This window comes from Arachis duranensis, chromosome 3 (assembly GCF_000817695.3).
Source record: "Arachis duranensis cultivar V14167 chromosome 3, aradu.V14167.gnm2.J7QH, whole genome shotgun sequence".
NCBI classification, from domain to species: Eukaryota; Viridiplantae; Streptophyta; class Magnoliopsida; order Fabales; family Fabaceae; genus Arachis; species Arachis duranensis.
This window is the reverse complement of record NC_029774.3, coordinates 131546076-131618164: the sequence shown is the minus strand read 5'-3', so window position 1 is coordinate 131618164 and position 72089 is coordinate 131546076. Positions and strand designations below refer to the sequence as shown.

General features: G+C 33.7%; 3 protein-coding genes, 3 long non-coding RNA genes and 1 pseudogene across 11 annotated transcripts in view; 5 read left to right on the top strand and 2 right to left on the bottom strand.

The window, feature by feature from the left end:
* The window catches only part of LOC107481963 (uncharacterized), a 2665-nt gene extending 2502 nt beyond the window's left edge, over window positions 1-163 (top strand). Inside the window, exon 4 of the mRNA XM_021137078.1 lies at window positions 1-163. This exon is cut by the window's left edge and continues 226 nt beyond it. Coding sequence (XP_020992737.1) covers window positions 1-163 — 163 coding nt within the window.
* Window positions 164-1785: 1622 nt separating this feature from the next.
* LOC107481964 (protein MAIN-LIKE 1) lies at window positions 1786-3640 on the bottom strand. The gene is made up of 4 exons (XM_021137077.1): window positions 3569-3640; window positions 2140-2882; window positions 1969-2056; window positions 1786-1875 (listed from the first exon to the last, which is right to left on the bottom strand). The coding sequence occupies exons 1-4, from the start codon at window positions 3638-3640 to the stop codon at window positions 1786-1788; spliced, it is 993 nt and encodes a 330-aa protein (XP_020992736.1).
* A 5534-nt stretch (window positions 3641-9174) lies between these two features.
* On the top strand, window positions 9175-13020 carry LOC110279565 (uncharacterized). 6 transcript variants are annotated; one of them, XR_008007178.1, is made up of 7 exons: window positions 9175-9552; window positions 9631-9719; window positions 10737-10816; window positions 10911-10953; window positions 11045-11182; window positions 11925-11992; window positions 12728-13020. It is a non-coding gene; the product is annotated as an uncharacterized LOC110279565 (long non-coding RNA). The 6 variants fall into 6 exon arrangements; XR_008007176.1 differs by having other exon boundaries at window positions 9631-9724; XR_008007177.1 differs by having other exon boundaries at window positions 9631-9724; window positions 11042-11182.
* Window positions 13021-15208: 2188 nt separating this feature from the next.
* On the top strand, window positions 15209-21061 carry LOC107482084 (isoflavone 3'-hydroxylase-like; annotated as a pseudogene).
* Window positions 21062-40807: 19746 nt separating this feature from the next.
* Window positions 40808-42797, top strand: LOC110278892 (uncharacterized). Its single transcript, XR_002371614.2, has 4 exons — window positions 40808-40946; window positions 41038-41083; window positions 41359-41429; window positions 42704-42797. It is a non-coding gene; the product is annotated as an uncharacterized LOC110278892 (long non-coding RNA).
* Window positions 42798-55891: 13094 nt separating this feature from the next.
* Window positions 55892-57787, top strand: LOC107482085 (isoflavone 3'-hydroxylase-like). Its single transcript, XM_016102474.3, has 2 exons — window positions 55892-56837; window positions 57100-57787. Exons 1-2 carry the CDS (start codon window positions 55929-55931, stop codon window positions 57715-57717), a joined length of 1527 nt encoding a protein of 508 aa, XP_015957960.1. The 5' UTR covers window positions 55892-55928; the 3' UTR covers window positions 57718-57787.
* A 2638-nt stretch (window positions 57788-60425) lies between these two features.
* On the bottom strand, window positions 60426-62683 carry LOC110279564 (uncharacterized). Its single transcript, XR_002373163.2, has 4 exons — window positions 62533-62683; window positions 62387-62441; window positions 62169-62298; window positions 60426-60694 (listed from the first exon to the last, which is right to left on the bottom strand). It is a non-coding gene; the product is annotated as an uncharacterized LOC110279564 (long non-coding RNA).
* Window positions 62684-72089: the final 9406 nt, after the last annotated feature.

Sequence of the window (72089 nt, the reverse complement as noted above, 5' to 3'; positions counted from 1 at the left end):
GCGTGCAAGGGAGGGTCGTCCTAGATCCACAAGAATTCGCACCAACATGGACGAAGCAGATCCGAACCGGCCAAAGAGATGTGGTCTCTGCAAGCAGCCAGGTCACACCAGGCGTAGTTGTCCACAAGCCGCAGGCCCCAGCGGGACTGCTGGAAATCAGTAGGAGATTTGCTATGTCTGTGTTTGTTTGTTAATGTATTAGCACTTGTCTTCTAATTGTTTTTAATTTTTAAGTTATTACAACTAGTCTGGAACTACTCTGTTTCCTATGTGTAATGAAAGTTGTTATTTGTACCAAATATTTCTGTTGAATGTCTTTTAAATGATTGAAATTTATAACTAGAACAAACAACATTATATCATGGGATGACTAATAACGAATAACATAACATCAAACTATAAGTCATAACATAAAAGTAGAATACATCAAAGTAAATGACATAACAAAACATCAAAGTACATAACATAATATCAAATAACATAATAACAAAGTACATACCATAACAATGATAACCATCCAACAAAGTACACAATATAAATATAACAACATGACATACACCACTATCCATGAATCATCTAAATAGGTGCGATCCGGTGCCGCAACGGCGTGGCACCCGTGTCCGGTAGCCCCTACGTATAAGTGGCTCCTCATCCTCAATCGACTCGTCGCTGTCATCCGGAACTGGCTGTCTCGGGGTCATAGGCGCAACATGCACGGGTCTGGATGACGACGGGCCGGAAACTGAGTGTGATCCAATACTCTGCGCCGATGCTGGGGTCCCACCCATGGCAAAAGGATGCGCAGGAGCTACCGTGGCAGGCTCATTCAGATCTACATCCAGGGGTGCCTGTGTCCCTGTCGTCTGAACCCGTCCGGCTGCAGTCTCATCCTCCTGCATGATGGTCCGGATATCATCAAGGAAATGTGGTCCACCGAACTCGGCCACAATGCCATCACTAGCAAGTAAGTCTCCATACATCGAGCCAGGACTCACCCATGGAGTACTATCCTGAAGGGTATGATCATCACCGGGAACACCTACGAAATAATCTCCAAGACCTCCACCACCAAGCCCAGCATCAGTGTGACTCGTGAGATCTCCCATACCAGATCCATGGGACCCACCATCATGCCCGCCCTGATGGGCCCTATCAACCCCCGCAACATCACCTCCCACATGCATCTGGGCACCCTGTCTAGCAGCACCCACCCTCCTCCTGCCTCCACGACCACGAACTCTCCCCCCACCCCTAACTGGGTCGTCTCCGGCATCCATAGCCCGATCCACCCAGTTCCACTCACGCTGGCTACGACGTGTCCCAACTCGTGCTCTCCTCTCAATACGACGTCTGTCAGGAACATCCTCGACCCGGTCCATGTCTGGAAGTCGGCCTGCACCCCTCTGTGTCGCCTCATCTGGAATAGGAACACCTCTCGGATCCCCCAATAACATCTCCGGCGACAAAAACCTCTTTCCGTGCTGATACCACCATGTCAAGAACTCATGTGACGGTCCGGGGTCGGGCACGATGTCAAACTGTAGAATGTGATCAGCACGCTCCTGCCAGTGAAGATGCCACTCAGGGTACTGTGCCGGGAACCAACGGTCACCTCCTCTCCCGTCCTTCGACATCAGGAAGTCGATGTTCAGGGCGGGAGACGATATGGGCTGAACGCCGCCAAACTGAGGTAAAACTCTATCAACCTGATGCCACTCGACAACCGCAAAATAAATCAGGGACGTCCTGCATCGCCATAACATCGTATGCCGAGGCTCCAACACCTCAGGATGGACAACCTGGATGACGGGGCTCCAACACCTTAGGATGGACAACTTGGATGACGTCAAGTGCGCTATAGGGCATCCATATGAACTGCAAAAATCAAAATCAAATCGTTTGTACACTTAGTTGAGTGCTATAAACTGAAACAATGACGTGAGATACACAAATGTTCTGCGTACTTACCTGCCGAGGCTGTAACAAGTCGATCTTCATGCGAGCCATCTGTACCCGAGGTCCCTTGTTGCTAATCCTAGGATTGTAACCAGACCATCTGCGTACAAGAAAACAGAAGAATTGGTTGCATAATTGAAAATAATAATAAGAAGAATATATAGTACAAAACAATAACGGTACCTCGAGGCAAGGGGCCAGCTGATCTCATCATACCCAGATGGTCTAAGTGTGGGAAACCTCCAGAAGATCCACGACTGTAATAATTGTAACGGGCCAGCTAACTTCACCACATGTCTGTTGGCGACTCGGCACATGCACCTGTACAGCCATGCTAGTGCCGCCGACACCCAACTGTAGCGACCCATCTCCTCAAGCCGAGCAACATATGGTAGCCATCTGATGTGTATACGATTGCCGGACTTGTCGGCAAACAGCTGGGTACCCAATAACATCATGATATAGGCCCGGGCAAAGCGCCTAACTGTCTCCTCATCTGCCCCGTCTGGACACTCTGCAAATGTCTCCTGAAACCAGGTGCAGTTGACTGCGAATTTCTGCACCTGGTTCTCCGGAGGTAAAACACCGAGCAACTCATGGAACCACTGCCAAGCAGGTCTCCCACCCTCAATGTAAAGGTGGAAGTCGGTAAGGCAACCACTAACGTAATCTCCATCGACTGGCAACCCCAGCTGGTATGCGACGTCCTGAAGCGTGATAGTGCACTCTCCGAACGGCATGTGGAAGGTGTGCGTCTCAGACCGCCACCTCTCGACGAATGCACTGACTAGGGGCTCGTCTAGTCGGAACCATCTGTCGTTCAGTCTCGCAAGATGGTAAAGTCCCGCCATCTGCAAGTACGAAACATACCTCTCATCAAGACGCATCCCCTGTTGCCGCCTAACGCTGGATATGCAACGACGAGGCTGGCCAGTACATAAACCGCATAATTAGAACAGATGCACAAACCACTAACATAAGCGATATATTTTATAAGGAACCAGAAAATAAATCATGATGGGCAAAAGATATATGAAACAAACGACCAACATTTCATACACAAACCGCTCACTCAAACCACGTGCCAATACCATTAACAAAAACATATGCATTTTCACGTTTATCATAATCCACTACCGTTAACCGCTAAACCATCAATGAATCCACTATCCAAAACCGTTAACAAAAACCAAGTACAAAAATCTATAACAAAAACCACTGGCCTAAACCACTTGCGTAAACCGCTAACAGTAAAATAAACCGCTAAAACAAAATCATTAACAAAAACCACTGTCCTACACCACCAACCTAAACCACGACCCCAAACCGCTAACCATCACTAAAACCACTATCCAAAACCATTAACACAAACCGCTTACAAAAAACAATTTCAAATACCACTAAAAAAAACTACTGGCCTAAACCACTTACATACACACCTAACACTAGCCTACACTACTTTCCTAAACCATTAACAAAAACCATTAACAAAAACCACTAGCCTACACTACTTTCCTAAACCACTATCCTAAACCACTAACAGTAACATAAACCATTATAAAAAACCATTAACAAATACCGTTATCATAAACCGCTTTCATAAACCACTAACCTCGTCGTTGATCACACAGGCGATATGAGCTACTCCATCCAAACGATAAAGCCTTCCCGGATCGTCCCCCATCGACAGAAACAGCCGCTCTAGTCGCACTCTTACTGAACGTTGGTCTTTTTCTCTGGGATTTGGTGGGGTTGGAGAATGAGAAAGTGATTCGAATGAAATTTGGTGGGGTAGGAGAATGAGAAAGTGATTCGAATGAACTTGGCTCGAACTCCCTTTATAGCCGAATCCCTTGTAATTCGAATCAAGTTGATTCGAATTACTATGCAACTCAATTTTCACCTAATTCGAATCAACTAGATTCGAACCTCTCTACTTTCTACTTCTCCTAGTAATTCGAATTAAGTAAATTCGAATTATGTTGATGTAATTCGAAACAAGTTGTTTCGAACTTCATTGGTTTTTTGCCTTCCTAGTAATTCGAATCATATCAATTCGAATTACATGTAAGTATAATTCGAATCATATTGATTCGAATTATATAGTAATTCGTCCTGCTTGATTCATGTATGGATTTTTGAATTGGCTGAATTAGGTAATTTTGAGCTCTCCTTGGCTCATTTGGGTTTTTTACCCTAATATTTGATTATAAATATTATAGAGTCAATTTTATAATTATATATAGAAGATGAATTTTTTGTTTAGTGACATATATAAAAAAAGATATTTAATTATATTGATAATAAAAAAATTATTTCTTTTAAATATAAAATTTAGAAAACAAAATTCTAAATTATATGCTATTTTCTAAATAATTATTTTAGTATTTTAATTTATTAGTTAAATTATTTAAAATTGAATCATATTTTATAATAATAAATAAATTATTGTCATATTATATATATTTTAATTTATCTTTACTATTAAAATTTTTTAGATCTATCATTTTCTAAGTAAAATACTATTATATTTCTTAACATTTGTGTTAAATTATAGTTTCATTTCTAATATTTAAAATGTTCTAAGTTATTTTTGTTACAAATATTTTATTTTATTTTATTTTTATTCTTTGACTAAAATTAAATTTTAATTTTTTAAAATACGATAGAAATGAAATGACAGTAGTTGGCAATATGCAAGATGTAACAGATAGTTAAGCTCTATTGCAGTAAGTTCTATTGAGAAGTTTGATTTGAGAAGTTTGATATAAGAAGCTAAGCTCTCATTCTCTATGTACATGCTCTATATTCACATCTAATCAGAATATATAATTCACTCTTCATTCTTCTCTGCTTCTTCTCTTCCATATTTTGTTTCTTTGCACTTCAAGATTCTGAACTATTGAGTTCTTAACACTTTTTTTATGTATTGTTATGTTATTTTTTTTCCTTTTACTTTTACCATTTTTATAACCAAATTACTATAATCACAATTAATACTATATAGTTTTGAGAGTCAATGGAATTGACTATGGGTTTTGACTCTAATAACTTCTAATGTGAATTGTTGGTTCCTCACTTAACATTTTTATTCTTATTTTATACTACCTCACACTTCATCTTTTTCTTAGTGAGTTTGCACTGTATATATCATCTCCTTTATTTACACTGTACAAGCACTTCATTTCATTCATCCTACTAATACCAACACTTAGAAAACATATACACACATGCAAATCACAAAATAATACACGTCTTCAACACGATGCATATCCCTTTGCATAAAATAAAAACAAGAATTGCGCTAGGTACTTGATTAATTAACGGATGATGAGGTATATACTGCTATAAGCAAGAGCATCTTCATAACTTCATATACATCATTGCATCTATTCTTTTGTGTTTGTATTGCAAAAAATTATGTGAATTTAACTAAAAATCTGTGTTTTTTATTTTGTACAGGTAACTATTATGTATTCAATAATTTCACATATTTTTGTTTTTAACTCTAGAAATCTCTATATTTACTTTCACATTTTTTTGTTTTCCAGTTTTCCTTGTTCTATTTTTTTTTCAGTTTCTCCTTGTCATTTTTTCCTTGTGATTTTTTTTTCAGTTTCTCCTTTTTAATTAAAAAGACAAATAAGAACAAAAAGAAAAAATATATGTCATTAAAAAGAAGAAGAAATAAGAACAATCGAGAAAAAGAAGGATAATGACCGTGATTAGTCACGGTGCGGAAGTTAGAGTGAGAGAAAATATAGTTTTCGAAATAAAAAATGTTATTTATACATCTGTTACTAAAATCAGCCACCAATATATTGTATAAATATATGTGTGATTTAATTTATTTTCAATGTATATTTATATTTCAGGATGTATTTTATACTAGTGACTGATTTTGATGTACACGTAGTATAATCCTTTGAAAATACAAGTAGTTTTGGTTAATAAATATTTGAGTATATACCCATTTTGATCCTCAAAAAATTTTAGACCACACATTTTAGTCCTCAACTAAAATTAATTAGTCGATTAGTACCTAACAATTAACTTCGTTAGTCACTTAGATCCTTTACTCCGTCAACTCTAACGGAAGACAAAATAGCCCCTGATCTCATCTATTCGAAAACGACAATGTTCTCTCCCAATTTTTATCATATCTCGCATAACACTAATAGTCTAACACTGTAATTTCAAGCTACACAATGCACACTCTACAACTTCAATGTTCACAAAAAAAAAAAATCTCAACTTGTTCTCAACCAATTCATACTCAGGAAACTAATGTCTGTGTCTCTCAACAACTTGTCATCTTCGATGAATCCCATGAATTTAGATAGCAAGTCTGATTTGTCAAAACCCATGGTCGTCGTTGCCATCTCCCTCCTCCTCTGCCCTATCATCTCCATGACCACATTGTCCACCATTCTGATCGCTTCCTTTAGCTTCTTCTCCAAATCAATGTTCAGTAATCGCTTTAGTTTTCATATGAGCAGCAACGACGACATTGCTCGTTGTACTGATAGCTTCGATGAGAGGTCAAAGTTGTCTGCCAACTTGGACTCCAGGAAAGAAGGAATGAAGTACTCAGTGTCTATTTCAAATGAGAATTTGCATATGATGTCGAAGGATAATCTTCTCATGATGTCCTAATGTCCAACAATCTATATTGCTTGCCGGAGAGTGGAGAAAGGCGTGCCATTGGGATAGTTGTAAAACTTGGTCTCAAAGATGTCATAGACGTTGTCGGAGTTGGAGGTGATGTTATCGAGGACGTGGAAGTGGATGCTTCTGGTGGGTGAAATGCAGAGGAGGTGGATGTACCAGTCATAGAGATTTAGAAAGTGTGTGGTTCATAACATGTTGAGGTAGGTGCAACACGTGTGGTAATTATACCATGGCTTAATCTTGTAGTTAAAGAGGAGGAAGGAAAAGATGAAAAAGAAAAATGTGAAGGTGAAGAAGAAGAACATGAATGTTAAAGTTATGCGATATGATAAAAACTGGGAAAGAACAACGTCGTTTTCGAATAAAGGGGTAAGGGATCATTTTGTCCCTTATTAGAGTTGTAAGGAATCATTTTGTCCCCTGTTAGAGTTATTACGGGCCATTTTGTTTTTCATTAAAATTGACGGAAGTAAGGACCTAAGTGACTAACGGAATTAATTGTTATGGACTAATTGAATAATTAATTTTAGTTAAAAACTAAAATGTCTAGTCCAAAATTTTTTGAGAATTAAAATAGGTATATACTCTAAATATTTTTAGACCAATCAACTAGTAGTCCAATTTAATTACAAAAAAACTATACTTGTTTGGTAAAGTAAAGAGATATATAAAAAAAACGATGTAATAAAATAAATTAATAAAAAATCATTAAAATTTTATAATTAATAAATATTAAATAAAATAAATTTTAATTATTATTTTTTTTATTTTTTACCATTACTAAATACAACATCCTCTGTCCACCACATATTTTCTCACATTTTTTGTTTGTAATTATTTCTTCCTTACGTCAGCTTGCTGGAAACAACTATCAGAATAATTTTATGACAATTGAGAAGAAACAGTAATAATTTCAACTATAAATCACCTCAAAAGCTAAGAAAATTTTAAAATAGTCACCAATTTTAGTGGTTAACAAAATCAGTTACTATTAGAATTGATTTTGCGATTAATTAAATTTTTTTAGAATTAAAAAAATTAGTTGTTAAATTGGTCACTAAATTTTAATTAGCGACCCATTTTTGGTTGCTAAATTAGTCATTAAAATAAAAATTAATGACCGATTTAACTATCAATAACAAAATCATTCTAGTTAATCGCTAAAATCGATCACTATTTTTTAAATTTAGCGATGAATTATCAACCAAAACAAAAAACAAGTTTTTGGGGTACGTTGATGGCTAAATCGGTCGCTATTTTTAATTTAGCGATCGATTTTGCGACCAATATAAAAATAAGCTTAATAGTGGTTGGTCACTAAATTGGTCACTAAGAAGTTGGTCGCTAAATTGGTTGCTAAATGTTTAAGATATCGATCGATTTAGCGACCAATTGTAAAATGTTGGTTTTATAGCATTCAGTCGCTAAATTGGTTGCTATTTTATATTTTAGTGACCGAATTAGCAACCGACTTAAAAATTTGTTGATAAAATAGTTGGTCGCTAATTCGGTTGCTAAAATAGTAGTCACTAAATCAGTTGCTAAGGGTTAATATAACGACCAATTTTAGCGACTGTTTCGAGGGTTACCTGAAACTGTAGGTCGATCTCGGACGAGATCTTCTGTACTGGTCGGAGCAGTTGTATCCGACTTGTTGGATTTGGAGGTGGTGCTGATCCTTTGTCACTAGAGGGTGATGGTACCTGCAAGGGACTCCGATGTTTAAGTTAGTACGGGTATTAAGCAGATGTTTAGTAGAATCAGAGTATGAGTTATACTTGGGTGCTCCAGTGTATTTATAATAGTGTGGAGTGACTTTTCTGAAGATAAGATAGTTATCTTTATCTTATCTTTGAGGGGAGTTATCTTATCTTGAAGGGAACCGCCTTTATCCTTTTAAGCTTGGGCTGACTTTGGACTTGGGTCGTGTTCCTCTATTTGGGTCATCTTTAGGCTCTCCTGTAAAAGAAATCGGGTAGTCCTGAGGAGGTCGGTCGACTCAACCCGGGTCGACTCAGCCCGAGTCGTACATCTCGATCCAGGGCATGAACAGCGACTAACTATAAAATTTTAATATTAAAGCAGTTGGTCACTAAATCAATCGCTATTAGCAACTGAATTTGCAACCAACTAAAAAATAAAGTTTACAAATTAATTAATTGCTAAATCAGTTATTGATTTAAATAATTGGAACAAACTAGATTTTAAAATAAATTAAAAAAATAACTCACTTTTCAACCCTAATCCTAAGCTCTCTCCTCACCCAGCGTACCTCTCGCGGCTCCCTCACTTTCCGGCGGAGTGGAGAGAGAAGTCATTTTCCGTCGAGTCCTGGTCGGCGCCGTTCTCACCAATTAGGCATGTAAAATGCCTTTGCACACCATTCTGGCGTTTAAACGCCGAAGTGATGCACACTCTGGGCGTTCAATGCCCATGTGTAGCATGTTTCTGGCGTTCAGCGCCAGCTTTCCTCAAGGCATATTCCTGGCGTTCAAACGCCAGGATGTTGCTTGTTTCTGGCGTTCAACGCCAGAAACATGAGTCAGAGACATTCTTGTCGGTGCCATCTCTCCTCCTCGAGTCTTTATCGCCGTCTGCCCCTCCGCGTACTTCCTCTGCTCGTTCTGCCATTGTCGCAGATCGTCACATTGTTGCTCGTAGATCGTCCTGTCCAGATCTGCCGTAGATCGTTCCATTCTCAGGGTTCTTAAAGGCATTCTAGTCTTCTTGCTGTCCTGAATGGTGGTAAATCATGTGAGGATAAGCAAAAACAGAAGCAAGAGGAAGCTTCTACTTCTGAGAATCAATCACCGTGCTGGTGCCTCCGCTGAACTTCGCCGTGGTGGACAACGGCATTTTTCGCTCTGGTTTTCCCGAACCCCCCAACTTCGGGTTCCTGAAATCGCTCCACCTCCGTTCCGTTATGTGAGTTTCCCTGTTCTGTTCTTTGACCTTTACCTGTTTGATGAATGGATTTTGATCTGAGAGTGTATTTTCGTGAAGATGTTTGTGCCCCGAGCCCTATCCGGAACCCAATTCAGAATTTCTGAAGTTTCATGGAATTAGGCTTTTCCAATTCGGGATCGATGGCTGTAAGGTTTCGTAATTTCTCCTTTCATTCTGGTCTTGATCACAACAAGTAATTTAAGTATAGCTTTCAACAAGTAATTAGACTTTTTATATGTAGTTGAAGCTTCTGGTGTAGAATCACATCACAAACACTGATTGTGATATAAACACAAGCATGCACACTGCATTATGTGCTGAACTAGGAAGATGATTTCAGCAGGGATTGGTTATGAATTTATCAGACAATTAGACATGATCACATCACATGAATATTATTTCCAAGAATCTAGCATTTGAATGCCATATATCTGGTTCCCTTTAACATTTCAGTTGAATTATAAGTTCACCTCCACAAGCTCCATTTCATATTCACTGTATAATCCAATATACAAACACCAAATGTGTAATATATTAATAGGAGCTTCAGAAGAGACTCTAATGCTTGCCGAACCTATGGCTGGTAGTTGTGCCTGCTCATACGAATTTGGTCTTTATGTGATGTGCTGCTGCTTGTTTCAAATAATATTATGTAGATGAATGTTATTTAAAAGTAGTTTCCCTCCTTGGCTTGCACAGCACAACTGATCCTACTACTGGATTCATATCCAAAGAGTTGCCAAGTGAATAGTGGCTATTTTATGTGCTGCTCCAAGGAAGCCTTTAGAATTAGTGTGGTGATGAAGATATGAGTAGTCCGCAGAAAGTTCCTATAAGTTTAATAATTCTGCTTCTTGTTGTTACATTAGAGAAGATTTAAAAAAAAACACTGCACGAGTCCATGGTAATTTTTGTTCTTGTAGCTTCTCCCTTGTTCAATACAGATTATAGTATCTTATTAATTAAAGTTTTGAAGCTGCCTGATATAGTGAACTCAATCATTCATGTTTGCTTTCCACTGGATAATGACATTTTTATCTGGGAGTTAAGGCTACGCTATGGGGATGCCTTGGCCCTTGGGTTATTTCTCTTAACTGGAAAAAGATTCACAATATTAAGTTTTCAACTTATGTCTTAAATTATGTACTATTATATATTCTCAGCGTTGATTACACTTGTGGGTAGGAACCCTTTGTCAACATCCCAAAGGGTACTATTTGAGAAGCTTTGAAAGTAGTCCTAGGTATTACACACTCTTTAACTTCTTTACTACAATGTTAGCCCTTAGCACAACCTGTTGAGCGATATATTAATCTAACATTGTTTGCTTGCATCAGATGTTAGAAACCACCCGTGCTAATTCATTGTAAACGAGGGAAGGTACTAAAATTTGTTCTTCTTGTTCCCTGTTACTAACACTTGAGTTATTACTCCCAGACTTAAGGTTTTTAGCTTTTGCATGAAACAGCAGACTCATGTTCATGGACTCCTTGCATCATGAGTTTATGGTCGCTAAAGATCTGTTTATACATCTGGGAAACCATCATCTGCTGCTGGATTGACTGCAACAGTTGCTAAGGAACCAGAAACTGGAGAGTTTTGTATTGAGGTAAATGACATAACTACTATTTTATGCTTCTGGGTTTAGAAAGTAATTATGGTGTCAAATGAGGTCAACAGGGCTTCTCCGGGAGATATTTTTAAGTTCACAACTATTTGAAACCTGTACTATTTGTTGTAATTTGTGTTTGAGTGGCATGTTTTAATTTGTTTTGCTAATTTTAAACATGTTTTAATTTACTTCTCCTCTCGTATAAAGATCCTAAAGTATGAGCTGCCTTTGCTTTCTTCAATTTACACTTGGAAATAGAATTGGATTTGTTTGAGTTTCAGTTACCCGATTCCGACAAATTAAATTAAGCTAATAGGAAATGACTGAAAAAAAAAAGAAGGGTTACTCACTACTAAAAGATTAATTAAGGGATGAAAAACTATCTCGCATTGAATTAAAAATATTAACTCCAATACAGAAAGGAAGGGATTGAAGTCCTTAGTGATAATAAACTGGCTTGAATTAGTTTATATATGTAGTGTTAATGTCTGAAGTGATTATAAAATATAAATACACCCATCACATACGAAATGATCACTAGTTTTAAGCATATAGCAAACCCTACTAATAAATACACCCATCAATTCAACTCAGTCACACTTGATTGATGGCAGCATTGCATAGTGCCATGTTTAAAAATAAGGTAGGACAAATACCCTTTTTCTAATTTTTATTTTATGAGCTTGTTTTTTGTGCTAACTGCATTTTTTTATTATTTTTACTTTTTTCCCCCTTGTAGTGTGGAGTCTGGTGACATTGATCTAAGGCTAAGGCTATTAATCCTTATTCTGCATCTGCACTCTACAGGTAAATTCATGCTTTCCTTCTATTCTATAGTTCTATGGTTCTTTATATGGGTTTAGTTTTCTTCTGGTCTTTTATCTTTGAAAATCTTTAATCTTGGTTCCTGAAAAATTTTGATGTAGATTATAGGGTGCAAGTTTTCCTTAAGCCATTATAAATAGGAACTAGTAGTTTCTCTATGCGTCATTCTACTTTCTCGGGAAAATTTTGACTCTTCTATGTGCACAATCTTAATTTTATTATTGGAGCCGAAGTTCTTAACACGTTTATATTTCAAACTTTCTACTTCCTAAGCCTTTAGCAATATCTTGTTAAGATATTCGGATATTCTTATATAGGCATAAGTTTAGACACAATATATTAATTATATTATTCATGGATCCTACCGACTTTTATGTAAGTGTGTCTAAAGATAAGATATTAGACTTTTGTCTATACAATAAATCTTGAAGAATGGATATTGTCACTTTTATTTTGATAATGTCACTTTTTTTTTTTTTACAAATTTATGTATACATATAATACAAAAAAATTATGTGTAAAGTGACATCATAAAATATGGGAGCAAAATTATCCTTTTCTTAAATCTTGATGCACCAAAACTCACAAGTTGGGTGTTACAAAACAGGTTTACTTTTCAATCAGCAGTAAAAAAAGTAAAAATAAAAACACAATTATTTTGAACATGAATTGGTTTAAGTAAGTTTTATTCATTTTCCATTTTCTTTCTTGTGATAGTGTTTTGGCAACCTTGGTGAAGAACAAAGTTGTGCCTGATCCAAGATTCAAGGTTAAGATTGTTTAAAGATTCTGTTGTGGTTTGTATTGGTTGCAGCTCCAAAAACAGTGGAAAAATGAAAGAGAAAAAATTAGTGCAGAAAATCAGAAATTGTTGAACCATATTGATTGTTCATGAATAGAGCAAAGTTATGTTATTCATGAATTATTTTTCCCTTTAGTCTAGATTGTGGATAATAATTTTGATGTATTTAGGAATTTTCAATATTTTAAATTTTATATTTTTATGTAGACATGGTGAATGTTTTTGGTATTTATTAGAAAAATTGATTTATGTTTAATTCTTTTTATATTTTGTGGAAATATAATTATTTATGAAATTAAGTTTTAATTTAATAGTGGTAAATGTGAAATTAATAAAAATCTATAATTACAAGATTAGGAACAGTGACTGCTTTAGTGGCCAATTTAGCGACCCATTTTAGATTTTCAAATCAGGCATCGTTGACCGATTTCATCGGCGACGGATTTAGCGACCGAAAATTTGGTTGTCATTTAGCGATCGATTTACTTAGCCACCGATTTAGCGACGAAAAATTTGGTCACTATTTAGCAACCGATTATGTTAGCGACCAATACTCTTTAGTGAGGGGTTTGGTGGCCTTGTTCAAAAATCGGTCGCTAAAATCGGTTGCTAACAGTTAGCGACTGAAGTTTGTCGCTATTTTCTAATTAGCAGCCAAGGTTTTAGCGACCACCAGAATTAGTCACTAAATCGGTTGCTATTTTGCTAATTTTTTGTAGTAAGTTCTCATTCTCTATGTACATACTCTATATTCACATCTAATCACAATGTAATTTACTCTTCATTCTTGCTTCTTCTCTCCCATATTTTGTTTCCTTGCACTTCAAGATTCTGAACTATTGAGTTCTTGACACTTTATTTTATGTATTGTTATGTTATTTTCCCCCTTTTACTTTTACCACTTTTATAACCAAATCACTATAATCACAATTAATACTATAATCCAAAAAGATGACAATGAAAAGGAAAGAACGGTTCGGCTTTTAAATGCGCTTCATGTGTTTATCCACGTAACCACAAATAAACTTTAAGATGCTGTCATTCATCCAATACTGATGTTAATACAAGCCAAACTTATTTTTTATATCATAAAAATAAAAAAAAAATTTATATAGTAAAAATAATATAAATATTATTAAAAATAGTTTTGAGAGTCAATGGAATTGACTATGGGTTTTGACTCCTAATAACTTCTAATGTGAATTGTTGGTTCCTCACTTAACATTTTTATTCTTATTTTATACTCTCTCACACTTCATCTTCTTCTTCATGAATTTGCACTGTATATCATCTCCTTTATTTACACTGTACAAGCACTTCATTTCATTCACCCTACTAATACCAACACTTAGAAAACACATACACACATGCAAATCACAAAATAATACACATCTTCAACACGATGCATATCCTTTTGCATAAAATAAAAACAAGAATTGCGCTAGGTACTTGATTAATTAACGGATGATGAGGTATATACTGCTATAAGCAAGAGCATGTTCATAACTTCATATACATCATTGCATCTATTCTTTTGTGTTTGTATTGCAAAACATTATGTGAATTTAGCTAAAAATCTGTGTTTTTTATTTTGTACAGGTAACTATTATTTTGTTCATTCTTCAGTTTCACATATTTTTGTTTTCAACTCTACAAATCTCTATATTTACTTTCACATTTTTTCTGTTTTCCTTGTATTTTTTTCCTTGTTCTATTTTTTTTTTCAGTTTCTCCTTGTCATTTTTTCCTCGTTATGTTTTTTTTTCAGTTTCTCCTTTTTAATTAAAAAGACAAATAAGAACAAAAAGAAAAATATATGTCATTAAAAAGAAGAAGAAATAAGAACAATCGAGAAAAAGAAGAATGGAAAGAAGGATAATTAATGACAGTGATTAGTCACAGTGCGGATGTTAGAGTGAGAGAAAATATAGTTTACCTTTGGAAATACAAGTAGTTTTGGTTAATAAATATTTCTAGAACAATCAAGGCTAGTAGTCCAACTTAATTACAAAAAAGGTTATACGTGTTTGGTAAAGTAAAGAGATATATACAAAAACGGTAATATTTAGTAATAAAATAAATTAATAAAAAATAATTAAAATTTTATAATTAATAAATATTAAATAAAATAAATTTTAATTTTTTTTGTCTTTTTACCGTTACTAAATACAACATCGTCTATCCACCACATATTTTCTCACATTTTTTCTTTGTAATTTCTTCCTCACGTCAGCAGGCTGGGAAACAAGCTAGAATAATTTTATGACAATATAATTGAGAAAGAAACAGTAATAATTTCAACTATAAAAGCACCTCAAAATATTGTTATTTGCATATGCCTTTGAGCAAAGCATTGAAGCACTCATATATAAGTATAACTCTACCTAGCCTCTCTAATGGAACCTTTTTTGTATTACTCCCTTTTCACAACTATTGTTGCCTTCGTCATTATCATCACTCTCACCAAGACAAACACAAGCCTCAGTAATAAGAAGAACCTTCCACCATGTCCACCAACACTTCCCATAATAGGCAACCTACACCACTTGAAGCCCCGTCTCCACCGAACTTTTCACGCTCTTTCTCAAACCTACGGCCACATTTTCTCTCTCTGGTTCGGCTCTCGCCTCGTCGTCGTTGTGTCCTGTCCAACCCTAGCCCAACAATGCCTCACCAAATACGACAACGTTTTGTCAAACCGGCCTCGTTTTCTCACCGGAAAGTACCTCTTCTATAACCATACCAGCTTGGTGTTCTCTTCCAACAACGACCACTGGCGCAACCTTCGTCGTATATGTGAAAATTAGTAAAGCTAATTTTAGAAAATAAATAAATAAATAAATAATAACTAAATAAAATGAAAGGTAATAAACAATCCTAGTTTATAACCTTAGGATTTTAATGGTTGAAAAAGAAAAGAATTATATACCTCTAATTGATGGATGGTTCATATTGAAGAGACTCACCTATGAATTGAGTTTTTTTTTAATTCATTTCAATCAAGTCATCCAGATAGAATAACATAAGATTTCTTTGAGTAGTTTTCTCCTATATTTGATAGAGAGAAGTATGTTCTCCTTTTGTCAAGAGAGAGTGTTATTGTAGTCTCCTTGTGATAGAGAGAAGTTGTAATTCTCAAAGAAAATTATTCAATTATTTCCATATTTTATACAAATTTCTAATTTTTCATCTTTATATTTTGCTGTGTCATTTGTCTGGTACCTAACAACCACATACCCATTTTGTCTCATAAACAGATTGATATGCTTTTGGAGTGGCACACCTTTGTTAGCTTTCATACTCTGAACTTCCCTTTGATTGCAGAAAATGTCTGGCCTATTGTTTGCAGTTCTTGGCAATGGCATATGGCTAACTCTTTATTGCTCTGGCTCTTTGGGGCATTCTTCGATTGTGCTTCTTTTATGTAGTATATATCAGCATTCTTCCATTTCTTTGTTTATAATTTATAATTGCAAGTTATTTCATTCTCTAGATATCTTCCCAGTTTTCAGCTTCTATGTTAGTTATTTGCTGATGAATTACAGATTAGCAATGCTTTTTACTCCCTGATAGCTGAAACACTAACGGATATTATTAATCATACATTCATATGTACTTTACATTGTGCATATATTTCGTTGTATTCACTGGCTGAAAGTTTAATAGGCAATGCTTGACTCCTGAGGGAGTCTGAATATACTTGTGAGAAAAATATATTTTATGGACAACAAGAAAAAACTATCGGCATACATGTGACTTAATTCTTACTACAAATAATTCACTATTTGCAGATTGCGTGGGGTGTTGCTCTATCATAAAGAAAAGGAGATTGGAGCAGCAAGTTCAACTTGGAAAAAGAGAGACCGAGCTAACAATCATATTTTATACAATTTATGAGGATTCATGTGCATACATTGTACTCCTTTTCTCATTGCTGATTTTGGTTTTTTGTGAATCTTGCTTGTTAGTGTGTGCTAGTGAGAGCTTATGCTTGTGAAAATTGTTCTTGGCATGCATCTGTGTGAGAGTTTGTGAGAAATTTTTTGTAATAGAAAAAGGCTTTGTGTGTTGAGTGAAAATACTAAGACAAAAAGAAAAGTCATTGTTAATGTCCCGGATTTTTGGTTCTTGGAATTGTCAGTGCTTGATGAATTTGTAACTTGGATATTGATCATAGTTGAACAATCTCACCACAAATTGTGATTGGGACCAGATGTAGGTTTCATTTTGGAACTGGACCAGAATAAATGACTTGGGCGATCTTCTTTTAACACTTTTTCATACTATAATTAATAGTTGCATGCAGAAGTAACTGTTTTAGTTTATCTCGTGCATACATGAGACAAAATTGAGCTTCAATTTTCTAAACAAAAGTGAAAACCTCAATATTTCAGAAGAACTCCAACTTAATATTTTATACTTCGAATTTTAATATTTTGTTATTGCTGCGAGTCCTTAGCATTGCCATATAGCTTAATTTATCTTTTTTTTTCTTTTTCTTTTTTTTTTTGTACTAAGTTCTATTATCCCAGCATGCTCAAGTTGCACAGGAATTTCTCTTATACACTTACCTACTTCACAAGTTCTTGAGTTTAATTAGCAATGGAAGCTTTTTACTACTTTCATTCATATATATCCGTTTCTTCTCTACGCACAAGGAAAAAAAAATGCACCTTTACACTATGTTTGGATATAAAATAGAAAAGGGTAAAATATACTTTTTATCCTTGAAATTTGATAAAAATTTTAAAAATACTTCTAAAATTTTATTTTGTTTTAATTTTGTCCCAAAAGTTTTCGATTTACATCAAATATACCCTCAACGGCTAAATTTTCAAAAAATTTAAGACCAATCTAACAATAATGCATAAAAATTATGCTTAATTTGCTTGTGTTGTTATTCTTCTTTACATATATTTGGTTGTCCTGTGTACGTAATGTACAATTCCCAGGAAAGAACAAAGCTGGACCCAAAGTCTAGAAAATGTATATTCTTGGGTTATACTGACGGAGTTAAGGGGTATCGCCTGTGGGATCCCACTGCTCGCAAGGTAGTTGTCAGTAGAGATGTGATATTTACAGAAGATGAATTGCAAAAGGAACAAGAAAATGACAGCACTGTTAAAGATATAACCACTGTTCAAATAGATGAAAAATGCAGAGAAGGTGATCTTTCTGAAGTAGAACCACAACACGAAGAACAAGAAGCAGAGGCCAATGACATAGAAGTTCGTCGATCCACTCGACAAAGAAGAACACCATCATGGCACTCAAATTATGTTTTGACAAACCATGATGCATATTGTCTTTTGACAGAAGATGGAGAACCAACAACTTTTATGGAGGCTATGCGCAATCCAGATGCTTCTATGTGGATGACAACAATGCAAGAAGAAATTGAGGCATTACATAGGAACCATACCTGGAAACTTGTTGAACTTCCAGCAGGTCGGAAAGCCATTGGTAACAAATGGGTTTACAAGATCAAACGAGATAGTAATGATCAGGTGGAACGATATCGTGCAAGATTGGTTGTCAAGGGATATGCTCAGAAAGAAGGTATTGACTTCAATGAAATATTTTCTCCAGTGGTGAGACTAACTACTATTAGAGTAGTTTTGGCTATATGTGCTGCATTTGATTTACATCTAGAGCAATTAGACGTAAAGACTGCTTTTCTTCATGGAGAACTTGAAGAAGAGATATATATGCTCCAACCAGAAGGTTTTGAAGAAAAAGGAAAAGAAAACTTGGTTTGCAGGTTAACTAAATCTCTGTACGGTCTAAAGCAGGCGCCAAGGTGTTGGTACAAGAGATTTGATTCTTTCATTATTAGCCTTGGATACAACAGACTTAGTTCAGATCATTGTACTTATTACAAGAGGTCTGGTGATAATGATTTCATCATTCTGCTGTTGTATGTGGATGACATGTTGGTGGTAGGTCCCAACAAAGATCAAATCCAAGAATTGAAGGCACAGTTGGCTAGGGAGTTTGATATGAAAGACTTGGGACCAGCAAACAAGATTTTAGACTTTGCAGGTGATCTTGATAAACGAATATCTACTACAGGCTATGTGTTTACACTTGCAGGAGGAGCTGTAAGCTGGCTATCTAAATTACAGACTGTTGTGGCTTTATCTACTACAGAAGCTGAATATATGGCAGCTACACAAGCATGCAAGGAAGCTATTTGGATCCAAAGGTTGATAGAAGAACTCGGGCACAAAAAACAGAAGATTTCTGTGTATTGTGACAGTCAGAGTGCCTTGCACATTGCAAGGAATCCTGCCTTTCATTCAAGAACAAAACACATTGGAGTACAATATCACTTTGTTCGGGAAGTAGTAGAAGAAGGAAGTGTTGATATGCAGAAGATTCACACTAAAGACAACCTAGCAGATGCCATGACAAAACCAATCAACACAGAAAAGTTTGAATGGTGTAGATCCTCATACGGCCTATGGAATACATAAGCAACATGAATTTTGAAAATTTATCAAAATTAGCTTTAAGTGGGAGATTGTGAAAATTAGTAAAGCTAATTTTAGAAAATAAATAAATAAATAAATAATAACTAAATAAAATGAAAGGTAATAAACAATCCTAGTTTATAACCTTAGGATTTTAATGGTTGAAAAAGAAAAGAATTATATACCTCTAATTGATGGATGGTTCATATTGAAGAGACTCACCTATAAATTGAGTTTTTCTTTAATTCATTTCAATCAAGTCATCCAGATAGAATAACATAAGATTTCTTTGAGTAGTTTTCTCCTATATTTGATAGAGAGAAGTATGTTCTCCTTTTGTCAAGAGAGAGTATAGCCACCATGGACGTCCTCTCGACGCCCCGTCTCAACTCCTTCTTCGAAACTCGAAGGGACGAGGTCACCAGGTTCATAAGAAACCTGGTGGCAGACACGTCCATGGGGTTCGCTAGGGTGCAACTGAGGCCCAGGATAACGGAGAAGTCACTCAACAATATGATGAGGATGCATGGTCTCCGGAAAGAGGAATGAATATGGCGAAGACGACTGCAGCGACAGGAATGACAACAGAGCAGGACGGTTCAGAGAGATCATCAGAGAGATCCTGTCGTTGGTGGATGCGAACAACAAGAGCGACTTCTTGCCTTTGCTTAGGTGGTTTGATTTTGATGGATTTGTGAAGAGATTGAAGAGAGTTGGTGAAGAAGCTGACGTGTTTTGGCAAGGACTCCTTGAAGAGCATCGCAACGGGGAGCATGGTAATAACGATACCATGATACAACATCTCTTGCTTCTTCAAAAATTGCAACCTAACTACTACACGGATCATATTATCAAAGGCCTTATTCAGGTGTACATATGTATAACTTTAGTAAATTAAATTTTCATGGCTAATATTTCCAACTATTTTTTACGGTAAAAACTCATCTGCGTTATTTTGATTTGAAGTTATTTTGATTTGAAGTTAATAAATAAAAATTGTTAGATAATTTAACTAAATTTTTATTTAATTATTCTCAACTATTAGTTTCACGTAAAAGCAGCAACTGTATATAAATCTTTACTATTTTTTACGCAGCGTTTGTTCATTTGAACCAATATGTTGGACATTACTAATTAAATAAATTAAACTTAGGATATGTTGCTTGCTGGAACAAACACAGCGGTTCTAACTATGGAGTGGACGTTATCCGCTTTGTTGAATCACCCAGAGATATTGAGGAAAGCAAAGGAGGAAATTGACAATCACATAGGCAAAGATCGTTTAGTAGATGAATCAGACATTCCAAATCTTCCTTATCTTCAAAATATTATCCATAAGACACTTAGATTGTACTCTCCAAGTCCATTGTTACTGCCTCATTTTTCTTCAGATGAGGTGAATATTGGAGGATTCACTATTCCACGTGACACTATAGTGTTAATTAATTCATGGGCTATGAGATGAGATCCTAAAATTTGGGGTGATGATGTTGAGTGTTTTAAGCTTGAAAGATTTGAGAAAGAAGGGGAAGCAAACAAGTTAATGGCATTTGGATTGGGAAGAAGAGCTTGCCCTGGATCTGGATTGGCAAATCGTATAATGGGTTTGACTTTGGGATTATTGGTTCAATGTTTTGAATGGGAACGACTCAATGATGAAAAAATTAAATTGATATGAGGGAGGACAACGGTTTCACCTTTGCAAAACTGATTCCGTTAGAGGCTATGTGCAAAGCAAGACCAATCAGCAAGAAATTAGTTAAAGATGCAATATGATATTAATTCAAAATAAATATTATTACTTTTATTTTTTAATAATTTCAGTGTGCCACTTTTATTTTATAAATTCGTGTAATTATATATTGCAAAAAATTATACATAATAATATTATAAAAAATAGAATAAGCTCTTAACAGGATATCACTGAAAGATTATAACGATGATAAAAATAATTCCAAATAATACAAAAAATAAATAAACTTTTAAATAATTTAAAAATACGATAATATAATAAAAATATTATATTTTTTATAAGTGACAAAATATAAATAACTTGTCTATTTGATTTGATTTTTTTTGAGATATTTAAATAATTATTTCGAAAGTGCATACAAAAAATTAGAGTAAAACTTTATTTTTAAATTATATTTTTGTTTTTTTAAAAAGATAGGTCATTTATAATTTTTTTTAAAAAGTCACGCGACATAAAATTATTAAATTTTAAAGATGAACAAATTTTATTTTCTTAATAAACTTCTCAAAAAGTATTATAAAAGGTCTTACCTTTAATTTTTTAAAAAATATATATTCATCTAATTATTTTTGTCACAATTTTAAATTTTCCAAAAACTTATTTAACATTTGTATCTTTTAAGCTTATTTATCTTTAATAATCTATCTCTATCCTAAAAAATAAAAATAGCAATCTCTTATTTCTATTATCGTCGTTGTCGTGGTTATGATGTATCTGATTTCTTTGAAAATTAAAAAAAAAATTAATCATTTAATTAATGATAAAAAATTTTAATATTTGTGTTTGTTAAATATTTTTTTGTTAGGTTTTATTTTTTATGCATTTAAATTTTAAGTATGATATATAAAAATAATATTTAATAAAATATTTATATTGAATTTCAATTTTACTGTGCATATATTTTTATTTATTTTATTATTATTATTTGTTTTTGAAAAAAATGGTAAGGACATACGATGAAAATATTTGTCTTGCGAATAGTGCAATTTTGCATACTATTCTCAAAAGTAATATATATTTTAGTCTTTTTGTACCAAAAGAAAAATATATTAATAATATTATTGGCTCAGACAATATGATAGAAGGCTTCGAAAGAGCTATAATTTTGTTTTTCAGAGGAACAAAATTCATAATAAATAATGTACTATTCTCTACTAAGTCTCTAAGAAACTTATTAAGTTTCAAAGATATTCGTCGAAATAGATATCATATTGAAATAATGAATGAGGAACATCATGATTCATGAGTACTTATGTATCACAACTCATGATTTAAATAAAAAGGTTATCTTAGAAAAGTTACACTCACTTTCGTCTGAGTTATATTATACTAAAATTAGTCTAATTGAATCACATGTCATTGTAAATCAGAAGTTTACTAGACCATATGAATTCATAACTTGACATCCTAGAACAATCATGATATGATGAAGAGAATTACTGAAATTCCTATAGATATTCACTAAAGAATCAAAAGATTCTTAAATCTAGTGAATTTTGTTGTGCTGCATGTTTTCAGGAAAAACTAATTTTAAGGCCATCACCAATAAAGATTAGATTTGAGTCTTTTGAATTCCTAGAAAGGATTTAAGACAATATATGTGGACCTATTCATCCGCCATGTGGATCCTTTAGATATTTTATGGTCCTATTAAACGGATCTTCGAGATTGTCACATGTGTACTTATTGTCTTCTTGCAATCTGACGTTTGCAAGATTATTACTTGTACAAATTATTCTATTAAAAGCACAATTTTCAGAAAATCCAATCAAAACAACTCGTCTTGATAATGTTGGTGAATGCACCTCTCAAGCTTTCGATGCTTATCGAATGGTCAATGGTGTAAGTGTTAAACATCTAGTAGCTCATGTTCATACAGAAAATGAACTAGTAGAGTCACTTATTAAACAGCTCCAATTGATTGCTAGACCCTTACTTATGAGAACAAATCTCCCAACCTCTGCTTGGGGCATGCCATTTTATATGCTGCAGTACTTATTCGCTTAAGGCCAACAAGTTACCATCAATTCTCTCCTCTACAATTAGCTTTTGGCCAACAACCAAATATTTTTCATTTGAGGATATTTGGATGTACGATATATATTCTAATTGTCCCAACTTTTCGCACTAAAATGGGATCCAAAAAAATTGGAAATTATGTGGGATATGATTCTTCTTTTATAGTGAGGTATCTTGAGATACAAATAGGAGATGTGTTTAAAGTTCAATTTGCAGATTGTCAGTTTAATGAATCAAAATTTTTAACATTAGGGGAGAGAGAATAAACTTCTTGAAAAGGAACATAATTGAAATGCATTATCCTTGATGCATTTAGATCTCGATTAGGACAATGTGAACTAAAAGTTCAAAAAATTATATGTAAGACCTAAATTTTTTTGAAAAGTTGATTATGAACTAATTTTAAATTATATATTTATTTATAGTTTTAATTTCTGAAATTATTTCATTGAAGATAATCAAAGGCAGCTTTGATTAATTGGAATTTAAAGAAATTAAGGTTTTTATCTAAACTCTATAATTATGAATTATTTTTCTATTTATGACTTTAAGTTTTAGAAATTCAAAAATAATGAGGTTTGGACCATTTAAATTAGAATTTTATCTAATTTTATAATTATTGAGTTATTCTCTATATTGAAATTGTAAAGTTAGTAGTTGTTGAATAATAAGAATTTTATATAATTTAATTTAAATACTTTATATTTTCATAATTTAATACTTTAAGTTTTAGGAATAAAGAAAAATAATTATATTATTATATATTTTCAATTAGAGAAATTGATTGAAAATTAATTAGTATTTTTATACCACAAATAATATTTTAAAGTAATTTTAGAGATTAAATTAGTTTTTTAAATTAATACTCTATGCTCCAATTTTATTAAAATTTTACCGTACTTTAATTAAACCAAAAATCTTAATTTTTTACACAAACCCTAACCTCAATGAAACTACAATTTTTCCCTTTTTTCCCTGATGAAACCCTAGCTGCCACCCCCTCTATCAGCAAAAAAAAAACAAAACACAAACCAACACACACACCCAGCAAAGGAAAGAAAGAAGAAAAGGGAAATGAGGAAGGGGACAGCCGAGGAGAAGGAGAGGAAGAGAGGGGGAGCTGTCCGCACCACCACCTAGTCGTCGCCACTATCGCGTCACCGCCTCACTACCATCATACTCGCAGGCATGGAGGAAGCCTGTCACTGCTGTTGTTACCCGTGAAGCCGACGCTGTCGCGAATCAAAACTGAGGCGAGAGAGAAGGCCACGAATGAGGAGGGAAACGTGCTGTCCAGTCGCCATCTATGAAGCCTGGGTTGCCGTCGTCCATGTTCGCCGTCGCCGTTCATCCTCCCTACTGCCAGATGCCGTCGCCGTTCGTGAAGAAGAGAGGTAGCTCGCGTTGCCTTCAGATCTGCCGTCAGATCCGTGTTCCTCATCATTTTTGTCACCACGGTCAGTGCCTCGCCATCGCCGCTACTACTGCTACTACGGCCGCCGTGACCGAGCTTCTGCCGCCAAGAAACACCGTTGCTGCCACTGAGATCCACTACCGATAAGGGTTTTAAGTTGGTTTTCCGTTCCGTTGAGTTTCCTGGAACTTCATTACCGCTGGATGTTGTTCAGGTTGCCGTTGCTGCTTGGGATGGCTGTCGGGGCTGTCGCCAGATCAGTTCAGAGACCGTTGGTGTTTCATTTTTCTTATTTGGTAAGTGTTTATGTTTCAGAAACTCCTGCGTTAGTATTATGTTATATTTGGTTATAAACTCTGAAGTTCTGATAACATAGGATCGTGTTCTGAGCGTTGCATATCACTTTTAAGTTACTGTGGGTGCTGCGAAAGTGACCAGGGACTGAATTTGCGGTTGCTGTTGGTTTCGAGTTGAGAGAAAAGGTTTTGTTGACGCGTTTTAGGTTATTGTTTCGACTTGTCAAGGTAGGAGTTTTTTATCCAAAATTAATTTAATTAAATTGGAATTGTTATAAATAGATATGATGTGTGAAATGTATTTTTGGTGATTATGTAAGTCTTATAAATTGTCTGATTTGTCTTAGATGAATATGGTTGTCTGTTAGATTGAAATAACGTCTGATTTTGTTAAAATGGAGGTTTCTGATTATTTTGAATTGAAAAAATTTTTAATATTTGAAAGTTTAAATTTTATTTATTGGAAACTGATTTGGTCTTGAACCCATTGGAAAGGGCTGAAGATTGGTTTGGTTAGGACCCAAAAAGGATGGCAAAGTCCAAATTTTAGCGGAGATGTTGCTAAAATTTCTATAAAATTCAAGACTTTGTTTGAAAACATTAATTTGAAAATAATAAATTTTTCTTTGAATTGAATTATTGATAAATGAATTATGTTTGAACTTATTTTGTTTAGAAAATTATTATATTTTGAATGTATTATGAAAAGAATTTTGTTTTGAGGTTGATTTAAAGATGAAATTCTTATGTTTTGGAAATTGATTTAAGTAAACATATTTGGAAAAGTATTAGTGGATTTCAAAGAAACTTGAATTTTGATTATCAAATTTCACTTGATGACATTTTAGAAAAATTTTGAAGTATTCTCTAAAACTTTGATTTAGAAAAATTGAAACAATTTCGAGCCTTTAGAAACAGATTTAAGAATAAAATTGAAATCGGTTTTCGGTTTAAATGATTTAGTTTTGGTTTAAGTGAGTTGGTTTTAAAATTGGTTCGAAATATTTGGATACATGACTTGGTTTGGGTTTAAATTTTATTTTATTTATTCAAATTAAGAAGCTAAGGTTTCATAGATTTTCAATGAATTTAAGAAGACGAGTTAGGTTATTCTCTCCTAAAGTCTTGAGACTTTGTTGAGGAATTTTATGGCCAAATCCTGATTTAGAAATGAATGATTTTGAGTCTTTGAAAAGAGATTTTGAATTTGGCATGATTTTGAAATATTTGGAAGTTTTGGAAAGATATGGTTTGAAAAGTGATTATTGGCAAGATGTGAATTGAATACGTTTGTTATTTGAAAGTAAATGGGTCAAGAATGATTTTGAAATAAGATATTGAGCCTGATTGATGACCGCTTGTGCCTGACAAGGACGGTTAGTTAATCCCACTTGTCGAGGTTGTGGCGCCCGCATAAGAACGGTTGATTAATCTTGCTTACGTCTAGATGTGAGGCCATAGGCAGAGTATCCCGCTCACATCCTTTCGGATCACAGGAGTGTGCCCGACACTATATCCATGGAGGTTTCTATATCTATATACATGATCGAAAGGCGACATTCCCATGGGAATGTGTCGGGTTGGCAATTGAACCGACAATATGATATCACAGTCTGTAGGACGGAAATTCATCATTTTCACCTATGTAACATTGTTTGGGTGTGCATATTGTAATTGATTTGCCTATGTGAATACTTATGTTAACTGCTAACTGTTATACTTGTTGTAATTGCTCTTGATTGTGCTTGAATTATATTAAATGTGATTGTGTTTGATTGGTTGGTTTGTAATGAATTGGTTGATGATTGAGTTGTTTGGGCCGAGGTCATGTTGGATTGGTTGGGCTTGAGGCCGTTGTTGGTATGTTTGAGGTCTAGTTCTGTATAAAGTCTTTGACTTGTTCAGCACAGACTTAATAAACCTATGCTTGGAACAGGATGATCATTTATACCACGTAGGTAACTGCTTTCATGTTTGTGGTCTAGAAAATTATGAAAAATCAAACTCTTACAGCATAGACTTAATTGAACCTATGTTTAAGACATGTTGGTCATTCATACTGTCTAGGAAAACTTTTAAGATTTTACAAGAAAGGAAAAATGTTTTTTATTTTGAGAAATTTACCAAGTTCTCTTTAAAAAGGATTTATGGATTTCGAATGTGAACCCATAGTTTTTGGAAAGACTCATGAGACGAGCAATGATTACGGTACTTTAAAAATAGTTTTATTTACGTATCTTATTATAGCAATTCTGTAACCCTATAGTGAGAATCAGCGAAGACAATGTTCTCACTCCCCTACAGATTTTTCCTTTTCAGGATATGAACGATGAAGTTTCAGAAGAGTTATTTCATTCTCTATTTATTCAATATTTTTGTATTATCTTAGTTATTATTTTTTTCTTGCCTTTATCTTTATCAATTTTGTAAGAGGGATAAGAATTTGTGATATGTACGTTTGTAAGTAATTGTTATTTATATATAAAATATTAAAGTATTAATATGTTCAGAGTCGTCGTAATACCCAAACTATTAGAGTGGCGCAGTTGAAAGTGTGACATTTTGATAGTGAAGGTGTTACATTATACATTTGCAAAAAATAGCAAATGAATTGCCTGATACATTTTTTATTACAAAAGGATAACTAAATCCTATAAACCAACTGAAAATGCTCCAATTTGAATTGATGTTCCAGTTGGACAAATGGCCACCGAAACAAATTCACGTCAGAAGCGTGGTAGGCCTATCAATTCTAAAGCAAAAAAGTCTCAAAAAAGAAAAGAGGTAAATACCATTTCTATTGAAAAAAAATGAAGACACAGAAAAGATACCAGCAAGTGTCCAAAATTCTAATATAGTTTTGATGTTAGAAGACGTTCAGGTATCTGAAAATTCTGAAAATTATGAAAATGATGAGATCTCGATAAATTATGCCTTTATAGGAGAACAATAGAACCTAAATAAAACAATTGTCAATGAAATATTTGAATATAATTTTGTATTACACATCATGCATGAATGTAAGGATCTTGAGCCAAGAACAGTCGAAAAATATCGACAAAGAAATGATTGGCCAAAATAGGAAGAAGCTATCAAGGCTGTGTCAGACTCACTTGCAAAGAGTGAAGTGTTTGGACCTGTAATCCGTACACCAGAAGATGTAATACCTGTTGGATACAGATGGGTATTTTTGAGAAAACGAATGAGAAAAATCAAGTTGTACACTACAAAGCTCGACTTGTGGCACAAGGTTTTTCATAAAGACCCGGTTACGATTATGAAGAAACATATTCCTTTGTAGTAGATGCAATAATATTGCATTATTTGGTCAATTTATTCGCATACCATAAACTACATATGCATCTAATGGATATGGTGACAACCTATTTATACAGATCATTCATGATATCTATATGAAAATTCTTGAAGGACTAAAGATATCTAAACCATCCAATGAATATTCACAGGGGTTATACTCAGTTAAATTGCAAAGATCTTTATATAGTCTAAAGGAATCTAGACGAATGTGGTATAATCGTCTTATTGAGTATCTGGCCAAAAAGGGATTCAAGAATGATGATATCTGCCCATGTATTTTCATAAAGAAATCTGTATCTGAATTCATTATAATTATTGTGCACGTTGATTATTTAAATATCATTGGAACTCTTGAAGAGATTCCAATAATTATAAAAGCTCTAAAAGAAGAGTTTGAGATGAAAGATCTTGAAAGATTAAATTTTGTCTCGTCCTGCAGATTGAGCATACAAAAAATGGAATATTTATTCATCAAACAACATATATAGAAAAAATCTTGAAAAAATTTTATATGGATGAGTCACATCTATTAAGTACCCCAATAATTGTAAGGTCTTTAGATGTGGAAAAGGATCAATTTCGTCCTAAAAAAGAAAATGAAGATATCATTGGTACTGAAATACCATATCTCAGTACTATTGGAGCACTAATGTATCTTGCTAATAATACATGACTTGATATATCATTTGCTGTGAATTTACTAGTAAGGTATAGTTCTTCTCCAAGCAGAAGACATTGCAATGGAATCAAACAAATTTTTTGATATTTTCATGGAACAGTTAATATGAAACTATTTTATCCGTATGAAGCCAAGTCATAATTAGTTGGCTATGCAAATATAGAATACTTGTCTGATCCACATAAAGAAAGATCTCAAATAGGATATCTATTCACATATGGTGATACAGCTATATCATAGAGGTCTACGAAAAAGATGATAGCAGCAACATCCTCTAATCATATGCTGAAATACTAGCGATACATGAAGCAAGTTGCGAGTATTTTTAGCTTAAGAGTTTAATCCAATATATTCTAACATTATGTGGACGGACTAATAGAAAAATAGCTCCAATTATTCTGTCTGAAAATAATACAGCATGCATTGCTTAACTTAAGGGTGGATACATCAAAGGTGATAGAACAAAACATATTTCTTCCAAATTCTTCTTCACTCATGACCTTCAAAATCAAGGAACAGTTGATATCCAACAAATCCGCTCAAGCGACAATTTGGCAGATTTATTTTCAAAGTAACTTTCAAAATTTTTCTTTGAAAGATTGGTACATCAGATTGGAATGTCCCGATTTTGAGATATTAAATAATATCGATAAAAGGGGGATGCTATACTCTTTTTTCTTGGTCAGATTTTTCTCCCTATTGAATTTTTCTTGACAAGATTTTTAATGAGGCAGTCCTCGTTACAAAGAATATTGTAATATTTTTTATTCACTAAAATATTTTTTATTAGATTTTTCTTTAATAAAGTTTTAATGATACATAATCTTAAATAGACATTTAAAGAAAAATGTTGTGATATGGATGTCCATTAATAATTTGGACAGCTCAATTTCTCAAGAAGAAGAAATGTTCAAATTTTTAAATAGATCAAATTAATGAAGTTTAAAAATATGAGTTTAGTACGTATATAAATAGGAGTAAGACCTCTGACATTTCACACAACAACAATACTAATATAAAATACTTCTCTCTTTCTCTCTTTATATATGCACTGTTATGTATATTAATAAATATTAATACTAAAAATTTTTATTTATATTTATTTATTTATTTTGCAACAAAAATATATATGTATATCATAATTATTTTTATATATAGGAGTAGGCGAGTAGTCATTAGGAGGTGAAAAAAAGCTAGGCGGCCTGGCAGGGATCTGCAGTCTGGCCTGTGTTTAGCCTGACCTGGGTTAGCCTGTTATAAAATAGGCACAGACTCAAGCTCTTATAAAAGTCTTATTATGTTAATAGGCCATGCCCAAACACATTAATTAGTCTTATTGGCCTGTCAGGTTTGTCTGGACCTTTTAATACATAATTACATATATAAATAATTTTATTATTAACAAAATTATGAGATATTTTAAATTTATTATATTTAATTATAAATAGTTTTGTATATTTTAAATATTTTAAAATTTAAAATTTCTTATAAATATTAAATATAACATTTTACATATAAATATGTTTATTAAAAATATTTTTTAAATAATATTTTTATTTTTGTGAAAAAAAATAGCAAACTTTTTAAAAAATTTCAGACTAAATCAAACTGAATAACAAATTAGATTTAGTAGTTTTAAAAAAATCTATAATAAACTACAGACTAAATTCAAATCAATCAACTACATGATAAATAAGACCTACTAAAAACAAAACCTGATCTACCTAGCCTGTTTTCACCCCCTAATACCCATCCTAATATACCCTATTTAGCACAAATATGTCTTCTTCTACGTGGAAGAAAAATACGATGATGGGGGTGTATATGCTAGTGAGGCTCAGACCATATAAATTCATTACAATAATGCTGCCCATATTTAAAGTAACCTGATCTATGTTCATTGTATCACATGTCGTATGCTATATGTAAAATATTATAAAATTATCAGAATTATTATTTATTATTATTTTTAATTATTAATTTAATTTTTAATATAATAATTTAATAATATATTTTAATTCATATTTTTAAATATTAATAACTAAATAATAATAAAAAATAATAAATTTTAATAATCCTTTAATATTTCTACTCAATTTGGTGTAATTAAAAAGGATTAAGTACGATTTTGGTTTGTGAAATAGAGGCTGAAATTTTTTTTTTGTTTTTAACTTTTTTTTTTACATTCAAATTCGTTCTTAAAATTTAACTTGATTTTAAAATTATCTTTCGAATTAAAATATCCTTCCTCTTCTTCTTCTCTTTTCCCTTTCTCTTCTTCATAAGAACATCATCTCTTCTTTTTTTTTTCTTCTTTTTTGTCAAAATATGGGCAACAACAACAATAAAATAATGTAATAAACATAAAAAAAATCAAAAGCAAAATAAATAAAAGAAACAGAATCAAAAATAGAAACATCAACCAAAACAAAAACAACAAAAGAACCACAGAAACAAAAGCAAAAGCATCATTTCTTCTTCTTTTTAGATACACGTGATATTGTTGTTTCAAACGGTTGGGTATATTAGTATGAGAAGATGACAAAATCTTATATTTGTGTAGTGGTTTCAAGGAACGATTAGATTGCTTTCTTTAGAGAGATATTTGTCCCCACACTTAGTTACTATAAGGTTGATGATAATATTCTCCCATGATACAATGAAACCTAAGAATTTCTTAATTAGCAATAATAAAAAATTCTCAACTGTCTTGAATAAGAAAATTTCTTAATAGTTGATTGAAATGTACACTTAGTACTTGTATTTCTGAAATAGTGGATAAGGACTTATTTATACATATTGCACGTAGCAATTATGATTAGTTACATATACAAATGGTTGTGTCTTTTCTATTGCCAATAGATACAATATTTTGAACATACACAATTCTTAAAGAGTTGTGTTCTTTTAGCCAATAGACACAATGTTTTGAACATACACAATCCTTAAAAGGTTGTGTCTTTTCAACCAAATGGTACTAAACGGTTAGTAACCGTTTATTAATATCAATAATAATATTAATAATAATATCAATAATATTAATAATATTAATTAATCAAATTTCTAAATACTCTTTAATCCCCCACTATTTATAAAATTTAAATGTCATACAAGTATATGCATAAAGAATGTGTCACTAAGATTAAACATTTTTTTAGTGTAAATTTTAAAGTTCTAACGAAGTAATAGGTGTCTAATCGATTAAACATATACTCCATATGCTAGTACCAAAAATCACACACATTACTTATACCCTCCAAGTTCAAGAGTTTACAATTTTAAGCACTTGTATGGCCTTGTGCTCATCATGGTTTCATGAATATTTATGAGAATAAAACCTTTAAAATTCTCGATTAGAGCGGCACCACTCTTATATTCATATAGGTGGAATCTTTTGATAGATAATATTATCATTCCATTAAGAGTTTAAACTCATCACTCTCCTAATTTATTGTAAATAGCACTAAATTCTATACCTTAGTACTCCAATTGCTAAATAACTTGTTATTACCCATTAAACCTTGAAACTAGTGACCTACTAGAATAAGGTCGGGTTCCCATCATTTAGCAATAATAGGTTTTAATCCTATTTTAGCAGTAATTTCTTTAATTTTATCCCTTGACAAACCTTTAGTCAAAGGGTCTGCTAAATTTTCTTGAGATCTTATATCATATAACAAATTTTTTAACCATTTCGCTTCTTTATCTGCGGCTGATAAAGCTAAAAACTCAGCCTCCATAGTAGAATGTGTAATACATGTTTGTTTCTTTGAGGCCTAACTTATTGCTCCACCACCTATGGTGAAAATCCATCTTAAAGTGGGTTTGTTGTCACTAAGATTTGTAATCCAACTTGCCTCAGAATAACCTTCTAAAACTGCGGGATAATCACTATAATGTAATCCTAAGTTTATGATTTTCTTGAGATAACCAAGAACTCTTGTTATAGTTTTTCAATGTTGATTGGTAGGCTTTCCTGTAAACCTTGATAATTTGCATACAGCAAATGCTATATCAGGTCTAGTACAATGCACTGCATACATTAAACTTCCTATAGCACTAGCATATTCTAATTGTGCTATAGGTCTTCCCATGTTTCCTTCTAATTTAAGATTAGGATCATACAGCGTATTTGATTCTTTAATTGTGAGATAATCAAACTTTTTCAATACCTTTTTGATATAATGAGATTGACTTAAAGTAAAGCCAACTTCATTTTTATGCACCTTTATGCCTAATATTGTATCAACTTCATTCAAATCCTTCATCTTGAATTTAGAAGTTAGATACTCCTTCGTTATACGAATTCCTTCTAAATTTGTTCCGATGATTAACATATCATCAACATATAAACAAATGATTACTCCATAATCTTTAGTAAATTTTGGGTAAATACATTTATCCGCACTATTATGTGAAAAGCCATTTGATAACATCACTGAATCAAACTTCTCATGCCATTGTTTAGGCGCTTGTTTTAGCCCATACAAAGACTTAATTAATTTGCAAATTTTCTTTTCATTTCCGGGTAGCACATAGTCTTCCGATTACTCCATATAAATTTCTTCATTTAGATCTCCATTTAGAAAAGCCGTTTTAACATCCATTTGATGTATACGAAACTTATGTATAGATGCTAATGCTATAAGAGCCCTAATAGAAGTCATTCTTGCCACAGGTGCGTAGGTATCAAAATAGTCTAGACCTTCTTGTTGTCTAAATCCCTTGGCCACTAACCTTGCTTTAAAGGTTTGTAATGAACCATCAGTATTATAATTTCTTCTAAATACCCACTTACATCCTATAGGCTTTGATCCTGGAGGCAAATCAACCAAGACCCAAGTATTGTTAGATAATATTGAGTCCATTTCATCATTTATTGCTTCTTTCCAAAAAGCAGAATCCCTTGAAACCATAGCCTCTTTGAATGTTTGAGGATCACCCTCTATTTTCATAACAATAGGAATCTTGTTTGTTACAGAATTCCTAGTTCCTTCTACCAAAAAGGTGATAGCCTGAGAAGAAATAAAATATGAACCCAAGTCCTTTTCTTTTCTTACTTTCAAGCTCTTCCTTGGTTCAATCAACTTTTTTGTCGCTTAGATGTTTATAATTTTGATTATTTATTTCTTGTGAAATATTAGCATCATTTTTGGGATACTCTGAATTAGAAGTTGAATCATTGATAAATTTATTTTCAATAAATTCTACTTCTATTGATTCAACAACTACATTAGACACTAAATCTAATATTTTATATGGTTTAGAATTTTGAGCATATCCTATAAAAGTGCCTTTTATGGCTCTTGGCCCCAGTTTGGTTCTATTTTGATCATGAACTCGATAAAAGGCTAAACACCCCCACACTTTAAGATAATTTAAATTAGGTTTCCTTGCTTTCCAAATTTCATAAGGAGAAACCTTTCTATATCTTGATGATATCCTAGCTATTATAGAAATGACATGATGTCAATAATGTTTCACCCCACAAATTGTAAGGCAATTTTGCATTTAGTAATATTGGATTAACCATATCCACTAAGGTACGATTTTTCCTTTCCGCCAAACCATTTTGTTGCAGAGTATATGGAGCAGAAGATTCATGCACAATACCATGTAATTCACAAAAGTGATCAAATTCATTAGAAAAATATTCTCCACCTCAATCACTATGAAGAACTTTTATTTTCTTATTATGCATATTTTCTGCTTTCATTTTATATTTCTTAAACATTTTAAAAGCTTCATCTTTATTTCTAAGCAAATACACATAAGTAAATCTAGAATAATCATCAATAAAAATTATAAAATATCTTTTTCCTCCTCTAGTAATATTGCCATTTAGTTCACAAATATCACTATGAATCAACTCCAATAAATGTGTATTTCTTTTAACTTTAGGAAAAAGTTTCTTAGTAATTTTGGATTGTATGCAAATATCACATTTCTTATTAAAATCCTTGTTACTAAGATCAATATAGTTATTCTTTTGCATATATTCAATTGATTTATAATTTAAGTGTGCTAATCTACTATGCCATAAATCACAAGAATCAACAACATACAATGAACACTCACTTTATTAATACTAAGTTTAAACATGCCTTTAGTACAATATCCTTTTCCTACGAATACATCATTTTTAAGCAAGATCACTTTATCGGATTCCATTACAACTTTGAATTCTTTCTTACACAAGAGACTAACAGAAACTAAATTTTTTCTCAAATCTGGAATATGAAGTACATTTATTAAACTTAATTTCTTTCCAGATGTAAAATTCAATTCCACAGTTCCTTGACCACAAACTTTGGCTGAGTTGTCATTGCCCATTAAGACCTCTCTATTGTTCACTTCTTCATATGTTTTGAATTGGTTGCGATCATTGCAAACGTGAACAGTAGCCCATGAATCTAACCACCATTCAAGTGATTTTCCTTGTGTTACTATGTTAACTTCTGTAACCATGCTAATATGCATGTTTTGTACTTTTTCTACAACCATAGTAATTAGATCCTTCTCTTCCACTAAGTTGATTTTTGGTGCTTCCTTTTTCAGAAGTCTACATTCTTTGAATAGTGTCCTTTCTTGTGACAATGATAACACTCTCTTTGTCTCTTCTTACCTTTCTTTGAATCTTTAGAGAACTTTCTTTTCTTTTTATTGGTGTTGTTTTCACCAATATGATTCACTTTAGAACTTTGAGAAAGATACACAGCATCACGTTTTTGAGTTTCCTCCTCTATACGTATATGCCTTAGTAATTTCTCAATTGTGAAGTCCTCACCAAGATGTAAAAGTTTCTTCCTATAACCATTCCAAGATGAAGGCAATTTGAAATAATTGCTCCAACTTGTAATGATTCAGGGATCACCACTTGTAGATCACAAAGTCTACTTACAAGGATTTATAATTCATGAATTTGATCCATGACAGGCATAGTATCATTCATAATAAATTCAAAATATTTCATCATAATAAGCTTATATGTTCCTTGTTGTTCGGTATTGTACTTTTCTTCCAAAGATTTCCAAATCTCTAGTGGTGATTGAAATGACATGTAGAGATCATAGAGTTGGTCGGATAAAGTATTGAGAATATGACCTCGACATGCAAAAGTATCTTCATCATGTTTCTTTTTCAATTGAACAATCTTTTCTTTCTCTTCTGGTGTGGAATTTTCAGCGGTATCGACAATTGGTGTAGTCTTTGGGTCAATCACATATGCAAGATTGAGAACTGAAAGAAGAAACATCAATTATCTTTCCAACGGTTGAAGTTCATTCCATCAAAACGATCTAATTTGACAAACTCTTGATTCATGACCTTAAACGTAGTGTTTTGATCTTGTGCCATCTTCAAGAAATATCTCTCTAAAATTGTTGGGTATATTAGTATAAGAATGTGACAAAATCTTATATTTATGTAGTGGTTTCAAGGCACGATCAGATCGCTTTCTTTAGAGATATATTTGTCCCCACACTTGGTTGCTATAGGATTGATGACAATATTCTCCCATAATACAATGAAACCTAAGAATTTCTTAATTAGCAATAGTAAGAAATTCTCAACTCTCTTGAACGAAGAAAATTTCTTAATAGTTGATTAAAATGTACACTTAGTACTTGTATATTTGAAATAGTGGACAAGGACTTATTTATATATATTGCATGTAGCAATTATGATTAGTTATGTATACAAATGGTTGTGTCTTTTCTATTGCCAATAGATATAATGTTTTGAACATACACAATTCTTAAAGAGTTGTGTCTTTTTAGCCAATAGACACAATGTTTTGAACATACACAATCTTTAAAAAATTGGATCCCTTCAACCAAATAGTACTAAACGGTTAGTAACCGTTTATTAATATTAATAATATTAATTAATCAAATTTGTAAATATCCTTTACAAACTTCATAGATAGAAATTTGAAATAGAAAAACACAATGCACATCAATTAACTAGATAAAAAACCAATCCAATCAAATGCATAACTAAACTAGCAATTGCGATTCAAATCAAGATCTATTGAAAAACAAAAATGAGGATTTGCTTAATTTTCACCTGATATGATTCCACGAAATCGAGGCCAACAACAACGTCAGACAACTCCCCTTTTCACACAAAAAATAACACAACTCAATTTTTATCTTTGATAATTTACGAGAAAAAATGCATGCAACATCAAATTAGTTTAATTCATGAAGATTTTGAATGAAGATTAGAGGAATTGAGAAGGACAAAGGGAGAGAGGAAAAACCATCTTTGCCGGGAACGAAGAGGGAGATGATGTTGCATTCGAGGTTGGTAACTTTGACGTCCATGGTGCCATTGTTGAGCTTGAAGATCTCAGGTTTCTGGTTCTAATCGGCCATATGTAAGGGATGGTGATTGAATCACTGGTCTCACTCACCGAGTCACTGAGTTGCTAGGTGGATATAACGACTAGGAAGAACGGTAAGCGGCGAAAAGTAGCGGTGAAGAATTCTCTTTTCCTTCCTTTCCCCCTTTTGTTTCCTAAAACCCCTCCAGCGTGATTCCCTTTCCCCTTTTCCTTTAATCGGTTTTCTGTTTTATATATATATTCTTTTAATTAGGAATAATTTGGTAATAAAAATTAAAATTTTGGTAAAAATAATGATTTTAAAATTAAGTTAAACCTTAAGAACGATTTTATAAGCGAAACAAAATTGGGAACAATAAAAATTTGCAGTCCCTACTTCAAAAACCAAAATTGTACTTAACCCAACTAAAAACCATATATCAATAGAATGAAATTTATCAATCCCATCATTTTCTTTAATTATATAAACATATTGTCCCATGACATCTGACCATTCATTTAAGGTGGAAACTCAGGTGCAGTCGATTTCACGTAAAGTTGATAACTGAGAATCGTCAGATGATTTAATTGATTTGACTAAATTTTTATCCAACGGCTCTCATCAGCTATTAACTTCACGTGAAATCAACTGCACCTAAGTTTTCATCTTCATTTAATCACCAGTTTAATTCAGCCGATTGAAATTTATACGCAAGCTTCAATGGCTAATTTTATTTTATTTTTCATAAAATTTAACTAATTAAGTGAAAAATTTTATAAAATAACAACAAAAAAAGAAAGAATATGATTTACTATATAAATAATTTCATTGCAACTTTTATCACCTCATGAGATCTAAATTTGTGTTTCTGAATTCTGACTTTAGTAATAGATATTGTCCCAATCAAACTATAGACTACCGAATTCTTTTAATAACATTGAATAACTATTATTTATATCTACAAATATTTAAAATATTAATAAATTTATAAAAAAAATTTAATATTATATCAATAAAAAATTAATTTTAATTGATAAAATTATTCAAACATGAATAAAATTTACTCAAAATTTGTTAGATATCTTTAAAAAAAAGACACAATAGACTTTACGATATAAAAAAATTAGTTAAAATAACATAGATATTATGGGAGTTTTTTTTATTGTAGCGGGTTAAAACCGCCACTATCATTATCTTTATTTTAAAAAAACTTAAATATGAGTGAGTGTATTGCGAGTTAGAAAGAGCAAGCTAAGAGAGAGAGACGTGAAGGAGAACCCTAATTTTTTGTTGTTGTTCATCTCCAACCACCGTACACAATGTCGTTGTTGTTGCCTTCCGCAGAGCGCTCTTCTTCGATTAGGTTCTCCTTGCTGCTGTACATTTAAGGGTTCATTGCCGCCGCTCATCACCTCGCTACTGCTAGTCTCCTCATCTTCTCCATCTTCATTCACACTTCTGGGGTTTTATACGAAATTTTCATCCTCATCTTCTTTTGATTTATGATTTGTTAATTTCTCTGTGTTAATATTCTTTTGATTTCTTATTCTATGCGTTAAGTCTTTTCTCTGAATTTTCTACGATTTACAATATAGGGCCTTGTTCTACTTTTGCTTTGAGGCTTTATAGCTTTCTATAGATCCTATGAGGTTTACCGTGATTTCTCCTGGAACATTCTTTCTACCTACTTCTTTAATTTTTCTTAATTCTTTCTGTATCTTGCTTTTTTCGTGTTAAATGAAGTTCTATGTGTCACTTGTTTTGTGATTTTTACGTAATTAGGATAGTTTTTTAAAAATTGCCATAATAATCAAAACGGCGGGATAATGGCATTTTTTGGAGGTACTGTTTTTAGTACTAATCGCAGTTCAAACCATCGTAATTATTAAAAAGATCGTTATTTTAACTAATTTTTTTGTAATGTTAGTAATATTTTAACATTTAGGCAATTTTGTTGATATGAACCTATTTTTATAGAGTAAATAGTTAAATTAGTCCCTGAAAAATCACTCGTTTTTCAAATTGGTCCCTAAAAAATTTTTTAATCAAATTCATCCTTTAAAGATTTTAAATTAGTTATATTAGTCATTTCGTCACTTTGTTTATTGATGGTGTCAAAATTTGTTAATGTGACACATTAAGTGACACCCCAACACACACCTAGAAGTCTTAATTAACCATTAACATGATTAGTTTATAAAATTAGATAAAATCAATCCCAAATTGAGGGATTCTAATGCCTCAAGTTTGTCTCCCATTAGGTTTTAATTTAAATTAATTTCATAAAATTATATTAATAGTCAATCAAGACTCATATGTATGTGTTGGAGTGTCACTTAATATGTGACATTAGCAAATTTTGACACTATCAACAAACAAAGTGACAGAAAGACTAACATGACTAATTTTAAATTTTTAAATGGCGAATTTGATTAAAAAAAATCTTTTAAAGACCAATTTGAAGAACAAGTGATTTTTCAATGACTAATTTGACCATTTACTCTATTTTTACAGGACAAATTTTACCTAATTTAGCTTTGACCTAATTACACCCCCTTCTAACCCAAACCCCCTTTCCACCGCAGCTAGCCTACTATCACCTACAGACCTACCCCAGCACGTAGTCTGCTTTACCGGGCGAGAAAGCTCCTAAGCACTGCGGTCCCCCACTGTCACCAACCCCATGTGCAGGTGAGTCGTTTCGTATTAAGAACAAACATCTCATTCGCATTAAAAACAAACATCTCATTAGCATGAAAGATAAACATTTGCATGCACGATGGAGGACAAAATTGGGCTACTTGCAACGACTTCTATTCATTGGCACCAATAAGCAAATCAACAATCATGGCTTTGGAAGAACCCCTTCAGCTTCACTTTGTCATGTTTCCATTAATGGCGCAAGGCCCCATGATCCCTATGATGGACATTGCAAAGCTATTGTTGCAGCACAAAAATGTTACCATTACAGTTGTGACAACACCAGGAAATGCATCACGTGTGACGAGGTTGGACTGCGTGTGGCGGTTACCGCGGCGTGATGGAGGACGAAGCTGGGCTGTTTGTAGTGGCGCGATGGAGGCGCGACGAGGTTGGGCTGCCTACTACGACGGGTGGGATGGAGGCGCAACGAGATTGGGCAGTGTGCGGCAGTTGAGGAGGCGTGACGAAACACAGATGCATGTGGTGGTTGTGGATGCACGAGGAAACCGGAACGCTTTCGGTGGTTCACGAGAGACGGCGGGAGGTTGTAGGGAGTAGGGATGGGGCTCGGTGTGGGTGTGGGAAAGGGTTTATAGTTGTTGAAAGATAAATTCAAAACAAGGATTATATATAATTAATTCAAAATTTAAATTTTAAAATTAAAATTAACTTTTCTTTTTTAACATATTATTTAAGTTGTTGAAAAAAAATGTTATTCTCTATACTTTTTCAACATCTTTTTTTTTTGGACGTGGTTCGGGCCAAAAAAACTACCCAAACCGAGACCCAACCCCGACACTAATACAATTCCTATCACTACCTAGTTTGACTCCCCCAAAGCGTGTTCCCTCCTCTGTAACGCCATTTGAATTAAATCCCATTAACAATATTACACATGGGTGATGAAGATTTGATGGAGATTTGAATTGAGACAGATATCTTGGAAGGCGTTCTACATAGTGGCCAGACCCGATTATGAAAGGAAACGCTGCTACACCAGACTAAGTGACGCTGCGAGTTTGAAGCCGAAAACTTCCTTTGTTGGTGATGGCAGACCGAATGAAGAGAGAAATGCATATAGAGCTACTGCCGGCGAAGGTTGCAGTTATGGCTGTCGTCAGAACCATAGTCGCTACTTGTGGAGATGAAGAGGTATGCCCAATTTTTCTTTTCTGATGATTTGTGCAATCTAGCTGGGTGGGTATGTTGGCCAATTGCTGACAAGTTGGTTCTTTGACTTTAGGATGGCAAGATTGTGAGCCAGCTCATTCCCCTCTCAAGGAATTCAGGTAAATCCACAGTTCGAGAGTCTCTTCTGGATTGTTCTTATGTATTGAATAATTGGATCCACTTCCCACAAATTTTTCCTGATTTGAGAATTTGAACTAACTGGAGGCAGTTTGATTCAATTATTGCATTTTCAATATTGAGATTTTCTGCTAGAATGACTGCTTCTCTAATTGCAATTGCTTCTGCAATGAGACTACAGTTTGTATGGATCTCAGTTGTGGTCATTCCCTAAGTGATCCATTACAATCCCTTATGACGATTGTTATTGCTCCAGAATTTGATCTGTTGAGGAAGGTTGCATCCATGTTTAATTTGAGCCAGTTGGAAGGAGGTGCTCTCTGACAGGTACTGAACTTTTCATGATTTATTCTTTGATTTCATTGTTGCTCTCTTTTGCTAAATTGAGATAGTTAAGTTCAAGTACTCTATCGTAGTTGATGGTTGACTCTGGATTTGGTTCTGAATTTTGATAGACTTTCTCGTTCCTCGCTTTCCAAATTGCCCACAATATGATGTCGATTTTACTCCAATTTTGGATTGCTTCTGATTTGTTTCCTTGATTGCATTTTCTAAGCATCTCTTGTAACCAAACTCTTATCAATTTGACGTTCTGTTTGTTTGGTGTGCACTGTATTTGTGAGCCAAACCATACAGTTTTTGTCCAGTCGCATAGTAGTAATGCATGCTCATTTGTCTCTTCCTCCTACAAACAAATAGGACATAAATTACAATTAGTTATCTTCTTTTTATTAAATTGGCTTTAACCAGCAAAATATTGTGAGTAGCTTTCCATATAAACATCTTGATCTTTTGGGGAGTTTTCATGTTCCACATTCCAATCCTATCCAAATATCTTCTAGTGAGGAGCTTGTTGAGGAGTTGTTCGTTGCACCTTTTTCCTCTTCTTCTTTCTTTGCGATGTGATACCCGATTTTGACTATGTAGTTTCCATCTTGTCTATACGGCCAAATCAGTTTGCCCTACTCCACTATTCTGATGATTAGTGTTCAGATGATCTTTTCAGCAATGACCGGGGGAAAATTTTTTTCGATCTTAGGTCTGTCCCACTCCCTTGATGGTAGGATCAGCTTCTCCACTCTTTAGTCTTCATTCCTATCCTTATTTAGTGGGTGGTTGATGCCATATATCTAGTTGTCCTGCCATACTCTGATGGTCCTTCCTTGACCTATGATCCATTTTGCTTTGTTCTTTAAAAGCTTCCTCCCCATGTAATATACTGTTCCAAATCCAAGATCCTCCTCAATTTTTTTTGGCATTCCAAAAGTCGCAATCTGAAAAATATATAGCTTTAAGTATCTGTACCCATACAATGTTTGGATGTTTGATGATTCTCCAAGCTTGCTTTGCTAGATAGGTAATGTTTTGGTGGTGAAACTCCTTAAATCCTAGTCCTCCTTCTTTTTTGCTTGCGCAGAGCTTTGTCCAAGCCTTCCAATGGATATCCCGTTCTTTTCCTTAATTCTTCCACCAAAATTTGCCACTTTTACGCTTAACTTGTTGCAAAAGGACTTAGAAAATTTTAAGATACTCATGCCATATGCTGGAATTGCTTGAATGACTGATTTAATGAAGACCACTTTTTCTGCTTGATTTAACAGGCTTTTCTTCCACCCCCACCTTTTTCAATATCCAGTCTAGTGATCTGCTCTTTGATCTACCCCATTGTGATGGTAAGCCTAAGTATTTTCCCGGGTTGTCCCAAGTTGGAATGTTAAGGATTTTCTCTATGTTGACTTTGACTTGAATTGGAATATGGTTACCATAAATTATCCTGGATTTCTCTAAATTGATAACTTGGCTAGATGCTGAGGTGTACTGGTTTAGAATTTGAACAAGTTGGTATATTTCTTCTTCCTTTGCCCCTGAAAAAATAATACAGTCATCAATAAATAATAAATGGGTAATCACTGGTGCTGAAAGCGCTAACTTAACCTCAGCAATAAGATTTTCGTTTTGTGCATTATCCATTAAAATTGAAAACACTTCTTATGCAATAATAAAGAGATAGGGTGAAAGAGGATCTCTCTGTCTTAATCCTCTCTGAGGCATAATCTCTTTGGTAAGAGTTCCATTTATTTTGAACTTATATGTCACGCTCCTGATGCACTCCATGATAAGTTTTACCCACTTCTGATGGAATCCAAAAGCCCTGAGCACTTCCTCTAAAAAATTTCATTCCATCCTGTCATAAGCTTTATTTATGTTTAACTTGATAGCTAGGTCTTGTGATGCTTGCTTTCCTGTTCTGCTAATCTTGTGGAAAGCCTCTTGAACAATGACAATATTGTCTTGGATCAATCTTCCACTCATGAACGCACTCTGGATAGGAGGTATAATATTTTTCATGATGTCTCAAAGCCTAGCCACCATCACCTTTGATATAATTTTGTACACGTAATTGCAGCAGCTTTTGGGCCTCAGGTGATTGAGGGTTTCTGCCTGCCTAATTTTTGGAATAAGAACAACTTGAGTCTCATTAATCTCTTTGGGAATGTGGCCTTCTTCAAAAAAAATTTTGACAACCGCACATAAGTCTTCTTTGATGGTACCCCAATGCTTTTGATAAAATTGACCACTAAGACCGTTGGGCCCAGGAGCTCTACTACAATCTATGCTAAAGGCAGCCTGTTTAATTTTCTCTTTAGTGACTTCTTTCAAAAGATCATTATTCATTGCTTCGGTCACTTTACAAGGGATAACTTTGATGCACTCATTTATGTTTGTGGTACTCTTTGACATATATAATCCCGAATAATACTCTTCAATCAATCTCAAGATGTCTTCCTGGTTTTGAACCCAATTGCCTTTGTTATTTTTCAATTTGTTAATGCGATTTCTATCCCTCCTCTATATAGTTGATGCATGAAAAAAGCTCGTATTGCGATCTCCCCCATTTAAGCCATTTGATTCTTTCCCTTTGCGCCCATAACTTTTCTTCCTAACTCCAAAGCTCTTTGATTTTTTTCCTTTGCCTCGTTGATTTGGTTTTGTTGAGTAACGGTGAGGGAGAATTTTGGAGTTGTTGAATCTTGTGTTGTCATCTCGCTATCTCCTTGTCAGCTCTTTTGAAACTTGATTTGTTCCATTCCTTCAGCTTGATGCAATTTTTTGTTTTGTTTATCAATCTGTTCCAGCTGCCTCCGTTGCTATCTTTCTCAGACCATCCTTCCTTGATTACCCGCTTGTATTCCTCTTTGTCATCCCAATATGCTTCATATCTGAATAGCCTTGGGGCTTTCTGACTTGGTTTAAGATTAAGGAGAATGGGGCAGTGGTATGATGAAATAGCTGGTAAGGCAATGAGCATGGCATGAACTGAAAATTTGCCTCCATTTCCAATTGACCATGGCTCTATCGATTCTTTCTTTGGTCACAAAGCCATCTCTTGGATTGCTGAGCCATGTGAATTTACTTCATTTAAGCTCCATGTTAATGAGATTCTTCTTGTTCACTAATGCTTTGAACACTTCTATTTGGATAGGTGGTTTTGGTTGTTTGCCAATCTTTTCATCTTGGTTGAGGATGTCGTTGAAGTCCCCAATAAAACAACTTGGCTCATCCACCAAGTCCTTTGACTCGGCTAATGCTTGCCATGTTCTTTTTCTTTGCTTGCATAGGGGGTTTGCATAGGTAAAGCAGCATTTCCAATCTGAATTATTGTTACTCTTAATATCAACAATGATAAAATTTTAGCATCATGAATAAATTGAAACATTAACTTTTTCATTCCATAAAAGGCATAGACCACCGGACATGCCCCAAGATTCTACACAAAAAATATTTCTAAATTGGAGCTTTCTACCAATTTTTCTAATTTTATCCTCCTTAGCCCCAGTTTCCATTAGATATACTATGGTCGGCTTGTGCTTCAAGCACAGATTTTTAAACTCAGAAGTTGTTGCGGCCACCACCACTCCGCGGCAGTTCCATGTTAAGACGATCATGGCTGGGGAGGGGCATGGTTAGGCCCGCCTCCTCAGCCTTAGTTGTGTTGTGTCCTTGTTGTTGGTTTACATTCTTGCTCCTTTTGCTGTTCCCTGATTCTTGATCCTTCTTTCAGTTGGATACAGTCAATCTCATAGCTTCTGTTCCATCTCTTTTTCTTTTGATTTTCAGATTGTGTTGCATTCTTATGCTTAGGGCCTCTTCCCAAATCTTCATGTTGCTATTAAATTGGTTACTTGCCTTTGATTCCTCATCCTCCTCATTTGATGCCATTTTTACATAGTAGTAGATTTCTCCCTTTTCATTTCTAAAAGGTTGTCTCTCCTTGTGCCTGCTGACATTCATCCACTTCTCTACTTCCTCTCTTGTAGTCCACTTTACTTTTTGTTATTTTTCCTTTTTTTCAGTCTCTGATCATTGCCTCCATAGGCCTGGTTGATATTATTCGAGGTCTAGAGCCTGAGGTAAATGGCCTTGAGAATCCTTTTGTTGACAAAGGCCTACTTTATGGTTTACTGAAGAGGCTTGAAGTCCACTTGGATGGTAATTGATTTGGCCCGAATTATTCAAATCATGAAAGCTGTTTATTTCTTGTTGGGCTTACTCCCATATCTTCATAGCTTCATTTGTGTGCAAGCCTTTGGGATTGGCCCAATTGGATGACCCAACTATACCTTTTGCCTCTGCATCCTTTTTCTTCACCTTGTAACATTTTCTCCTTTTGCTTGCTTTCTTTTGTATTTTTCACGCCCTTTTCTTTTGCTGCCCTCAAGTTTTCCAATGCTATTTCTACGAGATTGAGAAGGCTCTCTTCTCGATCATCCGGTTGCAGTTAGTAGCAAATATGGAAAAAAACTAAGAAGCTTTTGGATAAAATTTGTCATCTCAGTGCCATGTCACTCTTAGCGGCAGTTAAATTGCTCTGAGATGTGGTGTGGGACTAATTTGGTATATTTTTTACAAATTCGAAAACATAAACAATGCAATTGATAAGGCAGGGACTAAATCGGTACAACCTGTAAATCTCATTGAAATGCTTTACTTGATACGTCTTCTATTGTAACAAGTTTTACTAAAATGTCTGGTAGTCTTTTTCATTTTTCAAACTTTTTGGTAAGAAAGGATGTGTGCAATTTTGTTCAATGAGGGATTATGAAACATTTGTCATACGCTAAGTCACTTTCTACCATGTTAGTAAAACTTGGCTTGAAAAAAATGGGTAAATGATCAAATTCGTCTCAGTTTACTCGTTCTCTAAATTAGTTTTCGAAAGATTTTTTTAATCAACTTCATCATTCAAAGATTTTAAATTAATCGCGTTAGTCCTTTTGTCATTTTCTTTATTGACGGTGCCAAAATTTATTAATGTGACACGTTAAGTGATACTACAACAACACACACATATAATTTTAATTGACTATTAGTATGATAAGTTTATGAAATTATATTACATCAAAACCTAATTGAGAGGAGAACTTGAGCCATTGAAATTCTTCAATTTGGAATTTATTTGATCTAATTTCATAAACTTATCATGTTAACCGCCAATTAAGACTACTATATGTGTGTTGTAGTATCACTTAACGTGTCACATCAACAAATTTTGACGTCATTAGCAACGGAAGTGATAGAAAGACTAAAATGACTAATTTAAAATCTTTGAAGGATGACTTTGATTAAAAAAAATTTGAAAACTAATTTGAAGAATAAATGATCTTTCGAAAACAAATTTGACCATTTACTCTGAAAAAATATTGAATCTATATGCTATCAAAATCGCTAGTATATCGTTTTGCGGTAGTTTAAAACTTTCGCAATTCTCCAAAAAAACTGCCATTATTTTTTAGTTCCCTTATAGTGTGATTATATTGATAATGAAAAAATTATTCAATTTTTTTAAAAAAATATAAGATTTAGAAGAACAAAATTCTAAATTATATACTATTTTTTAAATAATTATTTAAGTCTTTTAATTTATTAGTGAGATGATTTAAAAATTAATCATATTTTATGATAACAAATAAATTATTATCATATTATATATATTTTGTCTTTACTGTTAAAATTTTTTAGATTTATCACTAACTAAGTAAAATAGTACTATTGTATTTCTTAATATTTATGTTAAATTATAGTTTGATTTCTAATATTTAAAATGTTCTAAGTTATTTTTGTTACAATTTTTTTTATTTTATTCTATTTTTATTCTTTGACTAAAATTAAATTTTAATTTTTTAAAATACGATAGAAATGGAATTACAGTAGTTGTTAATATGCAAGATGTAATAGATAGTTAGTTGTGTGTGTATAAATTAGTTAAAGATTTAGGATGTGTTTGGCAAACGTATTAGAAGAAAAGAAGCATGTTTAATCTTTTTAAAAGTTTTAATTTTTAGTTTAGCAAATTTTTTATTTATGAAAGTAGACGTTTATCAGAAGCAACAATTTTTAGTTTTTACGTACTAATGAGTTTTTGGCCATTAACACTAAGGTGGAAACTTTGGTGCAGTCGACTTCACATAAAGTTGATTTGACTAATTTGATTAAATTTTCTTCTAACGGCTCTCAGGTATCAACTTCACGTGAAGTCAACTGCACCTGAGTTTTTACTTAACACTAAACTTTTATTCATCTTTTATCAACTTTATTCTTTATACATGTTATTGTATTATTTATGGAATTCTTATTATTTCTGTTTATATGAACTCTCTTTTTCTATTATTTATTATTTTTATTTTTTGTTAACTATTTTTTGATATTATACACTTTTATAATTGTTATTTTTGTGTATTATTTTTTTATAATATGATTTATTGATCTCATATATATAATTTTATTTTGCTAATTTTTATATGTTATTTTTATTTAAAATAATAAATATTAATTTTATTATAAAATTAATTAATAAGATCTATTTAAATATCTAAATTAAAATGATAAGATAATATACAAAAATTATTTAAGTCGATGTCTATTTTAGTAATTTTGTATCTAAAAATGATTTTAAGTAGTATAATCCAAACAATATTTATTTTACTATAATTCATTTTGATATAAAAATTACCAAACATAAATCATCTTAATACAAACTTACTTTTCATTAAAATCAAATTTACAAAATCAATTTTATATAAACTCCCATTTATAAATTATAATCCAAACACATACTTAATAATTGCTGTAAATTGTATTGAGAAATTTGATATAAGAAAACTAAGCTCTCATTCTCTACGTACACACTCTACATTCACATCTAATCCCAATATAATTCAAATGAAAAGGAAAGAACGGTTGGCTTTTAAATGCGTTTACGTGTTTATCCACGTAACCACAGAAAAATTTTAAGGTGCTGTCATTCATTTAATACTGATGTTAGCACAAACCAAACTCATTTTTTACATGATAAAAAAATTTATATATAGTACAATAACAACAACAATAACAAAGCCTTTTTCCACTAAATTAGATCGAATATATGGATTAAATGACGTCATTTAATTCTATTATGTATCATATTTATAAATAGACCGTTTATATGCAGATCTCGTTTGACTACTTTATAGATGGTCTTTTTAGGTCTTCCTCTACCTTTCACCCATTGTCCATCTGTCATCTCATCCATCCTTATGATTGGGTGCTCTGTCGATCTTCTTCTCACATGTCCAAACTACTTAAGACGCGATTCTACCATCTTTTCCACAATAAGTATTACTCCAACTCCCTTTCTTATATTTTCATTCCTTATTCTATCCAATCGCATATGATCACTCATTCATCTTCTCAACATCTTCATCTCTATCACACTTAACTTATGTTCGTACTCCCTTTTAGCTGTCCAACCCTCTATACCATAAAGTATAGCCGGTCTGATAGCAGTGTGATGGAATTCAACTTTAAGTTTTAAAGGCACTTTTTTGTCATATATAAAATTAGACGAACTCTGCTATTTTGACTAATCTACTTGTATCCAATAATTTACATAATGTTCAATCTCTCCATTATCCTAGATGTTACACTCAAAATACTTAAAATTTTTAATTTTTTATAAGATATTTTTCTCAATCTTCATCTCTATATTAAGATGTTTTTTTCAATCTTCTATCTTTGTATACAATAAAAATAATATAAACATTATTAAAAAAAAGTTTTGAGAGTCAATGGAATTGACTATGGGTTTTGGCTCCTAATAACTTCTAATGTGAATTATTGGTTACCTCAGTTAACGTTTTTATTCTTATTTTGTACTACCTCACATTTCATCTTCTTCTTTTTCATGAATTTGCATCTGTATATCATCTTTACATTGTACAAGCACTTCATTTCATTTACCCTACTAATACCAACACTTAGAAAACACATACACAGATGCAAATCACAAAATAAAACACGTCTTCAACAGTCAACATGATGCCATAGTAAGTACTAGTTAAGTGGTTTTGCATAAAATAAAAACAAGAATTGCGCTAGGTACTTGATTAATTAACTAATGAGGTATATAGTGCTATAAGCATGGTGAAAATTAGGTAGGAGTGACAAAATGGGTTGAACTCGTCGGACTAATTCGCTAAATTTGTTAAAAAAGGTGGGTCGAACTAAGATTTAGAATTCATTAAATAAAAAAAATTCGTCAAATCCTCACCGTCAAATTGACGATTTTTAGCAGGGCGAGGCGGGTCAGTCTGCCGGGTCAAATTTTATTCTTCTTTTAGTTATTAAATTTATTTATTTTATTTTATAATTTCGTATATATGTTCAATTTGTATGATAAAGAAATAAAAGATAAATAAGATAAGGATTCAAACTGAATAAAAAAATATATTAAAATTGAAATAGAAACAAATATGATAGATTGAAATTGAGTATAAAGAAAATCACTCTACTTTCTACCCAATTTTTTGACGTAATAAGAAAGAGACTTCTCAACTCTAACTTGTCAACGCCATAGTTTGGGATTTGAATTGAAGGGACTGCTCAACCTTCTACTCAATTCCTCGATGCAACAAGAGATGGACTCTTCAACATCAAGTGTTCACACCATGGTTTTATCACGAAACCAAAAAGGAGTTTTGAAACCTTTAAATCATTCTACACTACGATTACCCTAGTTTATGAGGTATTTATAACCTCTTATTAGATTAAAATATAGAAAACCCTAAGTCCATAAACATAAGGTCCAATCTAATAATTAAATAAACAAAATCAAAATACATCAAATTAAATTAAAATATTATAAAAATATAAACTAATATCTTCTAAATAATACTTGAACTCTTCATATCTCGAACATTTGAAGCACGTATCATTCTCCTCCTCTTCAAAAAAGATTCATCATTGAATCTTGTAGGTAGAAAAATAGTATATGAAAAGCACAATAATTACAGGAAATATAATTTTTTTTATATATATTTCTTTTTTTATTTTTTTAAACAATTAAAATCAACAATGATGATAAAACAATAATGAAGCACAAACGAAAAACAAAAACACAATAATTTAAAGAAAGACGCGACAGGCACTGGACTCTATTTTTAATGATAAAAGAAGAACAAATATAGATTAATAAGAATTAATCTAATACCTGAACTCTGATACCAAATGATAAAGAAATAAAAGATAAATAAGAAGATAAGGATTCAAAATGAATAAAAAAAGATATATTGAAATTGAAATAGAAAAAATAGGATAAATTAAAATTCAGTACAAAGAGAATCACTCTACTTTCTACCCAATTTCTTGATGCAACAAGAAAGAGACTCCACAACCTAACTTGTCAACACCATAGTTTGAGAATTGAATTGAAGGGACTCCTCAACCTTCTACTCAATTTCCCGATGCAATAAGAGAGGGACTCCTCAACCTCAATTGTTCACACCATGGTTTCATTACGAAACCAAAAAAGGATTTTGAAACCTTTAAATTATGACTACCCTAGTTTATGAGGTATTTATAACCTCTTATTAGATTAAAATATAGAAAATCTTAAACCCATAAACATAAGGTCCAATCTAGTAATTAAATTAACAAAATCAAATACATCAAATAATTAAAGTAAAATATTCTAAAAATGTAAGCTAATATCTTCTAAATAATACTTGAACTCTTCATGTCTCGAACATTTGAAACATGTATCATTATGTGACTTATTTTTCAAAATAAAGATGATTCTATTGACAAATATTATTTTGAATATATAATTTTATTGAAGTTAAAAATTAAAAAAATAGATAATAAAAATATTATAATTTAATTATTTTTTATTTGTATTTAAGTTTTTAATTTTTTTATTAATTTTAGTGAATTTTATTTAAAAAAAAGAGTCAAATAGGTTGTAATGAAATCATTCATCCCAAAAATTTAAGCTGATAAGAGAAGATAACAGTAATGGTTATATCTTTAATATTCTCCTTCAAGCAATAGCCTCTCTTTTGGATTTGTTTTATTTGCTCTTTTTTCACATTTTGGGATTTACCAAGGATCGAATTCTTGACCTTTCGGACATAGAGAGCTTTTGGGGTGAGTGATTTCATAACAAGTTTTTATTATATGGTATTAGAGCTCTATGTCCAAAAAGTCCAAAATTTAATTTTTGGTGAATCTCAAAAATAAAAAATAGCATAAGACAAATAAAAAAAAAGTCTATGCAAAATTAAATAAATCTAAAAAAAATTCTAATACCATATTATGAAATCATTCATTTCAAAAATTTAATTTTTTGGGATGAATAATTTCATTACACAATGACAAACCTATCAATTCACCATAAAACAGAACAAACTAGCATTTTAAATTTATTTTAATTAACGGGACGGGTGGACCGTTTGTAGCGCATGCTTAGACAGATTGGAGTGGGCCGCGCGCTTTGCCACCTATCATAACTTCATATACATCATTGCTTTCTATTAAGAGCACGAAGAAATAAATTAGTTAGTTGGGACTTGTGAGTTGTTTCGAGTCACATGGGTTTGCTTTTCATTTTTATTTTTAAAGAATATCACTAGGAAAATTGACAGAATTTTAACGTGGAATTATCTAATTAACAGGCCTGCATGGCATGAACGACATATATATGTACATTTATACCAGAAAATCAGTTACCATCCGGGCCGCTATTACAATTGTCAGAAATGATATGTTGATCAAATTATTTTTGCAATTAAATTTAACCAATTAACATATCTCTTAACCATTTTCTTTTTCTTTTTCTTCACATACGTGTCTCTGTGTCTTCTCCATCTTCTGCCCCCTCCCTCTTTTTTTTTCTTCTTCTCTTCTTCATCATTATTTCTTCATTCCTTCCTTTCTTTCTTTTTGTTCTTTTGACAATTTTATGAAAAAAATCAAAAGAAACAATTATAAGAATAAAAATGTCATAAAAAACAAAAAAAAAACAGAATTTTTTCATGATAGGCAAATAATTTTATGTTTAATTTAGGTAAGACATATATTAGATTGAGTTTTTTTTAAGCAAACTTTATTTGTTTGTGTAGTAAAATTTTTGTCCTTTATAATTAAGAATATATATGTTTTTTTTTTCGCCTATAATATAACTATTCTACTTTTAGCTTCAATGTTTTTCATGTTCTTTTTCTAATTTTTGGAACAATTTCTTATAACAAACATCTAAAAAAACACAAATTTTGTTTTTTTAAAAAATTGTTAATGAATATGTGTTTTCTCTTCTTTTCCCTTTTTTTTTTCTTTATAGAAATCTTGGTAGGGTTAAGATAAGTATAGAAATTTTGAAAGAAAAAAACAATAAAAAACACAAATTTTTTAAATTTTTATATTTATGAAAATATAATTTTATGTTTAATTTAGAGTGGGCATATATCAGGTTGAATTTTTCTTATTTACAAAATTTTTGTGTTTGTATTGCAAAAAATTATGTGAATTTATTTAAAAAATCTTTGTGTTTTTTATTTTGTACATGTAACTATTATGTATTCAATTTCACATATTTTTGTTTTCAACTCTACAAATCTCTATATCTACTTTCACGTTTATTTCTGTTTTTCTTGTCAATTTTTTTTCTTATTCTGTTTTTTTTTTTTCAGTTTCTCCGTTTTAATTAAAAAGACAAATAAGAACAAAAAAAAAATATGTCATTAAAAAGAAGAAGAAATAAGAACAATCGTCAAAAAGAAGAATGGAAAGAAGGATAATGATACTGAATTAGTGATTAGTCACAGTGCGGAAGTTAGAGTGAGAGTGAGACGGAGAGGAAATCGAAAATATTTAGTGATTAAAGAAAATTAGTTAAAAACAATCTTAATTTATTTTATTTCATATTTATTAATTGTTGTGATAATTAATAAATATTAAATAAGATAAATTTTGATTTTTTTTCTTTAATATTATCCAAAAAAATATTATTTTAAAAATATAAGTAATTTTGGTTAATATATATTTTTAGACCAATCAATTAGACAATAAAAAGGTATAAGTAGACAATTACTATTAATCCAACTTAATTACAAAAAGAACTACACGTGTTTGGTACAGTAAAGAGATATATACAAAAACGATAATATTTAGTAACAAAATAAATTAATAAAAAATAAAAATTTTATAATTAATAAATATTAAATAAAATAAAACTTTAACTATTTTTTATTTTTTGTCTTTTTACGGTTAGAAAAAGAGGCAAAGTGGGATGGAAATGGAAGTGCGGAAGAGATGTGGAGGGAGATGGCAGAAGTTATTAGAAGAACAGCAAAAAAAAGTTTTGGAGAATCTAAAGGAATAGGACCAAGAGACAAGGAGTTCTGGTGGTGGAATGCGAGTATACAAGAAAAGATAAAGATAAAAAGGAAATGCTTTAAAGAGTGGTCTTTATGCCGCAATGCAGATAACTGGAAAAAATATAAGGCGGCTAAGAAAGAGACAAAAGTGGCTGTAAGTGAAGCAAAAACAAGAGCATATGAGGGTCTCTACCAGTCTTTGGGCACGAAAGAATGAGAAAAAGGTATATATAGAATCGCAAAGAGTCGGGAAAGAAGAACGAGAGATTTGGATCAGGTTAAGTGCATAAAGGATAAGGATGGAGAGGTGTTGGCTCAAGAGGAGAAGATTAATGAAAGGTGGAAGAGCTACTTCTACGAGTTATTTAATGAGGGACAGAAGACTCTTCCGAGCCTTGGTCGATTATGCACAAGGGAGATTAGGCTTATGAGTCATATTATGAAGTTATGGGAAAAGGTGATAGAACGGAGGTTGAGAAAAGAGACACAAGTAACACATAACTAATTTGGATTTATGCCAGGAAGATCTACCACTGAAGCGATATACCTATTAAGAAGGATGATGGAGAGGTATCGTAGTAATAAAAGGGATCTACATATGGTGTTTATTGATTTGGAAAAAGCGTATGATAGGGTACCAAGGGAGGTCTTATGGAAAGTTTTAGAAAAGAGGAGAGTAAGGATCGCATATATTCGGGCAATTAAAGACATGTATGATGGGGTCACAACTAGTGTGAAGACTCAAGGTGGTGTGACGGAGGAATTTCCTATTGGTATAGGATTACACAAAGGATCATCCTTAAGTCCATACCTTTTCACATTAGTCTTGGAAGTACTCACAGAGCACATCCAAGAACCTGTGCCATGGTGCATGCTTTTGCCGATAATATCGTCCTTATGAGAGAGTCAAGGGAAGACCTAAATAAGAAGTTGAAGTTATGGAGAGAAGCTTTAGAAGTGTATGGTCTGCGTATAAGCCGTAGCAAGACGGAATATATGGAATGTAAGTTCAGTCTGAGAAGGGAAAACTCCAATATAGAGGTGAAGATTGGAGAAAACATCCTAGGAAAAGTTAAAAGTTTTAAGTATCTTGGGTGCATCATACAGGATAATGGAGAGATTGAATAGGATGTAAATCATAGGATCCAAGCAGGTTGGTCAAAATGGCGGAGTGTATCTGGTTTTATATGCGACAAAAAAGTGCCTTTAAAACTTAAAGGTAAATTCTATTGCACCGCTATAAGACCGGCTATGCTGTATAGTACGGAGTGTTGGGCGGCTAAAGGGGAGCACGAACATAAGCTGAGTGTGGCAGAGATGAAGATGTTGAGATGGATGAGTGGTCATACGCGATTAGATAAAATAAGGAATGAAGATATAAGGAAAAGAGTTGGAGTAGCACCAATTGTGGAAAAGATGGTTGAATCGCGTCTCAGGTGGTTTGGACATGTGAGAAGAAGACCGATAGAACATCCAGTCAGGAGGGTGGATGAGATGGAAGATGGACAAAGGGCGAAAAGCAGAGGAAGACCTAAGAAGACCATCCATGAGGTGGTCAAACGAGATCTACATGTAAACGATCTCTTTGTAGACATAATACATGACATAGTACAATGTCGTCATTTGATTCATGTAGCCGATCCCACTTAGTGGGATAAGGCTTTGTTGTTGTTGTTGTCGTCGTCGTCTTTTTACTATTACTAAATACAACATTCTCTATCCACCACATATTTTTTCACATTTTTTTTTGTAATTTCTTCCTCACGTCAGCAGGCTGGGAAACAAGCCCTAATAATTTGGTGATACTATCATATAGATTTTATTATTGTCTTTATATGAAGATGTTTTTTTTTTATCATTAGATGATGAAATGTATGATTTGATTGTGATGTGTTATAAAAGTGTTATTTCTTTTAAAATGTGGTTAAACAAACAAAATACACTTTTAACATAAAAATCTTTATAAAAAGATAATTTTAGCATCTTCATTTGAATAATTCCCTAATAATTTTATGACAATTGAAAAACAAACAGTAATAATTTCAACTATAAAAGCACCTCAAAACATTGTTACTTGCAGATGCCTTTGAGCAAAGCATAGAAGCACTCATATATACCTCTACACCTAGCCTCTCTAATGGAACCTTTTTTGTATTACTCCCTTTTCACAATTATTGTTGCCTTCATCATTATCATCACTCTCACCAAGGCAAACACAAGCCTCAGTAATAAGAAGAACCTTCCACCATGTCCACCAACACTTCCCATAATAGGCAACCTACACCACTTGAAGCCCCGTCTCCACCGAACTCTTTACGCTCTTTCCCAAACCTACGGCCACATTTTCTCTCTCTGGTTCGGCTCTCGCCTCGTCGTCGTTGTGTCCTGTCCAACCCTAGCCCAACAATGCCTCACCAAATACGACACCGTTTTGGCAAACCGCCCTCGTTTTCTCACCGGAAAGTACCTCTTTTATAACCATACCAGCTTGGTGTTCTCTTCCAACAACGACCACTGGCGCAACCTTCGTCGTATAGCCACCATGGACGTCCTCTCGATGCCCCGTCTCAACTCCTTCTTCGAAACTCGAAGGGACGAGGTCACCAGGTTCATAAGAAACCTGGTGGCAGACACGTCCATGGGGTTCGCTAGGGTGCAACTGAGGCCCAGGATAACGGAGATGTCACTCAACAATATGATGAGGATGGTCTCCGGAAAAAGGAATGAATATGGCAAAGACGATTGCAATGGCAGGGATGACAACAGAGCAGGACGGTTCAGAGAGATCATCAGAGAGATCCTGTCGTTGGTGGATGCGAACAACAAGAGCGACTTCTTGCCTTTGCTTAGGTGGTTTGATTTTGATGGATTTGTGAAGAGATTGAAGAGAGTTGGTGAAGAAGCTGACGTGTTTTGGCAAGGACTCCTTGAAGAGCATCGCAATGGGGAGCATGGTAATAACGATACCATGATACAACATCTCTTGCTTCTTCAAAAATTGCAACCTAACTACTACACGGATCATATTATCAAAGGCCTTGTTCAGGTGTACATATGTATAACTTAGTAAATTAAATTTTCATGGCTAATATTTCCAACTATTTTTTACCGTAAAAACTCATCTGCAGTTGTGAAGTTAATAGTTAAAAATTGTTAAGATAATTTAATTAAATTGTTATTTAATCATTCTTAATTATTAACTTTACGTAAAAGCAGCTGCATATGAGTTTTTACTATTATTTTTTAGACGGCATTTGTTCATTTAAACCAATATGTTGGACATTACTAATTAAATAAATTAAACTTAGGATATGTTGCTTGCTGGAACAAACACAACGGTTCTAACTATGGAGTGGACGTTATCCGCTTTGTTGAATCACCCAGAGATATTGAGGAAAGCAAAGGAGGAAATTGACAATCACATAGGCAAAGATCGTTTAGTAGATGAATCAGACATTCCAAATCTTCCTTATCTTCAAAATATTATCCATGAGACACTTAGATTGTACTCTCCAAGTCCATTGTTACTGCCTCATTTTTCTTCAGATGAGGTGAATATTGGAGGATTCACTATTCCACGTGACACTATAGTGTTAATTAATTCATGGGCTATGAGAAGAGATCCTAAACTTTGGGGTGATGACGTTGAGTGTTTTAAGCCTGAAAGGTTTGAGAAAGAAGGGGAAGCAAACAAGTTAATGGCATTTGGATTGGGAAGAAGAGCTTGCCCTGGATCTGGATTGGCAAATCGTATAATGGGTTTGACTTTGGGATTATTGGTTCAATGTTTTGAATGGGAACGACTCAATCGTGAAGAAATTGATATGAGGGAGGACAAAGGTTTCACCTTTGCAAAACTAGTTCCATTAGAGGCTATGTGCAAAGCAAGACCAATCAGCAAGAAATTAGTTAAACATGAAATATGATATTAATTGGAAATAAATATTGTAACTTTTATTTTTTAATAATTTCAGTATGCTACTTTTATTTTATAAATTCGTGCAAATGTATTGAAAAAAATTATATATAATAATATTATAAAAAATAAAATAAATTCTTACCATGATATCTGAAAAAAAAAATTATAATCTTGATAAAATTATCTCCAAACGATACAAAAGTCATATAAATCCTTGAATGATTTGAAAATGCGATAAAAATAATAAAAAAATATCATTTTTTATAAATGAAAAAAAATTTTTGTATCTAGTAAATAATTTATTTATCTATTTAATTCAATTTTTTTGGAGATATTTAAATAACTATTTCGAAAGGGCATACAAAAAATTAGAGAAAAATCTGTTTTTAAAATTTTTTTGTCATTTATAAAATTTTTTATAAAAAAATTACTTGACATAAAATTATTAAATTTTAAAGATAAAAATATTTTATTTTTTTAATAGTATTCACAAAAAAATTGTATAAAAAATCTAATCTTAAAAGTTTTTTTTTTTAGAATATATAAGTCATGCTACACATCTATATAATTTTTCATCTAAGTCTATCCAAGCTGACCCAATACAAAAAAAATCCAATCTCATTAAATGAAACGTTACTACACGTGTCCAAACGCACGAAATGTTAACATATTTATTCGCGCCTTGAATATGAAACAACATTCCTTCTTTAATATTGAAACCGCTACTGAAAAAGTTGGAATCTCTCTCAAAATCTCTCAAACTTCATTCGTGTTCTCTTCGAAAACCGTTACTGGAGAAAAAATGCGAGAAGATTTTGAAAGGAAGAAGAAAACACGAACAAAAACAAGAACAGAGACTGCGAAAGGTATGATAAAAACCACTGTTCATTTAAAATCTTGCAATCTCGAATTTCTCTTAGTTGCAATTTAGGTTTACTAGATTGAGTTACTTCATTTAGTAGATTGACTTAATCTGATTCTATTTTTTTGGCGTAACTAGGGCATATGAATGTAAATGTGTTCTTATTTTCTTTCTGTTCAGTGGAGTTACTCATTTCATTCATTTTATTGTTAGTGTGTTTAGTTGAGTCCTTTTGCATGTAGAAATTATTTACTTGATGATTGAATATTTATCACGTTATATTTAGCACATGATTGGTGTTCGGTTCATAGGTGTTTGTCATTTGATTCACCTGATTGTTAGTGCATTCAGTTGAGTTCTTTTGCATGTAGAAATATTTTTCTTGCTGATTGAATGTTTATCAAGTTTTATTCAGAACATCAATCAAATTCAGTTTAGTAGAGTTGGTTATTTTAATTCATTTGATTATTAGTGTGTTTAGTTGAGTCCTTTTGCATGCAGAAATGATTTACTTAGCTTGATGATTGAATGTTTATCACGTTTTATTCAGCACATGATTGGTGTTCGGTTCACTCGTATTTGTCATTTTTTTGGTGATCTAAGGGGGGTTCAAACACCCCAGCAAAGGAAAAGGAAAACAAACAGAAAAGCAAAAGAACTAAGTTCCCCTAAGTCTAAGGTCCCTATGCAGTCGCATAACAGAGTGAATTTGATGTCCGGAGGGGCTGTATCGAAGAGGTGTAGTCCAAGAGATAGTTCTTGTCCCTTCTTGGCTAATTGATCAGCCACCATGTTTGCTTCACGAGGGACGTGTATCCACGAGACTTGTTGAAGGCGTGCAGCTAGGATTCAGATATCTTGGATCAAAGGGGCACAATGATGTCCTGGGGAGCATCCGTGGTTAATGAAACTGATAGCAGTTGCTAAGTCAGACTCAACCACCAGATTGTGGTAGCCGTTTAGTGTAGCAATGGTCATCCCATGATTGATTGCCCATAACTCTGCGTGCATAATCGAGCAGCTGCCCAAATTAGCCGAGAAGCCTTTCAAGAATCTCCCGGCCGAGTCTCTGAACACTCCTCCACAGGCAGCGTTCCTTCTTTGAGCATACCAAGACTCGTCCACATTCAGCTTAATGCACTCACCATCCGGTCTCGACCAGTTAACAAGACATCCACTAGTAGTTTGACTATTTCTTGGATTCAGGTTGCTTTTCACTACCTTCAGGAATTCCTCAATCCGCGCTCTAATTTGGATGCTAACACTACCCGCATTGGCATTCTCTCCATTGAAGACAGGTTTATTCCGGAAGAACCATAAGGACAAAATTGCAACACCAAAGAGGCAAGACCAATTGTTATTCGCGGTAAGGTTTAGAGCTAGCCAATCCTGGAAGCTAGTGTTGAAGAAAGAATTAATGCCATTGGGTGGGATAAGCCTTTGCCAAACACTTCTAGCATAGAAGCAGTCCCTAAGGAGATGGATGATTGATTCTTCTTCCTGTCTACATCGAGGGCAAGCATCGTCCGTGGTTAAGTGTCTACGTCTTCTTTTCCACATTGGTGAGGATAGCATTGTGAGCCACTAACCAGAGAAAGTGTAACACCCTACCACACTAAGCTTTACGCTTAAGCCGTAAAACAGAGGTGGTGTGGTATTACGACCTCTAAAATAAAATGAGTACACATAATAGCAGAAAAATTATAATATGCTAGGAGCCTTGAAGAATAGAGGAAATAAAAAAATCGCGAATATAAAAGCGCAACGCTCGAGAAATGAGTTAACTGGCGTGCTAAGAAAGCTACAGCTGTCAAGTGTAAAGTAACCCAAAACAGGAACAGAGAGTCAAAGATACAAAATAACGAGCTCCTGACTCAGCCTGCGAAGTCAAGACTGGCCGGAGAATATACACACATATATACATATATATATACATATCCAAAACCCAAATGTACATAAACAAAATCCTGCCTCTCCATACACCTCTAGGAGGATCAAAAAGAATAAGTTATGTGGAGAGATAGCTAAGTACATATATATACATCATAGCATAACAAAATAACCCAATAACCACTCCGCTTCAAGAGTCCAGACGCCTAACGAGATGCCTCTCGACCTGCATCTGAAAAACAACAACATAGTATGGAATGAGAACCGGAGGTTCTCAGTATGGTAAAGGTGCCACACACATAATATATAAGGTCCTGGGAATGCCAGAGGCAATCTTAGAACGCCGACACTCAGATTGTAGAGCTTAAAGTATTAAACAGAAGCCATAAAAGGTGGTTTACTAAGGATATTTAAACCTAACTTAACTTAACCTTAAATCTAAATTCCCATTCTGCCATACCTCCTTACCTCCAACTCCATCATGCATTTTCACAGACAACTAAACAGACAAAGGCAAGCACAAGAAGGTTACAAGTACTGCAGATAACAAATATACATTTAACATGGCAAGTACATTTAGGCACACCCAGTTAATACACACGCAAGTAATTCAAGTAATATGCATATGATGCATGCCTGTCCTATGGCTGATGAGGCTCATCTGTCGGTTATCCAGCCAACCCGACAAGTCTGAATTGTCCTTAGACTGTCCCCCGACGTGCATCCCCAAGAGTCTATGCATAGCTTTTTCTCAATAATCAATATTGCTCAATGGGGGTAACATTCTCGAGAATTTATATAGTGCCCGGTCACACTTACGTCGTAGGGTCAACAGAGTATCGAGTTTTCAACCTGGTACACGTGGTGGCAAGCCACGGCATTTGATCCAAGGAATCTCGTATCTCAGATTCTTCAAATTCATAAGCCATATAAATAATTTAATTATAATTCATCAACATCCACATCGTTCTCAACCGCATTTCATTCATCATCATACATTAAACATAATCAATCCTTATCCTTCATTATCACACCTCTTATTCCGTCCATCAATAGTTCCAATTCAAAACATAATTCATTCTTTTCTAAGAATTAAACTTCAAACTGAAAACATACTCATTTTCTTAATAACTCTAAATCAAACCTTATAACCTTTGAATATAAAACTTTTTAGATAATCATATAAACAAAATCTCTAATTTTTATAAAATTTTGACAGCATCTCCTCTAAAACTCGGACTTTGCCACCCTTTTCGGGTCCAAACCTGCTTTCTTTTCAATTCAACATACCCTTCCTTATCATCATAACAGTCACCGTAATAAATCTACCTCAGATCCACAATTATACTCATACAATATTCAAATCCAACAACCAAAATTCAACTAAGGTTCATAGTTCACTAATCCTAGGCTTCTAACACAAAATACCTCAAATCAATAATTCACCAAATTATTAGTTAATCAACAAGTACCAAACCAACCATGTTCACCAATAATAACATTCAACCATAATTCTCTCCAAATTAACATAACAACATTCACCATCCAACATTAATAACTAATTATTCAATAAACTTCAACCAAATATATTCATCGACAAATTACTAAACATTAAGCATACACCTGCATTCCAACTTATCCTATGGTCGTCTAGCCTAAGTTTTCACAGAACATTATATATTAAATGCAAGAAACCTAAACCATACCTTGGCCGATTTCCACGTAACGACCAAAGCAAATTATTTAAAACCAAGGCAGCCCCTTCAAAATTCAACTAATCAGCTTCCTCCAAGTCCCAATATTCACAATTTCAAGCTCCAATTATTTATTCACAACCTAATACACATTCATAACACACATATATCCAATTTAATACTTAAAGCCCAAATTCAAAGAAAATAAAATAGAATTATCGTATCCTCACCTTACCCAAGCTTCACATAAGCAAGAGTGAACGTTTTCCTCAAGCTAATTGGATCCTAAAACATCAGAAATCAAAGAAATTCAATATTCCCACTTAAAATTTGAAAATTGGGAGAAGAGAAGGTTGAGAGTGATTAAACAAGTTACCAGCAAAATTGTTCCGGTAGAAACGTAGAGCTCGACGCGGTGAACGCGTGGCCACAAACGGTGCGGCGATTGGAGCTCGAACGGAGAAGTTATGGGATTTGGAAATTTATCGTAGGAGGTTCGGGAGTTTTTTCTTCTCCCTGGAGTTCATCGTGATGCAGCAGGAAAAATGAAGAAGAAAGGGGCTTTCGGCTCTTTTAATGTGTTGGTCCGGTTGAACCGACGGCCCGGTTCGAATCCGGTTCAACCGATTCGACTTGTTCGGTCCAATCTTGGACCGATTTCTTCGAAATTGGTGTCAAAATTCTCGTTTCGATGAGCTCTATCCTAATTTGATATAATATTCACATTTATAATCCTCCTTATTAAAAACTAATTTATTGACTAATTATCTACTAATTTAACCGGGGTTTACAGAAAGGTTCTCACACTCTCAGGACCCTGTCACTTCCAAACTAGCTGAAAAATCTTGTTCGGAGCGATTTGGGTGTCGCTGAGGTTCTGATATGCTGACTTAATGCTGAATTGGCCATCTGAGGAGGGTTCCTAAGCTATGCAATCAGCTTCCTTCCAAGGCGACGGGGAGAGATACTTACAATCCTTTTAACAATATCCTCCGGCAGTATCTCCTGAAGCTTCCTAACATCCCACTGCCCTGAAACATCGAGAAAGTCTATTAGCATATCTGAATAGTTAGTATTATTACTCACCTGGTTTGCATTCGCACTTAAATTGCCTACACCCGGAATCCAGTGGTGTTCCCAGAAGCAAATTTGGGAACCATTCCCAACTTTCCAAATGCAGTTTTGATGTACATTTTCCCAGGAGGAGCATATGCCCTTCCAAAGGTTCGAGCTGTTTCTCCTCCTTTCCACCTTGGGTATGATATCGGTGCCGCTACCATATTTGGATCTGAGTACTCTAGCCCAAAGCGCCTCCTTTCTTTCAATAAGTCCCTATCCCGCTTTCATCATGAAGGCTTGATTCATTTGGCTTGCATGTCTAATACCCAGACCTCCACAACCTTTAGGTTCACAAACTCTCTTCCAACTAAGAAGATGGATTTTCTTTGATTGCTCTGTATTTCCCCAGAGGAAGTTTCTACAAATACGGTCAATAGTATTACAAGTAGCTGAAGGTAAAACAGCAGATTGCATATTATATAAAGGCATAGATGAGAGGACAGATTTCACCAGAGTCACTCTTCCCGCAAGGGATAGGGATGAAGCTTCCAAAGTATTGAGCCTGGCATGAAGCTTGTTGATAATGCCCTCAAAGGTATGTTTGGAGACTTTTGAATGAAGAATAGGGACGCCTAAATACTTTCCCAAGTCATCTGTTCTGGCAAATTGCAAGGTATTACTCAACTCTGCTCACACTGTGTGGCCCACATTTTTAGAGAAGAAGATCCTGGTTTTCTCTCTATTGACGCTTTGTCCCGAGCTTTCACAGAAGGCCTCAAGACACTTATTGATGACATTAGCTTGATCAATATTAGCCTCTTCAAATAGGATAATGTCATCTGCGAAGCACAAGTGTGAAATTGGGGGACCGTCCTTCTTGAGTCGAATCAGTTTCCAGAAGCCATGGTCCACTGCAGCACTAATGAGTTGGGAGAGCCGCTCAATACAGAGCACAAAGATGTATGGGGAGATGGGGTCCTCTTGTCTTATACCTCTGGAAGGTGTAAATTCTTCCAGTTCCTCCCCATTCCACAAAACCCTCATCCTGGGGGATGAGATGCAAGAGAGAATAATGTTAACAAAGTTTTGGGGAAAACCAATATCATCAAGGGTATCCTTGATAAAGCACCACTTCAGTTTGTCATACGCCTTTTCCAAGTCAATCTTGATAGCCATCCTGCCTTTCTTTCCTTTTTTCTGCCTCATGGAATGTATGACTTCCTGAGTTATGATGATGTTATCGGAGCTTTGCCTACCAGGGATGAAGCTGCACTAATTAGGCATAATTAATTTATCCATTACCTTTCTCAACCGGTTCGCGAGAATTTTAGTAACCACCTTGTAGGAGACATTGCAAAGGCTGATGGGTCTCAGCTGTTTTAAGTGCGAGACATGTTCCACTTTGGGAATGAGAGTGATTAGTGTCTCATTAACCTCTTTGATCTTGCTTGGGTCTTCGAAAAAATTCCTAGTCAGATCGTAGAGATCAGTACCGACTTTGTTCCACTGACTCTGGTAGAAAATGGCTTGGAGCCCATCCCTTCCAGGAGCCTTCCAACTCCCCATACCAAAAATAGCATATCTTACTTCTTCATTAGTTACATTTTGGCCCAGGTTATTGCTGTCAGAGCTACTCAGTGCTGGGAAGCTATTATTAAGAATGAAGGGGGTATAGGTAGTGCTATCAGAGTAGAGATTCCAAAAGAAGGTAGTGGCCATGCTCTCCAGAGTAATCTTATCTGTTATCCAGTCACCATTGTCATTTTGCAGAGAGGTAATCTTGTTTCTATGCCTTCTGATCATTGTAGAGCTATGAAAAAATTTTGTATTACGGTCTCCAAATTCGATCCATTTGGTTCTAGCTTTTTGGAACCATAAGATTTCTTCCTAAATGAGGATGTTTTCATATTCCAACCATAGTTCTTTTTGCAAATTTTCCAGATAGTAGTTGTGAGAGAATCCCAAACTATTTGCAATGCCTTGGTGTCTTCTAAAGATTATGTGTTTCCGTTTGAATATATTGCCAAAAATTGAGCTGTTCCAATCCTTAAGTTGATTCTTAAAGTCATCAATCCCCTTATCCCATGAGTTCCTGACATTCCATGAAGCAGCCACAAAATTCCCAAAATTTGGGTGGGTAATCCAGGCTGCAAGAAAATGAAAAGGTCGTTTACCTCTATTATGTGTCACAGCATTATAAAGTTGCAAGCAGATACGCGAGTGGTCTGATTTAAGCATAGGAAGGTGCTTCACATAAGCCTCAGAGAAGCTAATTTGCCACTCCAGGCTGCTCAGCCCCCTATTAAGTCTCTCCGCAAGGTTCCCTCTCTTCCAAGTGAAAGGCCATCCAAAGTAACCCAAATCAACTAGGCCGCAATTTGAAATACATTCTTGAAATTCCCTATAGGCGCTTTGGTTATTGTTCATCGTCCCTCCACGCTTATCATAGTCATGCAGCATGGCATTGAAATCCCCTAACAGGCACCACAGAAGATTAAGATTCCTGGCATACCCTTCGAGAGAGTTCCACAAGGCTCTTCTGGTTACCCTTTGGGGGCTACCATAGACAGCAGTAAGTAGCCAGGGGCTCGAATTCTTACCAGAGACTTTAAGGTGGACATACTGCCTATCATGATCCAAAACATCCACGTTCTAAATAGAGGAATCCCAGAGACACCATATTCCACCAGAGTGACCCATAGCATCCACAACAAAGGATTTATCAAACCCCATCTTGTCCCGAATCTGCTTGCCTCGAGAACCACTAACATGGGTTTCTAATAGAAAGAAGAAATTTGCCTCATACTCCTGTCTTAGGTCCCGAATAATGGATGGGAAAGCTTTACTGCCAGCACCCCTACAGTTCCAGCTGATGATATTCATAATCAGAGATACAGAGGAGGGGAAGCCATCTACGGCCAGAATTACTTGCGGGCAGGGGCCCCGTGTTCTGGACCTATACGGCCCCTAGACGATGATTCCTCCATGCTATCCCTGGAACCAGCCTCTATCATGAGTACATCTGATTTCTTCACTTGGTTTCCTTTGGGCTCGCCAATTCCTACGCGTTCATCTGGTGAACAGTGACTCATCGCAGTGTTGAATAGCATATTTTCCTGGACCACATGTTGATCTAGCATCATGCGGGCATTCTTTGAAGAATTGAATGCTTCCCATTTCTCTCGCTCCATCCTCTTCATATACTCCTTGACCACAAGTTCCATACCTTCAAGTTCAGACTCCTTAACTTTTTCTTCAACAGCTTTCGGTTGAGCAGCCAGCCCTTTAGGGTTGGGGGAGGCAATTACTGGGTTTTGCTCCTTATTTTTGTTGTGGTTTGGTTTCCTACCCGGGTCAGGTAACCCTTTTGGAAGAGGCAAGGCCTTTTTTTGGTTTTGCGGGTTCTTTCCAGCCCCATGTCTCAAGACCTTCTTTTGGATTGGGGATTTGACCATCTCATGTTGGGCTTAGGACTGAGGTAGCCCATTAATTTCTATTTCCTTATGGGCCTTATCACCGCGTTCCAAGCATACCTAGGCATCCTCCGAAGTTTCCTCGTGCAAGATCGTGAAACGTGATCCATCCGGATCTTTCCTTGTTGGGACCTCATCCTCTTCATAGTTGTTTTTAGTAACCTGCTTCTGATTTTCATGTGAATTTCTCTGTCCTATTTGGATCTTCTTTTTATTGGAATATCTTTTGACCATCATCCAAGGCCCGAAATCAGGGTTATTTTGACCGTTGCCATGGGTATGATTTTTGTGCTGATTTTGCGGTTCTTCAAACTTTCTATTTTGGTTATCACCATGATCAGTCGTACCATTCACCGGGAGATTGGTTCCGATGCCGACATCATCCAAAGGATTCCCAATAATTGATAGGTTCTCCATACATTGCTCTGATCTATGTCCGTACCTGCCACAGGAGAAGAAAATTTGATATAGACCCTCATATTCCAGGTGTAGTTCGCATCCAAGGACTGAGATACGTGGCACAAGTTATTTTGCCAGGTCGATCTCCACACATATGCGAGCAAATTTCCCTCTCGAATGGATAGACGTCGTTCGGTCGATCTTCAGCATATGCCCAATGGCCGAGCCTACCCTCCAAAGGAAACGATGATTGTAAAGTTCGATAGGGAGATTCGGGATGCAAATTCAGGCAGTGATTTTCCTAGCTTCTGTAGATCCTGATAAGAAAAAAGGTCTCCATCTCTGGACAATAAGGTAGTGCCCAGCGACCATCCAGGGCCCTTCCATAAGCGCATGATTGTAGTCCTCCTCATCTGAAAAATGAACTAAGAAATAGTCACGATTCATATCAATAACATGAATCTTACCTTTACCTTCCCAGTCTCTTTGAAGGCGTTGCTCCATAAAGGCGAATGTCACACGCTTCCCCAACATTTTGACCATCAGAGCATTCTTCCATGGTTTGCACCATTCCTCAAATTCCTTTTTTGATACTGAAATCGTGGGACAAGGATTAAAAGGTTTTTTACCATTTAAAACATCCTCATCATCTTTATACCACTTATCCTCCGGGTTGGGCTCATCATCATCCATAAAGGACGATGTCTCAGGATTCTCTTCTAAACCAGGACCGGTCAGAAGAGTTTCTTTGTATGAACCTTTTTGAATTGATGTGTTTTCCTCCTCAACTGGAATAATTTCCATGCAATCGGGTGGGTGATTAAGGTTCACCTCTCCTCGAGTTTTGACTTTCTTGGTACTCCTCTATACCAAATCTTCTTCCTGAGTGGAAACCCTAGCAGAGCGTTGTTCATACATTTTTAATTTGTTGCTATTGTTATGATAAAGTTACTCGTGTTTGTCATTTGATTCCCCTGATTGTTATGTGTTCAGTTGAGGTCTTTTGCATGCAGAAAAGTTTTTTCTGATAATTGAATATTTATCACGTTTTATTCAGAACATGATTGGTGTTCGGTTCACTAGTGTTTGTCATTTGATTCACCTGATTGTTATGTGTTCAACTGAGTTATTTTGCATGCAGATAAGTTTTTCTTGATAATTGAATATTTATCACGTTTTATTCAGTACATAAATGGTGTTCGGTTCAGTTGGGTTGGCCATTTTGATTCACTTGATTAAAATATGCATGATTGTGCTTATCGGTGTATTGAGTAAAGTATTGACCAAATTTTTTTGGCTTCAGGCTCGAATATGGTCCAAATATTCTGTTGCACAAACTGAACAAATTTGGGCATCTGAAGAAATAAGACTCCGAAAGCCATCTGCTGTCCTCTCCAGTCCTTATTGTAAATTCACATCTGGGGATATAGATAGTAAATAGGATATACTTTGTTTGACTGGTTGTAATTAACACTATTTTGGTTAACTTGTTTAAAAAACCAAACAATGTATATATGTGAATATTAATGTAAATGTTATTGAAAATTTAATGTTAATGTATATATCTAATTCAAGATGGATTAGTCCTTGTCCTGTTGGTCTGAGATGTTAATATATATATCTGTTGGAACTGTTTGGCTGTTGTTTTGTTCCAGGTTGACAATGAATGGAATCAGAGTATTTATCAAACATTAAGAACCCAAAAAAAACAAATAAACCGAAATTAATACACAGAGTGAACCAAAAAGGTGCATATATTAATATAGCAGAGAGATAATTTTAAAAAAATGTTGCTATCAGTATTCAGTTTCAGAAACTCCTGAACTCTTTGGAATAATTTTTGTAGAACTTTTCGACTTCTTCTAGTATCTTGAAAATCATCCCGACCTTTGGGACAAATTGTTCATCCACAACACACCTGGTCTGCAGAATAAACCAAATATGTTATTATGGTGAAACAATTGTATAGTACTAAATAAATGGAACATTATCCATTATATAAATTCAAATTCAAACAGTTTTCTGTATAATGAACCGAACACGTCATTATGGTGAAACAATTATTGTATAGTACTAAATGAATGGAATATTATCCATTATATAAAATCAAATTCAAACAGTTTCTGCATAATAAACCGAACACGTCACTATGGTTAAACAATTGTATAGTACTAAATAAACGGAACATTATCTATTATATAAAATCAAATTCAAACAGCTTTCTACAGAATGAACCGAACATGTTATTATGGTGAAACAATTGTATAGTACTAAATGAACGAAACATTATCTATTACATAAATTCAAATCACCTGTGTCTACAATTGAGAGATTACCAATTCAATTCATAACACATGTGTACATTCAATTCAATTCAATTTAACAATTGCATTCCATTCAATTCGATTCAAACAAATCCAAACCTTGTCCTCTTGATTCGTTTCAAAAAAATAATCTAAAATGCTCTTATTCAACTGATTTGAAGTTGAATCATTTATTATTTTGATAGAATATTGAAATCTGAAAACGAATAAGATAAATCTACAAAATCGAAGAAGAAAAAGAAGAATAGGAAGAAGAAGGACGAGCAGCAGAGAAGAACAACGAGCAGAAGAGAAGAAAAAAAGAAGAGAAGCAGAGATTACAGATTTAAAAATTACAATACAAATTATTAACGTTGAAAAAGAGAAGTAGAAGAAGAATGTTTACGTTGAAGAAGATGTAATAATATTTTTAATAATAATATGTAAATCTATTACGTTGATAAAAAGGAGAGGGAGGCATACGTATATTTTACATAACTTTTGGGGAGACTTTTGGGGAGGGAAGAGGCACGTTAAAGGAAAAAAGTGCTTGAATGATTTCATAGATATTTTATATGGATGTGAAGCCTTATTGTTTAGTTATTTAATATCTATTTATTTTTATGGCAGTTTTAAAATTTTCAAAAATGTATTTGTTGTTTGTATCATTTAAACTTATTTATCTTTAATAATTTACTCTGAAAAAAAAAATAGCAGTATCTTATTTCTATTAATTATTATTCTTATTTTTATTATTATCTAGCTAGCAGGGGCGAAGCTACATACTGGGAAAAGGGGGCAACGGCCCCTCCTAATTTTAATTTTTTACATGTAAATTATATGTAAATTTCAGTTTAGCCCCCTAAAAATTTTATTTTAATATTATTTTATTGTGTAAATAATTTTAACCCCCCTCTAATATTTTTTCTAGCTCCGCCCCTGCTAGCTAGTGTATCGGGTTATGTGATATGAGAATATGGACAGATACACCATTCCACGCGTGTAGATTTATTATAGGTATATAAGAATATGGTGACTAATCATATCTTTACTTAAGATGATGATTAAAAAAATCATTTAAAAATATGTATATCTAATTGTGTATTAAAAATGTAAATTTTTTTGTACATAATTAATTTTTATAATGATCCATAAATATGATAAAAAAAATTAAATTCTTCTTAAAAGTATTGGACTAAAAGGATGAAACCTAAAAGAACATCTTGAGGAGTTGAATTCCTCTTCAGTAGAAACTATATTGGTGGAAATGAATTGGTTGGATTTAGAGTGTAAAAATGTCATCTAGTTAAAAGAAAATCAAACTAGATGTCCCTTCACTAATGTCACATGTCAAGAGCTTTAGTTTAACGTGTGGGAATCAACTTCCTACCTTTTCAGTTTACAAGACTTGAGGTGACACAGATACCTAAAGATATTTTGGAAAAAACAGTAAACCAAATATCAGACTAAAAATCATTGGACAATAGATTTCTTCTTCATCATAATTTTACATTATAAAAAGAACCTCAAGCCACTTCTGTAAGGCACTATTTACCATTATCATCATCTTCTTCTTCACAGACTTTCAACCAGACTTTCACCTTCACTTTTTACTTTTACCTTCTTCTAGACCTTTTTTACTTCTGAAGTTGAGAAGCTAAAAAATCCATCTTTTCCTCTTCCCAAATTTCTTCTCATTGTTCTTCATTACGTTCATCGCCTTCACGAGTAAAAAATTGGCATTCAGGTGTTCTTTCAAAACACTTGACAACCATTAACTAATCCTTATCCACTTTAAATAAAGCACATTCATTCTCTTGTGACATTAGTAGAGGTCTCAACACTTGTTCTCTACCTCTATTTCTTATCATTAGTTCTTGTATTGCTTATCTGCCATTAATGGAAGTGTTTTTCCTCACAAATTTACTTACCACAAATCTGTCATCTTAACCATTATTTTTCACTTAATCTATTTTTCACGAAATCCACCCAAATCAATATCATAATTATTATTTTTATATAAAAATATTTTGATAGGAGTAGCCATCCTAATATACCTTATTTAGCATAAATATGTCGTCTTCTACGTCGAAGAAAAAATATGATGATGGTGTATGTGTATGCTAGTGAAGCTTCAGACTATATAAATCCAGTACAAATGCTAACCTGGTCTATATGTTCAATTGTTCATCGTATCACATGTCCCATGCTATATACAAATGTTAGAAGACCATATATAAAAATTTATTATTTGTTATTATTATTTTTAATTACTAATTTAATTTTTTAATTTAATAATTTAACGATCTATTTTAACTTATAATTTTAAATTTAAATTTTAATATTTCTCTAACATTTCTCTCCAGATTAAAGACCATATATCAATAGAATGAAATCTATCAATCCCATCCTTTCATTTAATTACATAAATATTGTCTCATGATATTTCATTATTCATTTAATCACCAATTTAATTCAGCCGATTGAAATTTATACGCAAGCTCCAATGGCTAATTTTATTTTATTGTATTTTATTTTTTATAAAAATTAAACGAAAAAGTTTGTAAAATAATAAAAAAAATACAACAGACTTTAGTAATTTTTTTAATGTTTAAATAATTTTATTGATATAAATTTATTTTTTATAGATATAACACTAATTTTATTTTTTTATGAGTTGATTTATTAACATTCTAATA

Bases quoted from the DNA above. Each gene is read 5' to 3' on its own strand.
- LOC107481964 (XM_021137077.1), bottom strand. From the start codon at position 3,640: ATGGGGGACGATCCGGGAAGGCTTTATCGTTTGGATGGAGTAGCTCAT. The intron at 2,057-2,139 runs GTACCGTTATTG...TCTTGTACGCAG, and splicing joins AGCTGGCCCCTTGCCTCGAG to ATGGTCTGGTTACAATCCTA. The intron at 1,876-1,968 runs GTAAGTACGCAG...TGATTTTTGCAG, and splicing joins ACTTGTTACAGCCTCGGCAG to TTCATATGGATGCCCTATAG.
- LOC107482085 (XM_016102474.3), top strand. From the start codon at position 55,929: ATGGAACCTTTTTTGTATTACTCCCTTTTCACAATTATTGTTGCCTTC. The intron at 56,838-57,099 runs GTGTACATATGT...AATTAAACTTAG, and splicing joins TTATCAAAGGCCTTGTTCAG to GATATGTTGCTTGCTGGAAC.